Consider the following 72089-nt stretch of genomic DNA (forward strand, 5'->3'; position numbering starts at 1 on the left):
CTGAATACTGGGTACAGGCCTCCTGTGCTGTATGATTCTAACATAGTAGCACACAGACCCTATGAGGCAAGGATGTGAAAACACAGCAAAGTGACTGCAGCAGGACCCATTAATTAGTGAGAATACCCACCTTTTAAAGGTTTAACCCCTGCACAGCTCACCATTCTGGGTATTGTGTCTGCGTGTGGGGGGGAGGGGGGAGGGGGGGGGGAGGGGGGAGGGGGGGGGGGGGAGAAAGCCATAAAAATTCATCAAATACAATTTACGCAGCATATTTCAAGCATGTATTGAAAGACTCAGGACAACACATTTTGAAAAAAGTGACCTTTTATGAAAATAGTGAAATTCCCACAGTCATCATCAAGTGGCTATGACAACATTAATGTTGAAACACTGCCGCACCCATAATCCAGTTACACATTTCACACTTCCAATAATTGAAAACATACATAAGTTATGAGAAAGATCAAAAGAAAAACAAGCTGCCCCTTTTTTTTTTTTGCATAGGACTTTACTGTTGCTAATCAAGTCTCCATTTCTTTTTTTAAATATATAATTATATACATACACACACCTCAATTAAAAAACCCATCACACCATCCCCAGAGCGGAAGGCACGTACACAGTCAATACATAATGAGAGGTAAGTTACTGATGAATACAAGCAGTATAACTAATGTTAAATAGATTTTTATATATATCTGATAACACACACACATTCTATCACTATACACTGGGAATTGCAATTAGAACAAGGAACCAGATACCGCCTTGTGTTAATACAAAAATGTGGCCTGATCACTATAGCTGCTCTCAGTAGAATATGCAGAATCATTCATTTATAATACAACTACAAACTTTAAAAAGACACCGCCCCTTTAGTACCATGGTTTGCTCCAATATGCTTTAATTGTAATCTGGCAACTTTGTTTGAAACAATAGCGTTGAGTATACAGTAGGTGGCGCTTGTTGAACAGAATTGCAGCATTCTGCACTTAACACAGTGCAACATTAGTACGGGGAGGCGAAGAGAAGGAAGAAAATTACGCTGGAAGGAAGATTTCCTTGGGGAAAATATTAAAAAGGATACGGGAAGCAAGTAAGAGTGTGGGATTAGATTAGGTAGCTCATCTGGGAGGAAAACAACAAAACTTGATGGATTAAATGGCCCACATCCTTGGTGGAGTAAATGGCCCATTTCAATGCTGTAACATTCTCTAGGATTTTGAAATTACACTCCACTTCTGATAAAGTCAAAGTTGAGAGTTTTTTTTGCATTTAAAAGAAAATTGAATTATCCAACAACTTGAATTAACAGACTGTACTCATTGGAATTTAGAAGAATGAGAGGTGATCTTATTGAAACATAAAAGATTCTGAGGGGATGTTTCCCCTCGTGGGGAAATCTAGAACTTGGGGGCACAGTTTCAGGATAAAGGGTCGCCCTTTTAGAACTGAGATGAGGAGGAATTTCTTCTCTCAGAGGGTCGTAAATCTGTGGAATTCTCTGCCCCAGAGAGCCGTGGAGGCTGGGTCATTAATTACATTTAAGGTGGAGATACAGATTTTTGCAAGATAAGGGAGTGAAGGGTTATGGGGAGTGGGCGGGGAAGTGGCTTTGAGCCCAAGATCAGCCATGATCTTATTGAATGGCGGAGCAGGCTCCAGGGGCCAAGTGGCCTATTCCTGCTCCTATTTCTTATGCGCTCATGTATACATTTCAATTTGGGTGGGGGGAGGGGGAATGCCATTTGAAATATTAGCACAACTTCCCCAGAAAAGTAGTGCTTTAAAGTCCAGGCTCTATATATGCCTGAACTTTTAAAAAGTGATGCACAAAGGACTTAACGCATCAACCTTTACCCTAACGAACAGAGATGAACTCCTTAGTGAGAAGTGGTTTAGAGATCAGACTCGATTCTAATAAAGATCACAATTCAAGGACTCTGACTGAAAGAGATTGATCCTCTTAAAAGCAGAACCAAGCAGCTGCAGTATACACGAAAGTATTTTGTAAATCAGACAGAACTCCACATTAAGTGAACAAAAGCACATTAATCTAAAACAAAAAGGCATGAAAGACAGAGGCTTGCCTGTTTGTTTGCAAGATGTTCAAGTACAAAGGAGTTACAACACTTCGATATGACAGACTGGGTAAAACCATTCATTCATTCACATACCTTAATCCGGATTCTCAAAAAATATCAGGATGGAAAATTAAAATAATGTTACAGTGGATGAAGCTGCTTTATTTGAACAGCAATCTTCATCCCGAGTGAAAATTACTATAATCCTTTTATTAGCCACCCTGAACTCCTTGTGATGAATAGAAGTCAAAAAAAGGTCAAACTAAAATATATACAGAAGTCTCAGATGCATTTTATTCAAATATGAATGTTAACTTTATCTTCTTGAATTAAAAAAAAAAAAAATCACACACTGCATTGTGGCGTATTATCCCTGAGAGAGTCTGCGCTGTGTAGTTTAGAAAGGAAAGCTGCGGCCCACACATCACATATATCCTTAAATAAATTAATCAAAGAAACCATACATCAGCAGAACACTCTCATCCCAGTCATTGACGAGCAATTCTATTTCAGAACACTGGTCTCACAACAGCACAGCGTATACATTGGAAATGTTCTTTCGTTGTTGCAGTCGTATTTAACAGATTATAATACTGTCCACAAACGTACATGTTCTCAGTTACAAAATAAAGTTGTATATTTCTATCAGTTCAGCACCACACTTGGTTGATCCGGAAGTCAGACTGTAGTGTCAGGACCTTCTTTTATAACAAGGCATTCAGTACAAGTTAGTAGGCAGATACAAATTTGCTGTTGAAAGCCCCAGTTACACTAGTGTAGGTACAGTGCAGCGTGAATATTTATCAAAGTATCTTACAAGCACGACGTAGATAATCAGTGCCACAAGCCTTTCCCCTCTCTCTTCCCCCCCCCCCCCCCCCCCCCCCAAGCCATCAGTCAATTCAAAACTGGAGGAAATGAACCCTTAGGAGAAGAAAAGGAATTGAGACACACACCCTTGGTATTGGTGACAAGCTTAGGGTGGAGTGGTGGTGGGGGAAGAGGGCGAGTCAAGGAACAGCTGCAGTAGGTGGCAGAAAAAGAGAGACCCCCCCAAGGCTGATCAAGAGGAGAGGGCAGGGGAGATAAACCGCTGTTCACAAAGAAACTTGCAAAAAGGAACAGAAATTGCTGGGAATGCACAGTAGTTTGATCAGCACCTGAAAGGCGAAAGGTCACAGTACGAGATGTGACCCTTCATCAGAACTCAGTAGCGCATTTTTGGTTGTTTTCAGATTTCTAGCAGTCACTGTATTTTTAATTTGTACAACGTTTAAGTAACCTCCATCAAGTGGAATTAGGAGCCAAGGGTAGCTAAAGTGGAGTTAAAGAACATTAATATGTTCCTATTTCTTGCTTTCCTGGGGCTAAGCTCCATTTGATGTGGCTGGTTAAAATAATACTTGTGGGTTACATCTTTCAATGAATTTGCCCTGAAATAGATATCTTTAAAAAATATTTGTTGTTCAGTGGTTAGATGTAAAGACGTGTTCATTTGTAAATAGCACAGTGATGAAATACGCTGATACTCTAACGCAATGTACAGTGCAGTGTTACCAGACAGGTCCACACCCACGATTCCCCATATGGGAGAGTTCCCAGTCACAACTGTACTATTAAGGGGAGGTTCCACGTGGAGGCCAAGTTCTTCAACAGATTGCGGGGTGAAAAGGAATATAAAATATAGATGAGGACAGGTCAACTGTTTATGCTTCTGAGCAAGAGTAACATTAACGGATATAAAAACAGAAAATGCTGGAAATATTCAGCAGATGCTCAAAGGTCATCGACTTGAAACATTAAAACTCGGTTTTTCTCTCCACAGATGCTGCCTGACCTGCTGTGTATTTCCAGCTACTCGGTTTTTATTTCAGATTTCCAGCATCCACAGTATTTTGGTTTTTTTTTTACATTAACTGATTTCTGGATAAAGGTCATGTGAGCACAATTTTTAGGCAAGCAACTTTTATAAGCGGAGAGGGGAGGGGAGGTCAAATGCAGTCAAAGACGAGGATTAGAGGGCAAGAAATAAATAGTGAGTCCATTCTCCCCCATTTAAAGACCCTCATCCGAATTGGGAAACAATTCAAAAGTGGATGCCTAGGGAAGAGGAGGTCAGTGACTCAAACTAGTCCTACTGAAAACCTCCTACTTGAAGTACAATCTCAAGTATCATAATGGTAGTCACTTTCCAATATAAATGGCTTTAAAAAAAAAATCATTCTTGGGACGAGAGTCACTGGCAAGGCCGCATTTATTGCCCATCCCTCGCCGGCCTGAGAAGCTGGTGGTGGACCACCTTCTTGAAGCGCTAGAGGTTTTGGTGCAACCGAATGACTTGTTGGGTAACTTCACAGGGCAGTTGAGAGAGTCCCACATTAGTGTGGCTCTTGTTTCACACTATCGGCCAGACCAGGTAAGGATCAATGCGCAGCACTCCAGGGATCCTGCAGAGCCGGCTTTTCAATACAATGCGGTTAATAAAAGCAGGGAAGTCCTGCTACAACTACACAGGGTATTGGCGAGACCGCACCTCGAGTACTGCGTACAGTTTTGGTCTCCTTATTTAAGGAAGGATATACTTGCATTGGAGGCGGTTCAGAGACGATTCACGAGGTTAATTCCAGAGATGAGGGGGTTGACTTATGAGGAAAGGTTGGGCCTATACTCATTGGAATTTAGAAGAATGAGAGGTGATCTTATCGAAACATATAAGATACTGAGGGGGCTCGACAGGGTAGATGCAGAGAGGATGTTTCCCCTCACGGGGAAATCTAGAACTCGGGGGCACAGTCTTAGAATAAGGGGTCACCCTTTTAGAACTGAGATGAGGAGGAACTTCTTCTCTCAGAGGGTCGTAAATCTGTGGAATTCTCTGCCCCAGAGAGCCGTGGAGGCTGGATCATTAAATACATTTAAGGTGGAGATAGACAAATTTTTGCAAGATAAGGGAGTGAAGGGTTATGGGGAGCGGGCAGGGAAGTGGCTTTGAGCCCAAGATCAGCCAAGATCTTATTGAATGGCGGAGCAGGCTCGAGGGGCCAAGTGGCCTATTCCTGCTCCTATTTCTTATGTTCTTATGTTCTAAAGGGGCCATGCGGCGCCAAACAAAATTAGAGGGAACATTGGTAAGGGTGGCAGGTTTCCTTCTCTAAGAAGGGACATTAATGAACCAGTTTGGGTTTTTAAAACGACAATCCGACAGCTTCGCGGGCACTTTTACTGGTACCAGCTGTTTATTTCCAAATAAAAAAAAATGAATTCAAATTCTCAAATTGCCACGGTTGGGATTTGAACTTGCATTCTCTGGAATACTAGTCCAGTAACAAAAATCACTGCACTGCCGTACCCTGACGTTGTCAGAAATTAGTTGGCCTATTCAGACTTAAAGAAAAAATCTGGTTTTAAAAAAAAGCAAATGGGAATAGTACTTTTAGGGGAAAAATTTGTTTGGTTTGCACCTCCCATTAGCTCCTTAAGAGGGCGCTAATGGGGCGCAAAGTAACTAAGGACTGGGCGCGGCGATGTTTGCGCCGCTCGTGAAATTGACCAGCCATTTTGTGGCGGCGCTAAACACTACCGCCACGATCTCCTGCGCCCGCAGATCATGATGTCAGTCGAGCGTGCAACGTCCCGGACCCGATATTGCGTGGCGCCCCCTGCCTTACCGCCTGCTGCTAGTAACGACAGGTTGAGGGGAGCGTTTTGCAGTCGGCAAGGGACTGGGGGAGCGCTATTTAAAGGCGACCGGTTCCTGCCTTTTTTTTTCGACGACATTTTTGCACCACGCATTCCAAGTGAGAGAGACAGACTTCTGGAGATATTCAATGCTGTGTGAAGGAGTTTTGGGTACTGAGCAGCAATTTGTAGGTTCATTTTGATTTGACCTTCCTTGCATCAATTTAGAAGAGACTGTGGGGGCTGCACTCTGACATCTTTCCCTGGGCCTCTCCATTGTTCTTTCCAGCAGATTTGATGTACAGGTCTCTGCAGCCTTGAATCTCAGCCTGGAATGAGCAAGGTGTAGATGGAGAGCAAGATCGACCCTCCCCTTTAAAGAACTGGCCGGCACCAGTGTGTCTGTGTTTCATTGCTGACTGACATCACGAGCTTCGCCAGCGCTCCGAGGTAGCGCCTCGCTCCTCGGCATTAGTGCCTTAAGAGAGGTGTGTAGCGCCTGATTTAGCGCTCCAATCACCTCCAGGGGCGATAGAAAACAAGTTTGCAGTCAGAGGCGATAATTAGCGCCCATCACTAACAGGATGAATACACACAGACACACCTCTCAAATTTCTGCAGATATAATAAACCTTTCCAAATATTGATTAAAGTGGAATTTGTTAAGGAGGGGGACTATTACCGCCCCCTTTCCTTTGCTCATGTACCTTTATCCTAACCCAAGGTTTCTGATCCCATGCTGCCACCTTTGACACTAAGCAGCGAGACTGGGCAGCAGCAGGGCTGGAAGGGAAACAAAGACAGTTTCACAAAATATATTGGCACTCATAACACATCTCTCGCTCTGGTGAGTTCATCCAATCCAGACTCACCTGCTTTGAAATAAACAATCCCCTTCAATGAAAAAGTTGCACCCCTGAAATGAAGTCTCACACCCTTACCCCAAAAGGTCACCTCTACCCCAAGCTCACCCAAACTCTAACCCAAGCCCAGAAAGGTTTCAGCCCACCAGATTGACTCAGACTACAGATGACAGCCAGACTAAGAGCAAGGCCAGCAGGGGGGGAAACGAGGCCAACAGGGGCAATTGGTGGGGCCGGGGAGGACAATTCAGCGATTAGGTGGGAGGGTTTAGCAGCAACGCCAGTGAGTCAGGTAGTAAACACCAGATTAAAAAGTAAACTTACCTGCAACTCTCGACAGGAAAACAGCGGTCTGGGATATTACACAGTCAGAAGCACCAGGAATTCAGCAGGTATACAAAAAAGTACTCCAAGTACCCAGTGAACTGATCAAACAATTCTTTACAAACTGGGTAAAATTCTTGGTGTGGACAGCAACGTCTGTTTAATCCGGATGGATTCTCCCAGTGACGTTTGTGACATTAGTTTAAACTGCAAATGGGTGGCTCACTTGGTTGTGACAAGCATCCTTGTGGTCCAAATCTGGTCTGAAAGGAATTGTCTTACGACGAAAGGTTGAGCAGGTTGGGCCTATACTCGTTGGAGTTTAGAAGAATGAGAGGGGATCTTATTGAAACATATAAGATTCTGAGGGGGATGACAGGGTAGATGCAAGGAGGAATTTCTTCTCAGAGGGTCGTGAATCTGTGGAATTCTCTTCCCCAGAGAGCTGTGGAGGTTGGGTCATTGAATATATTTAAGGTGGAGATAGACAGATTTTTGAACGATAAAGGGAGTCGAGGGTTATGGGGAGCGGGCAGGGAAGTGGAGTTGAGGCCAAGATCAGATCAGCCATGATCTTATTGAATGGCGGAGCAGGCTCGAGGGGCCAAATGACCTACTCCTGCTCCTATTTTTTATGTTCTTATTGCTGACTGCTGCAAGCTGCAATAGGTTAACTTGGTAGCGGGTTCACTACGTCCTCTTTACCTTCCCCACTGACACATTAGCATTTCAAGTTGTCAAGGCATACACTGCGCTGCAATAGTCGACCGAACGCGTGTAACTGAGGCTTAAATAGGAAGGAAAGCAGAAAAGAGGACCGAAGTTCATTTAAACATTCCTAAAAGGTGAATTAAGCAGAAAGACACGAGAGAAGGAAGAGAAGGTCCCAAATGATGTGGCCTAGTCGGAGCATGGAACAACTTTTATTTTAAAAAGCTATGCTTAGAACCAGAAGCCCAGCTAAGAATCAAAAACCCTGTGCGGTGAGATGCACGGTTCATCCAAACTTATTGTTAATGCCGTCTAACTGGCCGCCCCCCCATCTCCTGTTGGTTTTCCTGAATTGTTTTAGTAGTTGTACTGGCGTCGGCAGGGCTGGTACACAAAGCTGCCGTGGTGCTTGGTCCGGTGGAAGCGGCACTCCCTCGCAAGGTTCTGCCTCTGAATGCGGTTGCGGCTCAGCTGGCGTTGTTCAACCCGTTGTTTCGCTCGCTGGATCCGGCGGACCTGACTCGCCTTCTCCAAGGTACCAGCTCGGCCTAAAACAGCCGCAGGAGTTGGAACAGCCCATCGTTCCACCCTGGTCTGAGTTGCATTTCTACGGATAGAACGAAGAAAGAATATATATTTAAAAGAAAATGTTCTCTAGAACCATAGAAGGTTACAGCACAGAAACAGGCCATTCAGCCCATTAAATCTGCACCGAGGGTTTCTCTCCAGAAGCTATTGCCACGTTCTCACTAGGACGTGCATAATTGGTTAATCGAGCTTGAATAGGAAGAAAAAAAGACTTGCATTTATATAGTGCCTTTCACAACCACCGGCCGTCTCAAAGTGCTTTACAGCCAATGAAGTACTTTTGGAGTGTAGTCACTGTTGGAATGTAGGAAACGCGGCAGCCAATTTGCGCACAGCAAGCTCCCACAAACAGCAATGTGATGATGACCAGATAATCTGTTTTTAGTGATGTTGATTGAGGGATAAATATTGGCCCAGGACACCGGGGAGAACTCCCCTGCACTTCTTCGAAATAGTGCCATGGGATCTTGTACGTCCACCTGAGAGAGCAGACGGGGCCTCGGTTTAATGTCTCATTCGGTTTAATGCCGCACTCCCTCGGTACTGCACTGGAGTGTCAGCCTAGATTTTTGGGCTCAGGTCCGTGGAGTGGGACTTGAACCCACAGTGCCTTGCACAGTGAAAATAGTCAGCAGAGTGTGTCCAGGAACCAGAGAATGGTCAGTGTCCATGGAACTGGACCAAAGGTTGAGTTACCACCTTCTTTAGAGATGGGGGAGAAAAGGAGGTGGGGTGAAGGCAGTAATTTAAAAATGAATGTAATAATTTTTTTTTTTTTTTATAAACTGGAGTTATATTAACACTGCTCAAATCATTCTCCATTTTCCAATATGGAAAGTCTTATTGGCTGCACTGTATTTTCTAATAATGGAGCTTTAGATACACTGGGTCATACAAGATCCTTAATTGCAAAAGTTCCCCCCCCCCCCACCCCAAAACAAAAAAAAACGGCACAATTCAACATTTGAAATAAAACAGCATTCTGATTGAAAGAAAACAAACCATGAAACAAGGAGTCGCATTGGAACAAGGATTCTCTCGCGAGACAATCCAACATGTCTCAACTCTATCAGCAGACACTCAGTGACCAGGTTTACACTAGAAAAAAGGGTCTCTTGGGTAAGATGCCGGGAGGACCTGGTAAGGTTCGGGTTAGATGAAGTGGGGTGGGAGGAGGCTCACGTGGAGCATCAACAGCGGCTTGGGCCTGCTGGGCCGAATGGCCGGTTTCTGTGCTGTACATACTTTGCAGCATGGAGCAAATGAGGGAAGTATTGGTCAAACAGCAAAGAGAAACAGCAAATACAGGAAACTCTCGATTTACCAGCACCTAAATAACTGGAAATCTCTGTTAACCGGCAAAATTCAGGAGTAGGTTCAGGTAAGTTTTACTTCATAATAGTGGCCATTCCTGGATTTGTGGCTGTGTAACGGGTTCCTGCACTTGTTGCTAAGCAACAGGGACGCTTGGTCTGTGGCCGGGGTTCCTGCAGCTGTTGCTAAGCAACAGGGAAGCCTGGATTTGCTGCTGTGTACGGAGCTCTTGTACCTTTTAACTATACCTCTCTGTAATCCGGACTTTTTGATAAACCGGCACCAAGCCGGTCCAGTAGGTGCCGGATAAAAAAGAGTTTCTTGTAGGCAAGCAGATGAGAGGAACAAGACAACAGGTGGAATCCGCACTGTCCTTAATTCTTCAAACAGTACAGCTAATAAATAATGGACCTCAATCAGAACCACAAAAGGCGTAACTAAAGTCATGAAGGTTATCCACACACAGCCTTCCGGACTCAATATAGAGTTCAACAATTTCAGATCATAACCTCGGCCCCCATTACATTTTTACTTATATTTTTTATCCACACCTTTGTTTTGGCCCCCCTTTTATTCTCTCCCACATGGCAGCTGTGTCTCATTCTGCCAGCGCATTTCACACCTAATCTAGAGCCGTCTTTTGTCTCCACTAGTCCTACCACCATCTCGTCTCGTTTTGAATACCTCTTAATGTCTCTTCTCTTTAGTTCTCGCCCAACCTCCAAACTGGCCTTTTAATCGGTTTCATTTCCTGTGTTTTTTCAGTCTTGACAAAGGGTTTTGACCTGAAACGTTAACTCTGTTTCTCTCTCCACGGATGCTGCCTGGCCTGCTGAGTTTTTCCAGCATTTTCTGTTGTTATCCACACCACTTATTCATTGAAAGATCAGAATTTTATAGTCAGCATGCTTTACTAATTCAAGGAATTTTTTTTTTTTTTTTTTTTAAATCCCCCTCAAGTATTTATGCAAAAAAAATTTAGAAAGCTGCATTTTCTATTTTCCTTTATCGTCAAATCCAACAAATGGAATGAAAAAAAAATGTAGGTAGAACTCTGAAAAGAACCAAAAGTTAATTCTATAGTTCTTAATTACGTTGAAACATTGGCTCCCGGTTAAGCAACACCTCAATTTTAAAATTCTCATCCTCGTTGTCCTATGAGGGCAGATTGAGTAGACTAGGCCTATACTCTCTGGAGTTTAGAAGAATGAGAGGTGATCTCATTGAAATATACAAAATTCTTACAAAGCTTGACAGGGTAGATGCAGGGAGATTGTTTCCCCTGGCTGGGGAGTCTAGAACCAGGGGTCACAGTCTCAGAATAAGGGGTCAGCCATTTAGGACTGAGATGAGGAGAAATGTCTTCACTCAGAGGGTGGTGAATCTTTGGAATTCTCTACCCCAGAGGGCTGTGGAGGCTCAGTCGTTGAGTATATTCAATACAGAGATCGATAGATTTTGAATATTAAGGGAATCAAGGGATATGGGGATAATTCAGGAAAGTGGAGATGAGATAGAAGATCAGCTATGATCTTACTGAATGGCGGAGCGGGCCAAATGGCCTCCTCCTGCTCCTATTTCTTATGTTTTCAAATCCCTCCATGGCCTCGCCCCTCCTGATCTCTGTAATCTCCTCCAGCACCGCAACCCGCCTCCCCCCGCCACCCAGAGATATCTACGCTCCTCTAATTCTCGAGCATCCCTGATTATAAATCGCTCAACCATTGACGGCCGTGCCTTCAGCTGCCTGGGCCCTAAGCTCTGGAATTCCCTCCCTAAACCTCTCCGCCTCTACCTCACTGTCCTCCTTTAAGACGCTCCTTAAAACCTACCTCTTTGGCCAAGCTTTTGGTCATCTGCCCTAATTTCTCCTTATGTGGCTCGGTGTCAAATTTTTGTCTTATAATACTCCTGTGAAGCGCCTTGGGATGTTTTACTACGTTAAAGGCGCTATATAAATACAAGTTGTTGTTGTTGTTGTTGAAAGGGGTAATTCAGTTATTTTATACTGAGGGGGGGGGGGGGGGGAAAGAGACAGAGAGAAATGTTCTCCCCCAATCACATCCAGCTCTCCCCCACACACATGCACACAAATCTCACCCATCATTGATCTCTTCACTGGCATCCTCCTCCAGTGTGCTGATGTTGTTGTTGCTGGCAGCATAGACGGACATGCTCGGGTGCTCAATGAGCAGGTTCTCCAGGGGGCTGCTCTCCACTTGGATTTCATCCTGGCCTTCTGCAGTAAAACAGGGGGGAGGGGTGACAAACCAACTCTCTTCCAAAGTGCAGGGTAAAGACTGTGGAGGACTGGAGCTGCTTCCACAGTGACAGAGAGACTCAAGGGAAGAAGAGGCTGATGGAGGGAAGTCATCGGAAAGGCAAGAGCCGGCCACGGCAGCACTTGCCTTCACCTCCACTTCTTCGCTTGAAGGGGTAGTGCAATCATCTAAATTTAAAGGCATGTGGGTGAATGGGGGGGGGGGGGGGGTTGAGGGGGGAGGGGGGTACATGCGACCATCCAGTGACACGAACAGTGGTCATAACGGTTTGAGTGAGAATTAACAGATAATCAAATCAAAAGAATCGGGTTGAAAGGGGTGGAAGGGAAAAGAGGGGGAGGGGGGGGAAAAAAAAAAAAAACACAAAAAAAAGAGACTGATTAACCATTTTCTCAGAATGACAGTCCAGCATTTTCAAAGATTTACAGGTTGATCCTCCTTAAGAGCAAGTCGCTAAAGAGCAATTTCCTCTAAAGAGCAATTTTCCATTTGTAGCAACGTCAGGCTTTTCCATAGCCCCAGCGAGAAGGCACAACCCTCATTTCTTGGTGCAGAGCAAGCTTCTTTTTTGGGGGGGGGGAAGGGGGAAATGGGGGTGGGGGGGGAGGCGGGGAGGGGGGAAATGAGGAGGTGATGTCGAGATCCTACTTGCTTGTCAGAGAAGCTGAACTGAGCTGAGAAGAGGGACAAACTCAACATCGGAAAAACAACCAACCTGGATATGCATGAATTACCTGGGAAAATGTCCTATTTTCCCACCTTGCCCAAATTTTAGTGAATCTCACTTACTAAAGAACGTACAGTGCCATTAGAACAAAGCAAAAATATTAACTCTCCTTTATAGCGGTGTAGTAAAGTTATTACACTTTAAATTTATTAACAATTTGGTCCAATTTCAAACTTTTTTTCCTTCTAAATTGGTGCAGAATTCCAAATCAAAAGGAGGGGAGTCATGTTCCCCTGAACTGTTTCTCCATAATTAATGACTCGCATTCTCCAAAACTGCACACTTCAAAGCCACACGTTCCCATGATTGTTATTGAGTCGTTAATTACAGAGAAAAATTGGGGTTACTCCCCACAATTTCCTCCCGTTGAGGAAATTCAGACCAAGCTGTAATGAAAAATTCAGATCAATTTTGCTTACTCATTCCTACATAACAATACTACACTTAGAAGTGGCCATCTCTTATTTCTGGTATAAATAACCATTTAGGAGGCACTCCCTCCCCGTGGTTGAAGCCAGATGCTTTGGAGGGAATTAATTTTCCCACAACATACACAAAAAGCAGGTTCTCTCACTAATGTGCTGGTGCTCCATCTGCTGCCAGCCATTATTATTATTCCAAGGTGCATGTACTACTTAGAATATAGCTATGTACTAAACAATGTTTTCAAACCAAGATGAGGAAACATATTCACCTGTCCTTCACCTGGTTCCTGCTGCAAAGGCATAAACAGTACTTATCATTCTTGGAATATGGGGATCACTGGCAAGGCCAGCATTTATTGCCCATCCCTAATTGCCCTCGAGGAGGCGGTGGCGAGCTGCCTTCTTGAACCGCTGCAGTCCGTGTGGTGAAGGTGCTCCCACAGAGCGGTTAGGTAAGGAGTTCCAAGACTTTGACCCAGCGATGATGAAGGAATGGCCGATATATGTCCAAGTCAGGATGGTGTGTGACTTGGATGGGAACGCGGAGGTGATGGAGTTACCATGTGCCTGCTGCTCTGTTCCTTCTCAGTTTGGGAACTGGGTTGGTGGAGAAATATAGCAGTAAACCAGGAATGCCTCACTCCTTGGCACAACATGTGTGTGTGTGTGGAACAACCACATCAACCCCATTATGATGTACCCTGACACTTTATTTTTCTCCCCAGTCTTTGAGCAGCGCTTGCTGGGGACATGGGGAGAGCCAGCGAGCCCATAATGGAGGAAATCGAATTAATGTTAAAATGAGATGGCTGTAACATTCTGCATCCCTGTCGATAGTGTAACTCCAGCACACTAGTGTCAGCTTAACAAATCTTCTTATAAATCAAAATTTGTCCTGGAGTTTGAACACAATACAGAACTTTGGAACTTGACTGTAATGTATTGTAAGCAACTACAGATCATGCGGACCCTTGTACGTTAATAGCCTTATTGTTTTTTTTTTTTTTTTTAAATTGAGTCTTTCTTTCCTTTCTTTCTTTCTAGAAGGAGACAAGAAAAAAAAAAGGAAAGAAGAAAATAATTTATACAAATAATTTCCATGGGGAGATGTAAAATATCCATAAGATAAAGTTCTGCCATTTCTCCTCGACAAATATTCCTCTTCACAAAATATAAGCAGCTCTTTTAATCCCGTTACTACCCACAGCAGATATGACCTTGAGTTACCACTGGGCATGAGAAAAGAAGGACATGCCACCTTCTTAAATCAGTTAAACCACAAGTGAACGTCAGATGGAGGTCAAATCTTTTATTTATTATATACACAAGCCGATTTTTTTGAAATACAGTATTCACTTGGAAATACTGTGTTTGTTGCGGTTGGCTCCACTTTTTGTTGGTTCCTACACCTCCAAAGAGTGAGCCAACTTCCTCTGAGCAGAGACTAACCGTAGTTTTAAGAGGGAAAAACTATACTTGCACTGATCTGTAAATAGACTACACCCAATGTTTCAGAGTTGCGACCATTATGTAGAAAGAGAAAAAAAGAGACAGACAGATGGGAGAGACAGACAGACAGACAGGAGAGAGACAGACAGACAGGAGAGAGCGAGAGCGAGAGACAGGAGAGAGAGAGAGGAGAGAGAGAGAGAGAGAGAGAGAGAGAGAGAGAGAGAGAGAGACAGGCAGGAGAGAGGGAGAGAGAGAGAGAGAGAGAGAGAGAGAGAGAGACACACACAGAGACAGGCAGAGACATGGGAGAGAGAGAGAGACACAGACAGACAGACGGGAGAGTGAGACAGAGACAGATGAGAGAGAGAGAGAGAGAGAAAAGAGTGGGGGGGAAAAAAAAAAAGAGTTTGCGAAGGTCCTTCCTGCCCTTGCCCTCTCCCCATGACCTAGCATTTCGCAGCTGCCTCAGCAAGGGGGCCTAGAAAATCTTTTTTTTTTTTTTAAATAATTGGGGGTGCAGGCCATTTCCCTGGCCTGTACCTTCCACTGTTGGGGCCCACATCAGTATATGTGGAAGCTGGTACACCTCGCCTTCAGGGCTTGGACTTAAAGTTGTGGCAAACAAGGAGGGAGGCCGACCCTGTATCTAACTCTGCTGGACCTGCCCTGAAAGGGCTCGAGCACGACACTGGGGTACAAAAAACCTCCCAGTGTTGACATGCCACACCAAGGTAGCAGAACAGGCCAGAATTATATACAAGAGATCAGGTGGCCAGAAGTAATCAAACTGAGGCGTTCCGGTGACAGTGACGGCGTAATTCGTGAACAAAAATGCAGCAGTTTTTAAACACAAGGGAGACAGAGATCAAATTGCTCGGTCAACCCATCTTAATAATGTAGATCACATAGCATTTATATTCATTATTAATGCCTGTTAGAGTGGGTTTTTTCAGTGGTGTTGTGCTTCAGCCACTGGGGAACGAAGTTCACAAATCGTGCAAGTGACCCATGACCTGAATAGAAACAGTATGGTAGCAGTAGAATGCTTAAATCTCAATACTAGAATACAAAAGAATAAAATTGCATTTATATAGCGCCTTTCACAACCACCGGACGTCACAAAGTGCTTTACAGCCAATGAAGTACTTTTTGAAGTGTAGTCACTGTTGTAATGTAGGAAACGTGGCAAGCTCCCACAAACAGCAATGTGACAATGACCAGATAATCTGTATTAGTGATGTTGGTTGAGGGATAAATATTGGCCCAGGACACCAGGGATAACTCTTCTGCATTTCTTCGAAATAGTGCCATGGGATCTTTTACGTCCACCTGAGAGAGTAGCCTTGGTTCAGTGCCTCATCTGAAAGACGGCACCTCTGACAGTGCAGCACTCCCTCAGCCTTGCACTGGGAGTGTCAGCCTAGATTTTTGTGCTCAAGTCTCTGGAGTGGGACTTGAACCCACAACCTTCTGGCATCAGAGGCAACAGTGCTACCCACTGAGCCACAGCGGACACAGGGAAATATAGAAACGGGTACCATTTTAAGGGTCTAAAAACATTACATGAACTGACTTTATTAAGAGTATTTACTATGCAGCTGTGTTTCACTCTGCTTCCTTGAGGACAGGGCAGTGCTGTCTGGCTCAGTGTCTGGAGAGCAGACAGACCACACTACTGGTTCATCTAAGTTAGCCTAACAAGTGCTGTGTGCTTTTGAGCACCAGCACCAATATTGGTAAAGAGTCAGTTTGCTTTTGCAGAAACCCCAAAGCCATGGATTTCTGCAGGGAATTAGATGGTGGGGACCAGGAAAGAAAAGTGAGGAGTGAGAGTAAGAGCGAGAGAAGGAAGAAGGGGCCGAGAGAAGAACGTGCAGAGAAGCCAGACAAACATTCCTCCATCGCATCCAAGAAATATTACAGTTTAAAAAAAAAAAAATCAGACGCGGGGGGTGTCTTCTCCCGCTCGGCCAACATAACTTTGGCAGAAATCCCCCCTGGGTACGCGCCTAAACGAGGTTTCCGGGCATCTGCTGCCGAAGTCACGGTGGCCAATCGGGAGACTCCTCGAGGAGGTCGCTGGCATGAGTTCTAAGCAACGAGTCACTCTGACCCTGGACGTAACCACCTACAGCAAGAAAGAAAAGAAACGGCAAACCAAAAAGGAGCAAAATTCATCAGGAAGCACTGTTGTAGTTAGGGTTGACTTGACAACTCTAGTTGGATGTATTCCTGGGAGGCTTCATTGCATGACCTCCTGCCTTCAACTGCTCCACCTCATAAAAGAGCCTTTAAAAAAAAAAAAAATCACCAATATTTTTATAATTAATAAACAAAAAAAAGTGTTCAAAGAAAAATGACAAAAACACAACGGCCCAGAAATTCGGGTCTCCACGGGTGAGTACACACGGGGTACTCACGTGTGGGCCCAATGGAAGTGCCGGTTTCTTGCATGCACGGGAAACCTGCACTTCCGTTCCTCTGAACGAAGGGGTTCAGAGGTCGAACGCGTGCGCGCGGGAGTCTGCGCGTGCGCTTTGAACTTACGTGTTTTAAAAAAAATTAAAAAATTATTACAGGTTTTTCCGTGAGGGCAAGTCTTTAGATTTTCGAAATGTAAAAACCAGGCGTAAGCCCTGCATTTTAAAAGGTAAGTGGTCAATTAATTAAAATTAAAACATTTTTTCCACAGGTTTATTATTTTTAAATACTTTAAAGCAAGGTAACTTTATTTTTAGCCCCGTTTGAATATAAAATTATTTTTTTCAAAAATTTAAATTATTGTTTAAAATAGTTATTTAATGTAATTTATAGTTTATTTAAAACGTGTGATGATTTTTAAAAATTTATTTGAAGTTTTACTTCTATTTTGGGGCCGTAGTATTTATAAGTTTTGACAGGTCTTCCTGTCACTACTTATGAATGGGCTTTTCCCTGCGCCGATTGGCTGCCCATGGCCCACGTGATCCCAGGGGACGCATCGCACTAACTACGCCCCTGGGACACGCAAGCACTGCGCGCCGACAGCTGGACCAGGCCCCGGAGCGGAATTCCACGGGGCCCTACAGCTCAACTGCCGGTGCGCAAGGTAAGTGCAGGTCGGGGGCTTGCACCCGCGGGAAGCCCCCGACCCGAATTTCTGGGCCATTATTTTTCTTTGATGTCCTCTATGATTTTTCTCCCAGGTGTTGCTTGCAGCAGTGAACTGGAGATTAATCTTTAATTCCTGGAGACTCCGGGACAACCCTGGAGAGTTAGCCAACCCTTGTTGTAGTCTACATGCCAACCTACAAAACTCAGGAAAGCTAACCACCAGCTACACAAATAGTTGATGCACCTCCAAAGAGCTCGTCAACTTCCTCCTGGAATGTCGACCCAGCTACGGCACGGCGAGGTCAAGGGTGAATCAGTGACCTCCTGGATAGCGTGGCCAATGGCCGACCCTGCAGACAAACCACATGGCGCTATAAACAGCCGGGAACAGACGCCAGGAGGCAAAGGGAGGTGTGGCACTGGGAGGTAAGCGAGCTACAACTTCAGAAAATCAACTTTAAAAAGTTGATTACAGTTAAAGGCTGGAAAAAGTGTTTGATGCTCTGTGTTTACATGTAGAATCCTCCATTGGGCATTGCAGACAATTAGCACATCTAGTTAGTGATGGGCTTTGCTTTTGTTAACGGAAAGGTACCTCAAGTGGAGTCTTCGGCTGGAGTCTTCGGCGGCCAGTGGGTCCCACCGATAGCCCCCTGGGGAAGCCAGCAATCCTGTGGAGGTCAATGGACCAGTCTCTTTGCTGCGCTGGGGTCGTGTCGTATTTAATGAGGTTGGATGCCCTGCGGGAGGTGGTATCTGTCACCTGTCGAATGCTGATCATAGAAACATACATAGAAGATAGGAGTAGGAGTAGGCCATTCGGCCCCTCGAGCCTGCTCCGCCATTTAATGAGATCATGGCTGATCATCCAAATTCAGTACCCTGTCCCTGCCTTCTCCCCATATCCCTTGATCCCTTTAGCCTTAAGAAATATATCCAACTCCTTCTTGAATATATTTAATGAATTGGTCTCAACTGCCTTCTGTGGTAGAGAATTCCACAGGTTCACCACTCTGGGTGAAGAAATTCCTCATCTCTGTCCTAAATGACTTACCCCTTATCTTTAGACTGTGACCCCCTGGTTCTGGACTCCCCCGCCATCGGGAACATTCTTTCTGCATCTAGTCTGTCTAGTCCTGTTAGAATTTTATAAGTTTCAATGAGATCCCCTCTCATTCTTCTAAACTCCAGCGAATATAAGCCCAATCGACCCAATCTCTCCTCATACGTCATTCCTGCCATCCCAGGTATCAGTCTGGTGAATCTTCGCTGCATTCCCTCCATGGCAAGAACATCCTTCCTCAGATAAGGCGACCAAAACTGCACACAATACTCGAGGTGTGGTCTCACCAAGGCCCTGTACAACTGCAGCAAGACACCCTTACTCCTGTACTCGAATCCTCTCGCTATGAAGGCCAACATACCATTTGCCTTCTTAACCGCCTGCTGCACCTGCATGCTTACCTTCAGCGACCGGTGCACAAGGACACCCAGGTCTCGTTGCACTTCCCCTTTTCCCAATCTATTGCCATTCAGATAATAATCTGCCTTCCTGTTTTTGCCACCAAAGTGGATAACCTCGCATTTATCCACATTATACTGCATCTGCCATGTATCTGCCCAATCACCCAACCTGTCCAAATCATACTGGAGTTTCTCAGCATCCTCCTCACAGCATTCATGCCCACCCAGCTTTGTGTCGTCTGCAAACTTGGAGATATTACATCTAGTTCCCTTGTCTAGATCATTAATATATATTGTGAATAGCTGGGGTCCTAGCACCGATCCCTGCGGTACCCTACTAGTAACTGCCTGCCACTCGGAAAAAGCCCCGTTTATTCCAACTCTTTGCTTCCTGTCTGCCAACCAGTTCTCTATCCAAGTCAGTACCTTACCCCCACTCGCAGCTCCTCGACTGCTGTGCCAAACTGGAAGGAACTGGAGCCATAGGAAAAAAGTGAGGACTGTCGTCACCTTCATTGCCACTGACCAGGCCCTGCGAGAAGTGGACTTCAGGTCTACACGGAGCACCTCACTTCGGTGACCAATTGCTTTCTTGCTGGAGCGCAGTCTGCGCACGCAGAGCTCCTCAGACATTGCCTCGAATGGCAACTGTTCCCTGTACGTTCTTTGTAGAGAGTAGTAGCGAGATTGGTTCAGTCTCTAGCCATGGAGCCTCAAGACACGTGCCTGCTCCCTCTGCTCCTCCTCCAGATAGAGGATCAGCCATGATCATTCTGAATGGCAGAGCAGGCTCGAAGGACCGAATGGCCTACGCCTGCTCCTATTTTTCTATGTTTCCAGGCCGTCCCTGGTAATCAGGAGGAGGGGAATGCCCAGTGGATAGACCATTACAATGCTTTCACCTTCCTTACACTTGGAAATAATTGCCTGAAAGTAATTGCCTTCAGACGCTAACAGCACTCTAGATGGCAAAGCTGGCAAGAATGAAGTGCCAAAAATGAGAAATTTAGGTGGTGAGGCTCCACGGCTTTAATGGTTCCTTTGTTGGCCACCCAGACCGAGAGTCATGTCTTGGCTATAAATCACGTCATTACCAGGTCACCCACGCCATGATTTTCCAGTCTAACTGGCTGCTGCGCGAGTAATGACGTAAATCCAGCAAATTGGCGATCGCCATTGGCTGCAAGGCCATCAGCTGAACGGCGAGAATGGTTTTGGCAATGCTAATGGCGGAACGGCACAAATGTACCAGCAAACTATGGCGCAACGCAACTCACGGCGTGACGCACCTACTCCATCATTGCCTGGAACCTTTACATATTAACATCGGCGCAAGTTTGCAGCAAATTCAGGCCCTATAAAATTTTGAAAGGAGTAGAAAAGCAAACAGACTTAACGGTTCGGTTACATAAATCTTTAAAAAAATGGGAGGATGAGTTGATAAAAAATGCCAAAATAAAGAGCATTTGCAAACTTGGGTTTTATAAATAGCAGCATTGAGTGCAAAAAACACAGAGGTAATGCCAAAGCCTATACAAAATTATTGGTTGGGCCACAGTTTGAAGGTGTTCCGTTTTTGGAAGAACGACAAGGCCATGGAGAGGATGCTGAGGATATTCACTAGCATACCAGAGATCAGGTGCTTTAGAGACAAGAGGAGGCTTGAGAAACTCGGCAGCACGGTGGCATAGTGGTTAGCACTATTGCCTCACAGCGCCAGGGACCCGGGTTCGAATCCGGCCTCGGGCGACTGTCTGTGTGGAGTTTGCACATTCTCCCCGTGTTTGCGTGGGTTTCCTCCGGGTGCTCCGGTTTCCTCCCACAGTCCAAAGATGTGCGGGTTAGGTTGATTGGCTATGATAAATTGACCCTTAGTGTTAGGGGGATTAAATACGTGGGGTTACAGGGATAGGGTGGGATATGTGTTGGTGTAGGGGTTACAGGGATCGGGTGGGATATGTGTCGGTGCAGGCTCGATGGGCCGAAATGGCCTCTATCTGCACTGTGGGGTTTCTGTGATCTGTGAAACTCACCCTTCAGGAGAGCAGAGAAGTTTAGGCGGGTGACATTAGGCAGATTCCAATGGGCATGGGCCAGAGATGCTGGTGAGAGAAATGGAAATGCCACTGATACATTAAAGGGTGCTCCTCTGAAGGTGGGTCTGAAGCATAGTGATTGGGAGAACTATCTGTGGTATAACTGACCTGCAAATGGTCTACACAAACATTGCTTGCTGGAGTCAAAAATCCCCTCCCATTCTCCAGACTTTTCTTTAAAATTCTCAAGACTCCCATGACCTCTCAAAAATCATAGAATGTCACAGCACAGGAGGCCATTCAGCCCATCTTACCTACACCAGCTCTCTCAAAGGCCTCTACACAATGGCCCAGAACTTGGTGTCGGTGGGCTTGCCGCGCGTGCAAGCCCCCGATGTGCACTTACCCGGCGCGCCGACATCTGAAACCTGGCTCGCAGTGGATTTCCTGTCCCTGGCCCGGTTCAGATGTCGGCGCACTGTGCTAACCTGATCCAGCGGCGTAGTTAGTGCGATGTGCCGGCTGGGATCAGGTGAGCACTCTGCAGCCAATCAGGGGAGGGGAAACTCATTCATGAGTTTGATAGTAAAGACTGTCAAACTCATGAAAACTACAGGGGCCCAAAACACTAGTTAAACTTTAAATAAAATTTTAAAAAACATCCCACTGATTAAATTAACTATAAATAAGTTTAAAAAAATATTTTAAACAACTAATCAAATTTTTGAAAAAAATAAATTTTTTAAAAATAGGGTCTAAAACTAAACTTACCTTACTGTAGATTCTTTAAAAATAATAAACCTGTGGAAATTTTTTTTCTAAATTGTACTAAAGGACCACTTAACTGTAAAACTAAGTACTTACGTGTGGTTTTTCAATGCCTAAAAACCAGAGGCCTTTACACATGCGCAAATCTGTAAAAATAAAGGAAATCCAAGTCGCACGCGCTGCCCGATACCGCACACGCGTTCAGCCTCTTAACCCCTTGGGTCAGAGGACAGGAAATGCCGGTTTTCAGCACATGCGCTGTGCATGCTGAAAACCGGCAATTCCTCCTGGCACACGCGTGAGTACCCCGTCCGTACTCACGCGTTGTGACAGGAATTACTGGGCCATTGTCCCATTCCCCTGCTGATTTCCCCAAATGCTTTTGTAGCATTTTGCAGCCAATAAAACTGGGCTGCATTTTGAACCCAGGTCCCAGAGGTGAAAGGGCAATGGGCTAACCCAATAAGCTGAGATCCCAGCTTATGGAGACTCCCGATACTCAAAGCTCTCTGCTGGCAGTGCCAAAGAGAAGAATTTACCCTATAGCATCTCATTGTACCTCTTAGAAACATGTCAAAGCACTTCACGTACAATGAATTACTTTGAAGTGCAGTAACTTATGTAGAGATATTCGGCAGCCATTTTTGCACACAATAAGATCTCACAAAGAGCAATGACGAGTTAATCGGCTTTGGTCGAGGGAAGACAGGAATGCTGGCCAGAGCACCAGGAGAACTCCCGGCTGCACTTCAAATACACACTTGAGATCTTATTGAAACATAAAAGATTCTGAAGGGGCTTGACTGGGTAGGTGCAGAGAGGATGTTTCCCCTCATGGGGGAATCTAGAACTAGGGGGCATAATTTTAAATCGGAATTGAGGAATTTCTTCTGAGGGTCATGAATCTTTGGAATTCTCTACCCCAGAGAGCTGTGGAGGCTGGGTCATTGAATATATTTAAGGTGGAGATAGACAGATTTTTGAATGGTAAAAGAGTCAAAGGTTATGGGGAGTGGGCAGGGAAGTGGAGTTGAGGCCAAGAACAGATCAGCCATGATCTTATTGAATGGCGGAGCAGGCTCGAGGGGCCAAATGACCGACTCCTGCTCCTATGTCTTATGTTCTTATGTTCAATATCCAGAAGAGACAGATGTTTATATTGTAGGAATAGGTGTATTCCTAACCAAATCACTGAGGTCGACTCAGGAGAAACAATCCAATAAGTTTTTAATGAAGGATTTGACGAAGTACAGAAACCAACAAAGATCAATGCAGGAGAACCTTGGAACAGGTCTTACCCCAGTGGGGACGCCATGAGGACTGACTAGGCAGTCCGGAGGTTTGTGCGATGACATCATCGTGTTTACGTCGTGATGTCCTCGCGTTGCTCGCGTTTCCCGCGCTTGGGGCCGTCACATGATGTGCGACGTGACGTCATCGCGTTCGCCCGCGCTTAGGGCGGTCACGTGATGTGCGTGACGACGTCAGCACGTTTACCCGGCACCCAGCACTGCAGCTGGCCGTTGCGGCCGATGTCGGGAACGGGAGGCCGAACCGGGCCGGCGGCCGGCGCGGGAGCGGGAGGCCGAGCTGGGCCGGCTCGCGTCCTTAAAGGGGCAACGCCCCGTACAGGTAAACTGTATGTACAAACATAGGTAAGTTAAAAGGGAATTATGACCGGTAAATAAGGGACACTCGGTGGTACTGCTACAATATCTCAGTTTAATGTCTCACCTAGAGAATAGCTAAGTGGTCCAAACTGGCTTTTTGACTTGACAATACCAGATAAAGCTCTTCACTTTATATTGGATATATAAAAAGGAAACGTTTGCAGGGCTACAGGGAAAGAGCAGGGGAGCGGGACTAATTGGTAGCTCTTTCAGAGAGCCGGCACAGGCGCGATGGGCCAAACGGTCTCCTTCTGTGCTGTGTGATTCTGTAGTTTGTGGGGCTGTGCACACAGTACTGCTTCCAGCGAACATGCAGCTGGAAAAAATGACCTCAACAAGTGACATTGTTTGCATACTAATGACCTTAGGGACAGTTGCAGATTGTTCCAAACAGTTTGTTCTGAAGCACAAAACCAGAAGGAAAAACAACAACTATGCAGGAATGTCTAATCGGAGTGGCCAAGTTAAAGGGGCAGTCCACTGGTGAAAGGATGGGATTTCACCTTTACAATTCCCCACGTGGCAAAATTCCTGATCCCAACCCCAGCACAAGAGGGGAAAAATGCTCGACAATCCATACCAGTGATGCCATTGCCACTGGTGATACTGACCAGGCACAAAGCGGGAGGCCTGCTGCCTCCCAGTGTGTTTGATTTGCCAAATATGGATATGGGGCCCTCCATATTATGTACCATACGGAGATGGATATAGGCTGTCCCAGCATATAAGTCACACCCCACCTAACTGCTTTTTTGCTTTAGAAAAATGAGCAGCCCCTTTGAAGTTAATATGCTACTTACCAGTCATACTAAACTGTACTACCCAAAGAAATCCTTACTCTTTTTGATACACACATTCACAAGTAGAACAAATGTTTTCTGGCTTTGTGCATAAGTGCCCCAGAAACTTAACCGGACCAGCCACATAATACTGTCGCAACAAGAGCAGGTCAGAGGCTAGGTATTCTGTGGCGAGTGTCACACCTCCCGACTTCCCAAAGCCTTTCTACCATCTACAAGGCACAAGTCAGGAGTGTGATGGAATACTCTCCACTTGCTTGGACGAGTGCAGCTCTAACAACACTCAAGAAGCTCGACACCATCCAGGACAAAGCAGCCCGCTTGATTGGCACCCCCTCTACCACCTTAAACATTCACTCCCTCCGCCACCAGCGCACCGTGGCTGCAGTGTGTACCATCTACAAGATGCACTGCAGCAACTCGCCAAGGCTTCTTCGGCAGCACCTCCCAAACCCACGATCTCTTCCACCTAGAAGGACAAGGGCAGCAGACGCATGGGAACACCACCACCTCCAAGTTTCCCTCCAAGTCACTCATCATCCTGACTTAGAAATATATCACCGATGCTTCATCGTCGCTGGGTTGAAATCCTGGAACTCCCTCCCTAACAGCACTGTGGGAGTACCTTCACCACACGGACTGCAGCGGTTCAAGAAGGCAGCTCACCACCACCTTCTCAAGGGCAACTAGGGATGGGCAATAAATGCTGGCCTTGCCAGCAATGCCCACACCCCATAAAAAATGAATTAAAAAAATATACACCAGGTGTCGGAACTTGATATTGTGTGCAGTTTTGGTCGCCTTATCTGAGGAAGGATGTTCTTGCCATGGAGAGAGTGCAGCGAAGATTCACCAGACTGATACCTGGGATGGCAGGAATGACGTATGAGGAGAGATTGGGTCGATTAGGCTTATATTTGCTAGAGTTTAGAAGAATGAGAGGGGATCTCATTGAAACATATAAAATTCTAACAGGACTAGACAGACTAGATGCAGGAAGGATGTTCCGATGGCAGGGGAGTCCAGAACCAGGGGTCACAGTCTAAGAATAAGGGGTAAGCCATTTAGGACTGAGATGAGGAGGAATTTCTTCATCCAGAGAGTGGTGAACCTGTGGAATTCTCTGCCATACAGGGCTGTTGAGGCCAATTCATTAAATATATTCAAGAAGGAGTTGGATATATTTCTTGAGGCTAAAGGGAGCAAGGGATATGGGGAGAAAGCAGGGACAGGGTACTGAATTTGAATGATCGGCCATGATCTCATTGAGTGGTGGAACAGGCTTGAGGGGCAAACTGGCCTACTCCTGCTCCTATCTTCTACAGGAAACTTTCGATTTACCAGCAACTAAATAACCAGAAATCTCGGTTAACCGGCAAAATTCAGGAGTAGGTTCAGGTAAGCTTTACTTCATATTGTACTTGCCTTCCTCCAGCTGTTGCTGTGCAAGGGTTTGGCTGCAGCTGTTGCTAAGCTACAGAGACGCTTGGAACTTGTGGCCATTGTTCTGAACCTGTTGCTAAGCAACAGGGTTTGTTGCTTTATACAGAGCTCTCAGCTCTCCGTATCTTTTACTATAGCTTTCGGTTATCCGGAATTTTTGATGAACCAGCACCACGTCGGTCCCAGATTAAAAAAAAGTTTCCTGTATGTGTCTATGATATTCCAAGATTTGTCAATAATGTGTTTTGACGGCACAAGACATGTATAAATGGGACTGAATATCAATTTATCCGATTTGTTGACAGAATTTAATCTAAAAATTGACAAAGAAACCATATTACATAGAAATAGAAGATAGGAGCAGGAGTAGGCCATTCGGCCCTTCGAGCCTGCTCCGCCATTCAACGAGATCATGGCTGATCATCCAAACCCTAGCACCCAGTCCCTACACCGACAGCCATCCCACCCAAGCCCTATCCCCGTAACCCCGCGTATTTAATCCCCCCTAACACTAAGGGCCAATTTTTATCATGGCCAATCAACCTAACCTGCACATCTTTGGACTGTTTGACACCAATATTGACACCATATCATTAGTCTCAATGACCAGGTTTTGTTAGCTTACATCATACTCATGCCTCAACAATCGAACGATGTTTGCCACATAACTGAGATTTGACCCAGGAGTCTATTTTTTTTAAAAACTTATCCTTTTATGAAAGTTCTCCCCTCCACTTTGAGAAGTTTACATATCTAGGCAAGAAAAGATACAAATCGAGTCACACAGCACTTGTGCATATTTGTGTGTCAGCCATGGCTCAGTTAGTAGCACTCTTGCCTCTGAGTCAGAAGGTCGTGGGTTCAAGTCCCACTCCAGAGACTGGAGTGCAGTACTGAGGGAGTGCTGCACTGTCGGAGGTGCCGTTAAACCGAGGCCCCGTCTGCTCTCAGGCAGTCGTAAAAGATCCCTTGGCACTATTCGAAGAAGAGGAGCAGGGGAGTTCTCCCTGGTGTCCTGGCCAATATTTATCTCTCAATCAACATCACTAAAACAGATTATCTGCTCATTATCACATTGCTGTTTGTGGGAGCTTGCTGTGCGCAAATTGGCTGCCGCGTTTCCTACAACAGAGACTGAACATCAAAAAGTACTTCATTGGCTGTAAAGCGCATTAGGATGTCCGGTGGTCGTGAAAGGTGCTAAAGAAATGCAAGTCTTGCTTTCTTTTTTTTTCCCTTTTCTTGACATTCCTTCTATTTCTCTTGCTTTCTCCCAGTGAGTTGCAGAGGTTTTATGGAGGCTGGGGTAACCCAGCAGTCACAGGGAGTAGAAATTGGTTATGGCCTGTTTTCGGGCATATGACCAGTGGCGTGCCCAATCCGGGAGACCAGAGGCTCACCCTAAATTGGGTCTCGGGCCTCATTTGAATACGTCGAGCGAGCTGTCAACGCCTGTCGCACCTCCAGAAAGGGGGGGGGGAGAAAAGAGGTGGGGTGGGGGGGAAAGAGGACAACAGGAGGAGGGCCGATCACAGACTGGCAGCAGCCCTCAGGAGTGCAGTGGAGCCAGGATTTATTTTATTTCTTAACTCTTTAGTGGCAGCTACTTGCTCGACAGCATCTACGACTGAAAAACCTGAGCGGGGCAGGCCCAGCCCCTCAGGGCAGCCCAGTTTGGCCGAGGGGTCCTAAAACAGGCATTGTATATGTTAATGAGGGGCCTAACGCCTTTTCTTTGGGGGGGGGGGGGGGGGCGCCAGGGATGCCTGAAAAATTGCCCAACCCAAAAATGGGGTCGGACACATTTCAGTAATCCCGCGCCCTGATGACATGGCCCCACGAAATTGGTACATTTTTGCCCTTAGTTCCCACCTGGAAAATGGGCACAAGGACCAATTTCTACCCCACCGTTGTTAGTGGAAGCCCTCTATTGAAACCATATGACCTATAGATTGAGTCATAATAAAACTACTGCTTTGTTGATGAGCACAGGATCTGCATTGAGGGTTATAAAAATAAGTACAGAGAGAGAGGATCAAAAGCTCTGCGGAACATGATTCCCAAGACCTGTGAACTAAGGAAGGCCACCAAGAATGAATAACGTACGATCGTGGTTGTACAGGTATTTGGGGATTTTGTTTGATTTTCCTTTGGGAGAAGCACAGAGAAACTTGTAAAAGAACTTTTCCTAAGGAAGTGAAATGGGTCAGATGGAGTCCACAGTGGAGCAGATGTTATATGGTTAGTGCAAGGAATGCATTTATCCTGTTCCATGCTTGCTTATGTTCTTAAGATGTGATCTTGTTGTAACTGTTCTGTTCTTTCTCCCCACTAGAGAACTAAATTACCTAGGATTATAACAAGCTATTTTAAATATCTTTAAAGCAGCGAACTACCAGGCTTTTACTTGGGAGGGATTAAATTGGGTTTTAATGGTCACAGTGGAACTATTTATACAGCGTCAATATCATAAGGCTGCTTATCAGCACAGAGACTCTCAGGTCAGGTCGCCTCGATGCTGGGCCACTCTTGATAGTTGCTAGCAAGGGGGCAAGAAACAGCACAAGTCCAATTTCCAACCCACCCGAAAGCTTCCTGCCCACATAAAACCAAGCCATAGGCGGTGAGCGCACATTTCCCAGCCTAACATGTAGCCGCTCACCACTACAAAAGTCAAGAATGGGCTGCAAATGCGAGATAAGCTAAACCAGTCTTCACAAACTTGTATGGCACTGAAACTCTGCTTCTTTTGAAAAGTTAACATCATACTGATATTGCCAAGAGTGAGCAAATTGGCCTTGGGTCCTGAAGAGAAGAAAAGGTCAAAAGGACAGAACAGAAAATAGAAATGGTCCATGCGGTAGCCTTAACCCAGATTTGCTCCAGTCTCCCAATGCTATACCTGGAGCAGTTCAAGGCAGCGCTTGCTGCAGACATGCCCGTGAATGATGCCATTACAACTCTCTTTGGTTTCTTTGACAAACCATGGGGCTACACTTAACGAGAGGGAATAGTCAGTTGTTGCAGTGGTGTGCAAAACTTGTAAACTAGGACTCAAACCCACCATGACCAATTGGCTCAGGAATGGGCACTCTGCTGTTAGGTTGGCAGCTAACTAGTTCCCAACTCTAACCATTTAGTGGAGTTACTTTATGTAGGTTAAATATAGGTGGTAATTAAAGGGAATCATAAAATAAATCAAGTTCAAACATCATCAGATCACAGTTTTAACAAAATTTTGGATTTTTTTTTTTGTGCAACAGGTCTAACACAGGACAACGGGAAGTGGACAGAAAATTCACAGGTTTGACCCCAGTGAGGCACAGGTAAACCTGAAGGCATTGCACCAGAGTACCAATGAGCAAGACCAGAGGCTTGCTATAGCTCATTGCATGTTATAAAATAAGTATTGTGTTTATGTAGCATCTTATCACACCCCTCTAAAAATTCACAAAGCTTTACACAATTATTGTTTCCACAGACCGGATTGAAGAAGAAGTGGTGGTTAACTTTGAGGATGCATCTAAAACTTCGCAATTAATGTTGAGTCATTTTTGGCGTCAGGCTTTTCTAATGAAAGTATCAATTTGATTTGGAATTATAGTTATATTCTGGATAAGAAAAAACAAGTGTTCTATTTACAATGGTATAAATTGCTTTCTGCTAGTTAGCAGAGCACCTGAAGAATTCATTTACAACAGAGATTTCGAACGAGGACAGGGTTAGCATAAAATGAGTCACTGAGCTTTAAGAGCTTCAAGCTCACCTGGAAAGTCAACAATTAACCAGCCGTCATCCTCCTTTTCGGTCAAGCTGGGATCGGGACCCTGGATGCAGACCTCCTCAGTTTCCCCATAGAAAAGGCTGGTGAGTCGGTGGAACATGGTGGTCTGGCTGTGAAGTAGATCTGCAATTCAACGCACAGGCAGACAACCAATCTCTTAGGGGGCGGCAAGAGGCTGGTGAGCGAAGAGTGCACGAGGAGCCCTCAAGCGACGTTGAGCTGAGCGTAGCCCAGAATGCAAAGTGCTGTCATAAGGTTTTCACTTGGTTTACATGCAAAGAAGGCCTAGAACAAAACAAGACAAAAAGATGCACAGAAATGTTATTATATCTCCCAGTCCTTACCCGACAGCCAAGACTGATAACTAGTCATATGTTGCTATGCTGTTTTCATGCAGTTCAACACCTTGTTGGTATAAAGGAAGTAACAGCGTGTCAGTTTTAAACTGTGGGGTTAAATACGTCATACTGTAGGAAATTCACTTCATTTTGTTAATTGATCACACACACATTTCTGGGGACGCCATCAGATTCAATGTTGATTATGGTTGCCAACTCTGGTTGGATGTATTCCTGGAGATTTCATCACATGACCTCCTGCCCGGACGCTCCCGCCATTGGTCACCCAACAGATCCATCCTCACAGCGCACCGCCTTCCCACACCAATCGGAAAGCCAACAGACTCATCATTACCCAACAGAATGATTCTTTACCGTCAGTCAAACAGCCTTTCTTCCCCCTCCATCTACAATATTTTTTACAATCGATAAATGTTTCAAGAAAATGAAAACAAAAAAAATACTCCTGTGATTTTTCACCAGAGTTGCTGGCAGCAGTCTCCTGGAGATTAATCTTCAACTAGTGGAGACTCCAGGACAATCCTAGAGGGTTGGCAACTCTGACGTTGAGTCCCCATGGTTAAATATCCAGCCAACACCCACTATGAAAAATGGCCAAATAGGCAAGGTACCAGAGAGTTACCAGTGACCAAGGATCCGTACCCTAAAAAAAAAAAAGGTCCAAACTTTTGGGAAAGGAAATAATACTTAAAGGATTTTATAAGAACATCATGAGGATTAGGAGCAGGAGTAGGCCATACAGCCCCTTGAGCCTGCTCCGCCATTTAATAAGATCATGGCTGATCTTCAACCGGAATTCCACTTTCCCGCCCGATCTCCATATCCCTTGATTCCCCTAGAGTCCAAAAATCTCTCTCAGCCTTGAATATGCTCAACGACTGAGCATCCACAGCCCTCTGGGGCAGAGAATTCAAAAGATTCACCACCCTCTGAGTGAAGAAATTCCTCCTCATCTCAGTCTTAAATGGCTGACCCCTTATCCCGAGACTATGCCCCCTAGTTCTAGACTCGCCAGCCAGGGAAAACAACCTCGCAGCAGCTACCCGGTCAATCGCTCTCAGAATCTTTAAAAAATATATTTTTTAAACATTTAAAAAAACGTTTCAGCACTCAATGGATTAAAATGCAAATTCTAGTTATAAATGGGGCTTTTATTCTTTTGACGTGTCCACAGTTTGGGTCATACTAGATGTGACAGATCACAAGGCTCCGTCAGCAAGAACAGACATCAAGGCTGCCAGGCCTTTAGTCATTAAAGTCAATAATAAATATAGTGCCGCAGAACAAGAGTTCAACACATTCTGTCGTAACTGCAAACTTCCAGAGGGTACACTTTCTTTCAGTTACTTTGTATACAATTTTATTCCTCTCCTCCCCCGCCGATTTTTATTACCCTGAAAAGTTTCCCAACTCTCGCTTGCTGTTGCAGAACTAAAATGCATCATTGTTGTGGGGTTGGGGTGTGGGGGGAGGGTGGGGGAAGGACTGCTAGAAGTGCAAGCTTAGCTGTGTATAAGTGAAGGATAAACACTGTGGCATGTTATTAAAGTAGTACTTGAAACTACAGTGAATGACCTCATTCATTTTCTCTTTTCCCAACAACTTGGGGCTAGGTTAAGAGCATGAACTCCAACATGCTCCGTGTACCCTTGCGCCGGTTGAAAGCAATGAATGCCTGTGCGCCAGTTCGGAGGGGCATTAATGGAAGTCACCTACCCAACCACAGGTAGAGCATGAATTTAAAAGGGTGTAGGAACGGAGGTTCCTAGCTGAAGAATTGAGATCGACGCAGAGAATCAAAAACAATAAAATTTAATGAACAAACAAAGTTGTACAGTAAACTGCTGGATACAATGCAAATAGGTCTGGTCTGGTTGAAAGCCTCTCTCCAGAACTGCTAGAAGGTTCCGAGCACTGACGTCATGACGTCATCACGTTCTTCCCGCCGTTGGGGGATCACGTGACGGGCGGCATGACGTCATCACGCGGAGTAAAGGAAAGAAGCCATAGTACAGTTAACAGATACATTAAAGGTGCAGCCCCCGGTTGCACTACATTGCCGTTAAAGGAATTATATACAATTGTCCTGAATCCCCTGGTGGCTCTGCCACAAGGGCAACATTCCACCGCTATAGTGTAGAGGTTATGGAAAGGTAACGTGTCTTCATATTCACAGGTGAAGATCACCTGTATGACTGTTGTTCATGATTTATGAAATATGAATTTAAAAAATATTCGTTGGGCGTCGGATGTGGGCGTCACTGGCAAGGCCGGCATTTATTGCCCTGGAGAAGGTGGTGGTGAGCCGCCTTCTTGAACCGCAGAGGGCAGTTAAGAGTCAACCACATTGCTGTGGGTCTGGAGTCAGATATAGGCCAGACCGGGTAAGGGCGGCAGATTTCCTTCCCTAAAAGGACATTAGTGAACCAGATGGGTTTTTATGACAATCCGGTGGTTCCATGGTCACCATTACTGATACTAGCTTCTTAATTTCAGATTAATTTAAATGGGATTTGAGCTCATGTCTCCGGATCATTAGTCCAGGCCTCTGGATTACTAGTCCAGTAACATAACCATTATGCTACCATACCCTGGAGTATATTCAATTTCTTGAGACTTTTTGTCATGTCTACTTATTAGTGTCATGATTGAGTAACTGTTTTTGTGACATTGGTAATATCTAGAGGTAACACCTGCATCTACTACTTTCAATATGCCACACCTATGTATTGGCACAGTGGTGTCGTGGTTATGTTACTGGACTAGTAAGAGTTCAAATCTCACCATGCCGATTTAAAAATTTTAAATCACTTAAAAATCTGGAAATAAAAATCTGGTACCATTAAAAAAAAAATTAAACGGTCGGATTGTTGTTAAAAAGCCAAATAATTCACAAACGTTCGTTAGGGAAGGAAACCAGTCAGTCCTTACCCTGTCTGGCCTATATATGACTCCACTGCACGCCAATAGGGTTGAGTTTTAACTGCCTCCTGAAGTGGCCTAGCAAGCCACTCAGTTGTATCAAACTCAGGGCAATAAATGCCAGCCTTGCCGGTGACGCCCACATCCAGAGAATGAATTAAAAAAAAATACCATCTGCTATTCAGTCCTCCCATCACTGGAGGCACAGCGTTGCGAGTCATCCTGGTCCATCCACTATTTTGGCGTTACCACACACAGAGCTAACTAACGAACTGTCCAACTAATCATGAGCACAGGAGATTCACTAGTAGGGATTTGCAGTGTCAGCTGTGGCTCAGTGGGTAGCACACTTGCCTCGGAGTCAGAAGGTTGTGGGTTGAAGTCCCACTCCAGGCCCTTAAGCACATAAAGCTAGGTGGACACTCCAGTGCAGTACTGAGGGAGTGCTGCACTGTCAAAGGTGCCGTCTTTCGGATGAGACGTTAAACTGAGGCCCCGTCTGCTCGCTCAGGTGGACGTAAAAGATCCCATGGCACTATTTCGAAGAAGAGCAGGGGAGTTATCCCCGGTGTCCCGGCTAATATTTATCCCTCAATCAACATAACAAAAACAGATTATCTGGTCATTATCACATTGCTGTTTGTGGGAGCTTGCTGTGTGCAAGTTGGCTGCCGCGTTTCCCACATTACATTACAACAGTGACTCCACTTCAAAAAGTACATTGCCTGTAAAGCGCTTCGAGACATCCGGTGGTCATGAAATGCAAGTCTTTCTTTATAGTTTATTTCCAATCTGCTACATGACTTCAATGCCCAACTATAAGTTGGGCAAGTGATTTGTTTTTGCTCAGATACCACAGCTCCTATATCATTGCGGTGCGTCAGACTGTTAAACAGACTGTGAATCCTTCCATTACTTCACCCTATTCTCCAAGGGAAGAGTGTGAAGATACAAAAATAACCACCAGAACAAAAAGGATTTGTGGTTTATGATGTTGCCCGATTCCCAAGTTACCCGCCTACAATTGTTTTTACAATACTATATAGTTGTGAGAAGGTATCATCACACCAAACTGGAAGCAGGATGTAATACAATGAATAATGATACCCCAGAGCAAGTTACAGGTTGCAATATAATAGTAGAGGTGTCTAGATGCTTTATATAGTTGGTAGTGAATCACAGACTGGAATCTGATAGAAGGGCTCAGATAACATCAGCCGAGCATTTCTAATCTGGACATCCCAAAGCGCTTTACAGCCAGTGAAGTACTTTTTGAAGTGTAGTCACCATTGTAATGTAGTAAATGTAGGTAGCACACAATTTGTACCTGCCCAACCTGTAGTCTGCAGATGCCAAGGGAATGCCCAGGGTCAGCTTTTACTAATTCAGGCCATCTCTAGGAATCGGAAATGCCCCTCATTGGGAGCTCGCCCCTTGGTGGGGAAGGGGGAAATGATGCGCCACTTCAGGATTTATCGACCTTTAGCTACACAAGGGGGCAAGCATCTAGAAATTGCCAGCTGGCCAAAAAGGACAAGATGGTTTTTAGTATCATCTCTCTGAAAACTACAAGCCTTGGGTTTAGGCAGTCTTAATCCACTTTCAAGTGGCTTTGAAACCCCAGAACAGAACTGGTCATCACACTCAGAATGACTTGCTGTGGAAAACACACTGGTGAGCAGGGGTGCTCTTCTCAGACTGTGCCAAGAGGAATATTCGGACAGTGCTAGGCAGGCAGAATATTTGTCCACTTTTCCAACGCCGGTATCATGGACTGGCAATCTGAATAAAATTTCAGTCAAGGGTCAGGAAATCAGAAGGGCCGTCGCCATTTCCCCAGTCTCCTCCATATATCTTGGCACCTTCGCCCATTGATTGCTCATCCATCCAAACTGAATGTTTCCACTCGTGGGGGGGGGGGGGGGGGGGGGGGAGTCCAAAACTAGATGTCATAAATACAAAGATAGTCACTAATAAATCCAAAGACGCGACTGCTGCCAATGAAGTTGAAATAGTTGCGCATGCACAGTCCAAGTGTTTTTTTGGTTGTTCGCTTCGCCGGGAAGGGAGCGGGCTCATTGAAAAAAACAGAACCATCAGGCTTCCAGTTGTTGGAGCTTCTAGATTAATGCACAGTACGCTTCTGCACAGCTTCCGGTCGTTGGCAGCAGTCACTCCGTAAATCCAATAAAAGGAATTCAAGGTTAGCTTCTTTACCCAGAGAGTGGTTAGTATACAGAACTGGCCACCACATGGAGTAGTTGATAGCATTGAAGCATTTAAGGGGAAGCTAGATAAGCACATGTGCAAGAACGGATATGCTGATAGGGTTAGAGGAAGTGGGGTGGGAGGAGGTTCGTGTGGAGCATAAACACCGGCCTTGAGCAGTTGGGCCAAATGGCCCGTTTTGTGCTGTTAATTCTATGGACAGTCATTTTTGCCTGCGGTCTCTACTCTCCATCACTATTCATGCAAGCCTAATATTTGCTGTCTTCCTTAGCTTTGTGGCCCTTTTCGCATGCTCCATCTCACCCTCAGTAAGCTCTCTACTGGAGTGGAGCTAATTTACAGAACAAATGGGAAACTGTTCAACCTCCGTCGCCTCCAGTCCAGATCCAAGGTCATCCCATCCTCTGTTGTCAAATTACCTAGAAACATAGAAGATAGGAGCAGGAGTAGGCCATTCGGCCCCTCGAGCCTGCTCCGCCATTCAATGCGATCATGGCTGATCATACAAATTCAGTACCCGGTCCCTGCTTTCTCCCCATACCCTTGATCCCTTTAGCCTTAAGAAATATATCCAACTCCTTCTTGAATATATTTAATGTATTGGCCTCTACTGCCTTCTGTGGTAGAGAATTCCACAGGTTCACCACTCTCTGGGTGAAGAAATTCCTCCTCATTTCTGTCCTAAATGGCCTACCCCTTATCCTTAGACTGTGACCCCTGGTTCTGGACTCCCCGACCATCGGGAACATCCTTCCTGCATCTAGTCTGTCCAGTCCGGTCAGAATTTTATTAGTTTCAATGAGATGCAGACGACGCTTGCGTCTGCGCTCACTCGGAGATCGACCTCCAAACCATCGTCAACACCTTCACCGAAGCGTACGAGAGCATGGGTCTTACACTAAACATCCGTAAGACAAAAATCCTCTACCAACCTGCCCCCACCACACAGTACTGCCCCCCGATTATCAAAAACCACGACAAGGCCTTGGACAATGTGGACCATACCTCAGGAGCCTACTGTCAACAAGGGCAGACGTCGACGACGAAGTCCAACACTGCCTTCAGTGTGCCAGTGCAGCCTTCGGTCACCTGAGGAAGAGAGTGTTTGAAGACCAGGACCTCAAACCCGGCACTAAGCTCATAGTCTACAGAGCAGCAGTGATACCTGCCCTGCTGTATCCCTCAGAGACATGGGCCATGTACAGTAGGCACCTCAAAGCACTGGAGAGGTACCACCAACACTGCCTCCGCAAGATCCTGCAAATCCATTGGCAGGATAGGTGCACCAACATCAGTGTTCTTACTCAGGCCAACATCCCCAGCATCGAAGCTTTGACCATGCTCAATCAGCTCTGATGGACGGGTCACATTGTCCGCATGACCGATACGAGACTCCCAAAACAAGCGCTCTACTCGGAGCTCCGGCACGGCAAGAGAGCCCCAGGTGGGCAAAGGAAACAGTTCAAGGGCACCCTCAAAGCTTCCTTGAAAAAGTGCAACATCCCCACCGACACCTGGGAATCCCTGGCCCAAGACCTCACAAAGTGGAGGAGAAACATCCGGGAAGACGCCGAACACCTCGAGTCTCTTCGCCGGGAGCAAGCGGAAGCCAAGCGCAGGCAGCGCACGTCAACCCAAGCACCCCACCCACCCGCCCCTTCAACCACCATCTGCCCCACCTGTGACAGAGACTGTAGGTCCCGCATTGGGCTCAGTCACCTGAGAACTCATTTTTAATGTGGACGCAAGTCATCCTCGGTTCCTAAGAAGAAGTACACACACTGCCAGGGCAACTCAGTCCTGCCTATAGAGGAAACAACCAGCTTCTACTCTTCCTCTGCCAGGAAGCACGGCCAGTTGGGAATCAAAGGCACAACCTCACTTCCAGCCACAGCACATCGACGTTCCAACACACTACAGTCGATTTTTCTCAGGGCAAGCCTGGACGGTCATTCATGTTCAACAGTACTGCACCACAGGCGCTAGAATAAAGAATATATGCAAGCTTTATTTATATATATATATATTTTTTTTTTTAAAAAAAAGCAAAGTTAGCATCTTACTTGCCTTTGGAAACTCCAGATAACATCTGGAGGTTCCATGTAGGAAAGGGAAAAAAAAGACACAGAGACTATTTACCCAATTTTGTACAAAGGAATTTTGTTTTAGCACAGGCTAGTTCAAGATACAAACAAAAAATCCCATTATAATTGGTACTTTGTTTCACCATAAAGAGTTTCACATGCGGTTAAATCTGATTAACAAAGCTAATTCTTTCCAGGAGAAAGGGAGTGGTTGAATCCAGTAGAATTAATACAACACTTTGTACAACAGTGCCATGGTGACTGGGACAAACACTTAAAAAGGTCAAAGTCACAGCCATGACCCAAAAAGCAGTGCAAAGAAACTATGAATTGCATGTCTTGCAAACTACAATATTTTTTCAACTGACACTTTTGTAAACAGGGGAGAAAAAAAAGCACTTAAAAAAAACACAACTTCTCTTTTATATGTTACCTTCTATTGCGCTCACTGTTGGTCTTCTACCTGCTGCTTTTGAATGTATCAACGTTGAGTGCAAAGCCATAGAGACGGAGACACTACATGGTCACAAACCTCTGACTTAAAAGCGAAGGTTTCCTTTTACAATGTGCTGCTGCGACATACAATCTAGAATAGGCTTTTTAAAATCTGACCACTGCAGAAAGATTACACATTGCTCCCTGTGCTATTTCTTTTCACTCCTACTTTCTCTCCTCCCCTAAGTGGCCGACTGACTCTTACTGGGACACAAGGCCACCAATGCTCACCCAAGTGGCCATTCCTCGCATGGAAGCCTAGGCAACACTGCCTGGATTTTCAGACTGATGGAACCTATTTAAACCGAATTGGTTATCGTCGGCGTCACGATTGGAAACACTCGGCCTGCGTGTCCATGGAACAGTCAAGTGTGGAGGGCTTCATAGCAAACTCCAACCTACTCCACCCACGGTATCTACACACACAGACATCCCAGCAGCGAACACTGGGTAACAACGGAAATCCTGGCCATTTTTTTGTTGTTGTTTCTTTCCCTAGCCAGAGTTACTGAAGCCAATTGCAATGCCCCCTTACTACTGCCCTGGCTGTGACTGGCTAACTCAGCACTGACCAAAAAATCAAGCCTATGGCCTTCTTGATCTCCTTGGCTACTACACCATGCAGTGCTTTGTCCCACTGATCCACCAGGGGAGCTCCTTGCAGTTGGCTATAGGTAGAATCCTTTCAAGAGCTTTACCCTTATAAAGCTTTACTAAACTCAATGTGTGTTTGAAGCACACAGCTTAGTTACAGACTCAGAAAATACAAGTATCTCATGTAACATGCAGGGTGTTTTACAATTAACAGATCACTGTGGCTCAGTTGGTAGCACCCTCGCCTCGGAGTCAGAATTTGTGGGTTCAAGTCCCACTCCAGGGACTGGAGCACAAAATCTAGGCCGACACTCCCAGTGCAGTGCTGAGGGAGGGCTGCACTGTCGGATGTGCTGTCTTTTGGATGAGACATTAAACTGAGGCCCCGTCTGCTCTCTCAGGTGGACGCAAAAGAGCCCATGACACTATTTCAAAGACGAGCAGGGGAGTTATCCCCGGTGTCCTGGCCAATATTTCTTCTCCTTCTTCTTAGGCAGTCCCTCAGGACCGAGGATGACTTGCTTCCACATTAAAAATGAGGTCTCAGGTGACTGATGAACCCAATGCGGGACCTACAGTCTCTGTCACAAGTGGGGTAGACGGGTGGAGTGCTGGGGTTGACATGCGCTCTTGCGCTTGGCTTCCGCTTGCTCCCGGCGAAGAGACTCGAGGTGTTCGGCGCCTTCCCGGATGCTTCTCCTCCACTTTGTGCGGTCTTGGGCCAGTGATTCCCAGGTGTCGGTGGGGATGTTGCACTTTTTCCAATGAGGCTTTGAGGGTGTCCTTGAAGTGTTTCCTCTGCCCACCTTGGTGTGTCGGAACTCCAAGTAGTGCGCTTGTTTTGGGAGTCTCGTATCGGGCATGTGGATGATGTGACCTGTCCATCGGAGCTGATCGAGCGTGGTCAAAGCTTCGATGCTGGCCTGAGCGAGAACACGGACGTTGGTGCGCCTATCCTGCCAATGGATCCGCAGGATCTTGCGGCGGCAGCATTGGTGGTACCTCTCCAGTGCTTTGAGGTGCCTGCTGTACATGGTCCATGTCTCTGAGGCATACAGCAGGGTGGGTATCACTACTGGTCTGTAGACCATGAGCTTAGTGCCGGGTTTGAGGTCCTGGTCTTCAAACACTCTCTTCTTCAGGCGACCGAAGGCTGCACTGGCACACTGAAGGCGGTGTTGGACTTCGTCATCGACGTCTGCCCTTGTTGACAGTAGGCTCCCGAGGTATGGAAAGTGGTCCATGTTGTCCAAGGCCTTGTCGTGGATTTTGATAATCGGGGGGGCAGCACTGTGTGGCGGGGGCAGGTTGGTAGAGGACCTTTGTCTTATGGATGTTTATTGTAAGGCCCATGCTCTCGTACGCTTCAGTGAAGGTGTCGACGATGGTTTGGAGTTCGACCTTGTGAGCACAGACGCAAGCGTCGTCTGCGTACTGCAATTCGACGACAGAGGAAGGAACGACCTTGGATTGGGACTGGAGGTGACGGAGGTTGAACAGTTTCCAGTTTGTTCTGTAAATTAGCTCCACTCCAGCGGGGAGCTTACTGAGGGCGAGATGGAGCATTGCAGCAAGGAAGATCGAGAAGAGCGTTGGTGCAATGACACAGCCTTGCTTGACCCTGGTCCGTACGTGAATTGGGTCTGTGGTGGAACCGTTATTTTTTATCCCTCAATCAACATAACAAAAACAGTTGATCTGATCATTACCACATTGCTGTTTGTGGGAGCTTGCGGTGCGCAAATTGGCTGCCGCATTTCCTACAACAGTGACTACACTCAAAGTACTTCATTGGCTGTAAAGCGCTTTGGGACGTCCAGTGGTCATGAAAGGCGCTATAGAAATGCAAGTCTTTTTCTTTTTTGAACTCAAGCTATGGACCCGAGGTTAATCTAGTTCATCTCTAGATAGCTAGGTAATCTAGATCGGAATCTGGTGCATTTATAAAAAAATACATGCTCAGAACATTTGTCTAGTGTCAGGAGTCCTGAGTCTTTATGAACTCGCTTATTTCCTACTCTAACTCATTCTTTCCCAGAGCTTTAAAACTATGTGTCGTTTTCCGAGTGGCAATAAACAGGTCGTTTTCCGAGTGGCAGGCAGTGACAAGTGGGGTCCCGCAAGGATCGGTCCTAGGACCCCAGCTGTTCACAATATATATTAATGATCTGGATGAGGGAATTGGATGTAATATCTCCAAATTTGCAGACAACACAAAGCTGGGTGGGAGGGTAAGCTGTGAGGAGGATGTTGTGAAACTCCAGTACGATTTGGACAGATTGGGCAGAAACATGGCAAATGCACTATAATGTGGATAAATGTGAGGTTATCCACTTTGGTGGCAAAAACAGGAAGGCAGATTATTATTTGAATGGCAATACATTGGGAGGAGGGGAAGTGCAAAGAGACCTGGGTGTTCTTGTGCACCAGTCGCTGAAGGTAAGCATGCAGGTGCAGCAGGCGGTTAAGAAGGCAAATGGTATGTTGGCCTTCGTAGCGAGAGGGTTCGAGTACAAGAACAAGGATGTCTTGCTGCAGTTGTGCAGGGCCTTGGTGAGACCGCACCTTGAGTATTGTGTGCAGTTTTGGTTGCCTTATCTGAGGAAGGATGTTCTTGCCATGGAAGGAGTGCAGCGAAGATTCACCAGGCTGATACCTGGGATGGCAGGAATGACGTATGAGGAGAGATTGTGTCGATTGGGCTTATACTCACTGGAGTTTAGAAGATTGAGAGGGGATCTCATCGAAACCTATAAAATTCTGTCAGGCCTGGACAGACTAGGTGCAGGAAGGATGTTTCTGATGGCCGGGGAGTCCAGAACCAGGGGTCATAGTCTGAGGATAAGAGGTAAGCCATTTAGGACTGAAATGAGGAGGAATTTCTTCACCCAGAGAGTGGTGAACCTGTGGAATTCTCTGCCATAGAGGGCGGTGGAGGCCAGTTCATTAAATATATTCAAAAAAGAGTTGGATATATTTCTTAGGGCTAAAGGGATCAAGGGATATGGGGAGAAGGCAGGGACAGGGTACTGAATTTGGATGATCAGCCATGATCTCATTGAATGGCGGAGCAGGCTCGAGGGGCCGAATGGCCTACTCCTGCTCCTATCTTCTATGTTTCTATGTTTCTATCCCTCAGGCCCTCTGTTCCTCCTACAATCTTCAGCCTTTTATCATAGAATCGTACAGCACAGAAGGAGGCCATTCGGCCCATCGAGTCTGAGCCGGCTCTTTCGAAGAGCAATCCAGTTAGTCCCACTCCCTCGCTCTTACCCCATTTCCCTGCAATTTTTTCTCCTTCAAGTATTTATCCAATTCCCTTTTGAAGGCTACTATTGAATCTGTATCCACCACCTTATCGGGCAGTGCATTCCAAATCTTAACCACTAGCTGCGTAAAATTATTTTTCCTCATGTCGCTTCTGGTTCTTTTGCCAATCGCATTAAATCAATATTGACCCTTCAGCCATTGGAAACAGAGTAAATAAAGAGAAACTATCTAAAACATTCATGATTTTAAACACCTCGATCAAACTTAAAGCCTAACGTTACCTAATCACGCCTTCCTGGTTTACAATCTTGGCGGTGCCCCATACTACGGGCCTTAATCTTTATCTCAATTTTAAAAAGAAAAATCCATAATGACTCATTGCACCAGTGGAAAGTTTTCAGTCACGATCAGTTTCTAAAATAGTCTCATCTGACATCTCAGCCAACACAACGCCATGCTAGCTAATGTGTTCCTTTCTAGTTTCTTTTAAATTAAAGGTAAAACATTGAGAGCCCTATAGGACTGTTTCTCCTTCATTGGTTTCACATCAGTTTTTATAAATGATCCTTCTTCCCCCACCCCCCAGAGCCACTCCATCCTCCCCCACACCCACCCAGCCCCCACCGCCTCATCACCCCCACCAGCTTTTATAAATGATTCCTTTCCCCATCTCCAGCCCACATTTCCCCGCCCCCAACCCCCCCTGCAATCGCCCCGATCCCCACCCCCTCAATCCCCCCTGCACCACCCCGATCCCCACACCTACAATCGCCCTCCCACCGCCCCATCCCCCCGATACCCAACCCTGCAATCGCCCTTGCATCCCCCCGATCCCCACCCCCGCAATCCCCCCTGCACACCCCGATCCCAACCCCCACAATCCCCCCTGCACACCCCGATCCCCACCCCCGCAATCCCCCTGCACACCCCGATCCCCACCCCCGCAATCCCTCTGCACACCCCGATCCCCACCCCCGCAATCCCCCCTGCACACCCCGATCCCCACCCCCGCAATCCCCCCTGCACACCCCGATCCCCACCCCTGCAATCGCCCTCCACACCCCGTCCCCGATCCCGCAATCGCCCCCTCCCCCGATCCCCAACCCCGCAATCGCCCCCTCCCCCGATCCCCAACCCCGCAATCGCCCCCATCCCCACCCCGATCCCCAACCCCGCAATCGCCCCCTCCCCCGATCCCCAAACCCACAATCGCCCCCATCCCCACCCCGATCCCCAACCCCGCAATCGCCCCCTCCCCCGATCCCCAACCCCGCAATCGCCCCCTCCCCCGATCCCCAACCCCGCAATCGCCCCCTCCCCCGATCCCCAACCCCGCAATCGCCCCCTATCCCCACCCCGATCCCCAACCCTGCAATTGCCCCCTCCCCAACCCCGCAAATCGCCCCCTATCCCCACCCCGATCCCCAACCCTGCAATTGCCCCCTCCCCAACCCTGCAATCGCCCCCCCGATCCCTCAATCGCCCCTCCCATCCCCCTCAATCGCCCCCTCTCCACTCCTGCAATCGCCCCCTCCCCCTCCCCCCCCGCAATCGCCCCCTCCCCCTCCCCCCCCGCAATCGCCCCCTCACCCCGATCCCCACCCCGCCATCGCCCCCTCCCCCGCATTCGCCCCCTCACCCCGATCCCCACCCCGCCATCGCCCCCTCCCCGATCCCCACCCCCGCATTCGCCCCCTCCCCGATATCGCCCCCTCCCCGATCCCCACCCCCGCATTCGCCCCCTCCCCGATATCGCCCCCTCCCCGATCCCCACCCCCGCAATCGCCCCCTCCCCGATCCCCACCCCCGCAATCGCCCCCTCCCCGATCCCCACCCCCGCAATCGCCCCCTCCCCGATCCCCACCCCCGCAATCGCCCCCTCCCCGATCCCCACCCCCGCAATCGCCCCCTCCCCGATCCCCACCCCCGCAATCGCCCCCTCCCCGATCCCCACCCCCGCAATCGCCCCCTCCCCGATCCCCACCCCCGCAATCGCCCCCTCCCCGATCCCCACCCCCGCAATCGCCCCCTCCCCGATCCCCACCCCCGCAATCGCCCCCTCCCCGATCCCCACCCCCGCAATCGCCCCCTCCCCGATCCCCACCCCCGCAATCGCCCCCTCCCCGATCCCCACCCCCGCAATCGCCCCCTCCCCGATCCCCACCCCCGCAATCGCCCCCTCCCCGATCCCCACCCCCGCAATCGCCCCCTCCCCGATCCCCACCCCCGCAATCGCCCCCTCCCCGATCCCCACCCCCGCAATCGCCCCCTCCCCGATCCCCACCCCCGCAATCGCCCCCTCCCCGATCCCCACCCCCGCAATCGCCCCCTCCCCGATCCCCACCCCCGCAATCGCCCCCTCCCCGATCCCCACCCCCGCAATCGCCCCCTCCCCGATCCCCACCCCCGCAATCGCCCCCTCCCCGATCCCCACCCCCGCAATCGCCCCCTCCCCGATCCCCACCCCCGCAATCGCCCCCTCCCCGATCCCCACCCCCGCAATCGCCCCCTCCCCGATCCCCACCCCCGCAATCGCCCCCTCCCCGATCCCCACCCCCGCAATCGCCCCCTCCCCGATCCCCACCCCCGCAATCGCCCCCTCCCCGATCCCCACCCCCGCAATCGCCCCCTCCCCGATCCCCACCCCCGCAATCGCCCCCTCCCCGATCCCCACCCCCGCAATCGCCCCCTCCCCGATCCCCACCCCCGCAATCGCCCCCTCCCCGATCGCCCCCCCGAATCCCCCCACCCCCATCCCCACAATCCTTTCCCCCACCACCAATCTTGAAGCTACCCCTTTTTAGTAATCTTCCCTTGCAGAGCAGTGTGACCCTGAGAATTAACAATTACCTTAGTTACATGATCTGCTTATTGGATTAAATGTAGTTTAGCGCTACACTGATCACTCTGCTAATAAGCAGATATGCTACATGAATCAAGCTTTTTCAGGCTAAAGCAACTGATATGCTTTCTCCATTTTAATTATAAATAATTGTAAGGAATTTGGCACATCATATACAAATATTAAATACGTTATGGGTCAGTTACCTTTCCTGAGAAACTTCTTTGGATATTAAAGGCTATAGATTAGCAAATTCTGACCAACTTTAACCCCACATTCCCTACAGGGTCAATGTTGAGTCACGATGTATGAAACATAAGCCTTGCATTAGAGTCCTACATCTGATCAAATCCCAGAACCGGGATTCAACTCCTGAACTCCAAAGGCTCTCTGATGCTCGGCTATTGCTCCTGGTCCCTTACCCACGCAGATACTTTTTGCTCCCTCTCCCAATGCCGGTCCCAGCTCCAGCTTCTGGCATTGTTGCTTCATTTTGGCAGCAGACTCTCTACCCCCACCCTGCAGGCGGGAATTCCCAATTTGGCAAAAAAAAACCAGGAGAGGCAAAGAGCGGCACGTCAGGGAGTGGGGGGGCGGGGGGGGGGGGGAAGGAGAATGTCAGATTTGCTGTCTTGAGATAAAAGTATACACATTTGCATACCGTGTATATTCCAGCTGCCACTGGTTTCGAGCCATGCATAATAGATAAACCACGAATTCATTCAGGACACGGGAACTCAAAATGGCTCTCACTATCTGAAATTTATTTCAAACTAACATGAGCAAAGCAGTGTACATATGGGTAGACCTGATCTTACTGTGGCGATTGCATCATTGCATTACATAGAAATGCTGGACATTGCCCCTAGACTTGGTAGCCTATAGAGCAGTAACTGCATCTCAAAACACACACTGAACAAAATAGACATTTAACAATTTATAAAAAGGCAGACAGGAAGTGAATTCAAAAGCCGTGAATCATTTTTTTCCTGCCTTTCAGCACGAACTTGGGCAGAAAATACTTTTTAAACGACCCCTTGTGCAGCATCAATAGGAAATAGCAACAGAACTCCAGACTCAGATTCTGATCTAAATCTGGAACACACAAAAGCAAGACTCCACAGCATAGAAACATAGAAGATAGGAGCAGGAGTAGGCCATTCGGCCCCTCGAGCCTGCTCTGCCATTCAATGCGATCATGGCTGATCATCCAAATTCAGTACCCTGTCCCTGCTTTCTCCCCATATCCCTTTAGCTTTAAGAAATATATCCAACTCCTTCTTGAATATATTTAATGAATTGGCCTCTACTGCCTTCTGTGGTAGAGAATTCTACAGGTTCACCACTCTCTGGGTGAAGAAATTCCTCCTCATTTCTGTCCTAAATGGCTTACCCCTTATCCTTAGACTGTGACCCCTGGTTCTGGACTCCCCGACAATCGGGAACATCCTTCCTGCATCTAGTCTGTCCAGTCCTGTCAGAATTTGATAAGTTTCAGCAGAAAATGAGTTCACAATGTTTGGGCTTGGAATGGTGTAGAGCATTAATGCAGTGCAGCCCAGTGTGAAGCAGGATTGTTTTATTTTAAATAAAAGTGTTCAGGCAGTCTCCGGTCTCTGGGAACTTTACAAAATTCTTACTTGTTCTCTTTCCTAACACTGAAAATATGCAGAGTACAATTTACAGCCTGCAGTATAACTTTAGGAAGGATGTGAAGGCCTTGGAGAAGGTGCAGAAAAGATTTACGAGAATGGTTCCAGGGATGAAGGACTTCAGTTACGTGGATAGAGAAGCTGGGGTTGTTCTCCTTGGAGCAGAGAAGGTTGAGAGGGGATTTGATAGAGATGTTCATTATCATGATGCGTCTAGACAGAGTAGATAGAGAGAAACTGTTCCCGTTGGTGGAAGGGTCGAGAACCAAAGGATAAAAGATTTAAGGCGATTGGCAAAAGAACCAAAGGCGACGTGAGGAAAAACTTTTATATAAAAAAAAAAAAAACGCAGCAAGTGGTTAGGATCGGAGATGCACTGCCTGAAAGGGTGGGGGAGGCAGTCTCAATCGTGGCTTTCAAAAGGGAATTAGATAAGTACTTGAAGAAAAAAAATTTGCAGGCTACGGGGAAAGGGCGGGGGAAGTACTCTTGCAGAGAGCTGGCACGGGCTCGACGGTCCGAATGGCCTCCTTCTCTGCTGTAACCATTCGAAGACTCTATGATTCTATAGGTCTTGCTGCTTGCACTTAAACCAGTAGTGCAGTATAACATCAGGAGGGCGGGTATTACTACTGCTCTGTAGACCATGAGCTTAGTGCCGGGTTTGAGGTCCTGGTCTTCAAACACTCTCTTCCTCAGGTGACCAAAGGCTGCACTGGCACACTGAAGGCGGTGTTGGACTTAGTCATCGACGTCTGCCCTTGTTCACAGTAGGCTCCTGAGGTGTGGAAAGTGGTCGTGTTATCCAAGGCCTCGTCATGGATTGTGATAATCGGGGAGCAATACTGTGTGGTGGGGGCAGGTTGGTAGAGGAACTTTGTCTTACGGATGTTTCGTGTAAGGCCCATGCTCTCGTACGGTCGGTGAAGGTGTCGACGATGGTTTGGAGTTTGGCCTCAGAGTGAGCGCAGACGCAAACATCGTCTGCATACTGTAATTCAACGACAGAGGATGGGACGACCTTGGATCTGGACTGGAGGCAACGGAGGTTGAACAGTTTCCCGTTTGTTCTGTAGATTAGCTGCACTCCAGCGGGGAGCTTACGGAGATGGTGAGATGGAGCATTGTAGCCAGGAAGATGGAGAAGAGCATTGGTGCGATGGCACAGCCTTGCTTGATCTCAGTCCGTACGTGAATTGGGTCTGTGGTGGATCCATTGGTCAGGATCACTGCTTGCATGTCGTCGTGAAGCAGGCGGAGGTTGGTGACAAACTTTGAGGGCAGCTAAATTTGAGGAGGACACTTAATAATCCTTCACAGTTGGTGTCGAAGACCTTTGTGAGGTCAAAGGAGGCCATGTACAGCGGTTGGTGCTGTTCCCTGCATTTCTCTTGTAGTTGGCGCACGGTGAAGATAATGTCCATTGTGCCCCTTAGTGAGCGGAATCCACATTACGACTCTGGGAGGAGCTCTTCAGCCACTGGGAGAAGGCGATTGAGGAGGATTCTTGTGATGACTTTCCTTGTGGCAGGCAGCAGGGAGACTCCTCTGTAATTACCACAATCGGACTTGTCACCTTTCTTGAAGATGGTCACGATTATGGCGTCTGAGATCCCCTGGCACGCTCTCCTCCTTCCAAATAAGAGAAATGAGTTCATGTATTCGCGCCAATAGTGCTTCTCTGCCGTGCTTTAGTGCCTCGGCGGGGATTCCATCTGCTCGAGGCCTTGTTGTTCTTCAGTTGTCAGATGGCCTTTTCAACCTCATGCCGGGCTGGGGTTGTGCTGAGGTGGTGGCGGGTAGCATGCTGCGGGATGGAGTTAAGGACACTCACGTCGAAGACAGAGTCTCGGTTAAGGAGATCTTCGAAGTGCTCCTTCCAGCGGGCACTGACTGCCTCTCTGTTCTTGGCCCGCAGTGGGGAAGGACCTTGGGTGCTTGGGCCGTAGGTGGTCTTGACTGCGCTAAAGAATCCACGCACGTTGTGGTTGTCGGCTAGCTGCTGGATCTCCTGCGCTTTCTCCACCCACCATCTGTTCTTTAGGTCGCGAGTTTTTTGTTGGACCTCGGCCTTCAGGCGTCTGTAGAGCTGCTTTCTTGCTCTCGAGTTGTGTTGCTGTTTCCAGATCAGGAATGCCTTACACTTGTGGCTCATTAGCTCCTGGATCTCCTGGTCATTCCCGTCGAACCAGTCTTGGCGTGCATGTAGTCCTGTATTGCAGCTTCCCCAGGTTGGCACCTCATTTTTAGGTATGCCTGGTGCTGCTCCTGGCATGCTCTTCGACACTCCTTATTGAACCAGGGTTGGTCACCTGGCTTGATGGTAATGGTAGAGTGAGGGATATGCCGGGCCATGATGTTACAGATTGTGGTGGAATACAATTCTGCTGCTGATGGCCCACAGCGCCTAATGGATGCCCAGTTTTGAGCTGCTAGATCTGTTCTGAATCTATCCCATTTAACACAGTGGTAGTGCCACACAACACGATGGAAGGTGTCCTCGGTGTGAAGACAGGACATTGTCTCCACAATGACAGTGCAGTGACCACCGCACTAATATGGTCATGGACAGATGCATCTGCGACAGGTAAATTGGTGAGGACGAGGTCAAGTAGGTTTTCCCCTCATGTTGGTTCTCTCACTATCTGTCGCAGGCTCAGCCTGGCAATTATGTCCATCAGGAGTCGGCCAGCTCGGTCAGTAGTGTTGCTACTGAGCCACTCTTGGTGATGGACATTGAAGTCCCCCACCCAGAGTACATTGTGTCCTTGCTACTCTCAGTGCTTCTTCCGAGTGGTGTTCAACATGGAGGAGTACTGATTCATCAGCTGAGGGAGGGCGGTAGGTGGTAATCAGCAGGAGGTTTCCTTGCCCATGCTTGACCTGAAGCCATGAGACTTCATGGGGTCCGGAGTCAATGTTGAGGACTCCCAGGGCCACTCCTTCCCGACTGTATACCACTGTGCCGCCACCCCTGGTGGGTCTGTCCTGCCCGTGGGACAGGACATACCCAGGGATGGTGATGGAGAAGCCTGGGACATTGGCTGAAAGGTTTGACTCTGAGTATGACTATGTCAGGCTGTTGCTTGACTAGTCTGTGGGACAGCTCTCCCAATTTTGGCACAAGTCTCCATATGTTGGTGAGGAGGACTTTGCAGGATCGCCTGGGCTGGGTGTGCCGTTATCGTGTCCGTAGCCGGTGCTGAGGTAGATGCTGGGTGGTCCGTCCGGTTTCATTCTTATTACTGTGTTTCATACCGTTTTTTTTTTTTTACAACTGAGTTTCTTGTAGGCCATTTCAGAAGGCAGTTAAGAGTCAACCACATTGCAGGCTTAATAACTTCTGGAAGTATGCGTGTCAAACCTGCATTCCGAGTCACCTTGGATGTCAAATGGATTCTTCAGCATCAGCATTTTAAAAAATCTCTCTGCACCCCACCCCATCCCAAAATAGGGCAACTCCCAAAGCTCTAGTGGCACAACCAAAATCCAAAAAGCAATACAGCAAGGAAACAATTCAGTGTACATTAATGTCATCGTGCTTCCTTGGAATCAGCCTTCAGAGTCAGCAACAAAATATGACACTCAGTAATGTTCAGTCACTACCACAACATACCATGCATACCATAAAAGTAACATACGTCAATCAACATGTTGTAATCAAAAGAACTTTTGAAAATAGAATATATTTTCTGCGATGAAAAGGAGTACAAAACGTAAGAGTCAAGGTTTGTGAGGCATACAGTGGCCCGAGAATGAGGAAAGAAAGAAACTATGTAGGAGACACATAGAAGAAAGGACATAAAGGGAGGAGAGGCGGGTAAGAGAGAATGAGAGAATGTGCAAGAGAGAAGAGAGAGAAAAAACACACACGCGCACATGAGCGTTCATCTGAGAGAACGAGAGTGCACGCGAGCGACAGAGAGCACGAGTGAGAGTGAGCAAGGAGATGGAGCGTGAGAGAAAGGAAGATTGTTGTCAAATAATTGAGGACGAGAACAAAAGAATTAGGCTTAGGAGAGCAGTAGAAACACAGTTACAAGCATAGAGAAACATTGTGTTCTAATTTTTGTTGGCGAGCAATGCCAGGGGGCTTTAACTATAATATTACATTGTATATTTCATGGTGTTACACTCCTCATTATAAAACAGACCATAACCCCTGCTATCTATCTATCTATATATCTCATTAAAATATTAGATGATGAAAGATCTAACCCATGTTACATGCTGTTCTGAATCACCGTCTTGCTTGCAGGAAGTTGCATCACTTGGACATTAAAAGCATTGCATTCAGCAGTTCTCTACCCACACCCATTTTATTCACATACAATACGTAAAGCAGGTCAAGCTATAGTGCCACAATTAACCCATCATTAAAAAAATATTGCAACTGTGATGTCAATACTGCCAGCGCCGCAAAACACTTTCTACACCATAAGGAGTGGTCAACATGCCCAATAAAAATGTCAGTTAGGCCGTATAGAGTGCTACAATGCAGAGTCCTGCCTGTGGTATCCCATACCTGTCTATAGTAGTGTTGTGGTTATGGTACTGGTCTAGTAACGCAGAGATCCATAGGCCAAATCTCATCATGGGCTGACACAGTGAAAGTTGCCAGATTGTTACAACAATCCAACTAGTTCACTCGGGTCCGCTGTGGCTCAGTGGACAGCACTCTTGCCTCTGAGTCAGAAGGTTGTGGGTTCACGTCCCACTCGAGACTGGAGCACAAAAATCTCAGCTGACACTCCAGTGCAGTGCTGAGGGAGCGCTGCACTGTTGGAGGTGCCGTCTTTTGGATGAGACGTTCAACCGAGGCCCCGTCTGCTCTCTCAGGTGGATGTAAAAGATCCCATGGCACTATTTCGAAGAGGAGCAGGGGAGTTATCCCCGGTGTCCTGGCCAATACTTAGCCCTCAATCAACATCACTGAAACAGATTCATTATCGCATTGCCGTTTGTGGGAGCTTGCTGTGCGCAAATTGGCTGCCACGTTTCCTACATTACAACAGTGACTCGACTTCATTGGCTGTAAAGTGCTTTGGGACGTCTGGTGGTCGTGAAAGGCGCTGTATAAATGCAAGTCTTTCTTTCTTTCTTTTAGCAACAGGAACCTGCCACCCCTACACAGGAATTTGTCCAGACTGTGCCCCCTGAAACATTTCAGTTGTACTAACAATTACTACAATTCAAAAAAAATCAGCCTATCACGGCTTTCTCAGAGCAACTAAATGCAGTCTTTCCAGCTTCAACTGCATCCTGCAACATAAATACTAAAAGAATTTTTTGTTTTTTTTTTGTTTTTAAATTGGCTGGGTTATTAGGGAGAGCAATCTCGGTGAAGGTGGAATACTTGCCACCCACTCAGCAGGTTCAGGAAAGAAGATACAAGAACTACTGTTAAAAAAAAACTTGGTGAACAGGACAGACCAGACAGGTCATGGACAACTTGTTGAGTATGTAAGGGAAGAAACAGCAAACTAGTGTGCTGCCTACCACAGTGTGCCCATTCGCATTGAAAACACTGCAATCACTAGGGCATAAAACCCAATGCCACAATTTCTAATGACCACCATCGGAGCAGCCATTGCAGAAGGTATATGGTGCAGCATAACAAAGTACGGATGTTGCTTATGGCATCGCACGCTTCATTCATTAACCCAGAATGCCAACTTGTGAAGGAGTCTACTGAGTCAACACTGGCAACTGAATACATCTATAAATATTGAAGGTTTAACTCACTGAGTGTATGGCAACCAGCTATAGCTCTGGTAATCAGTGGAAATAACAATGCCACTGGCAATCCATGCCGGCTTTTTTACAAATGGGCTATGCTGCTGATATGTTTTCTTTTAATAATGGAAAAATGGAGAGAATCATGAACTATGACCCCCAAGGTACCACTAAATAACGCTGATAAATCCAGAATGGAATGAGATTTAGTCACCATAAAACTATAGGCTCAGTTATAAATGCACAGAATTGCAGCATGCATTTCTTAAAGCAATGGCAAGAATCATAGAATCTCATGTAAATAAAAGACAACATTTGACTCACTTTATCACCATAGAGAGAGTGGTCCTGCAAATGTAGTCAGGTCACGGTTCCACTATTCCCCTCGCCCCCCCACCGTGTCAATTTTTCCCCTCTCTGTCCCAAAGGCAAATTCTTTACTGGGGGTACAGTTCCATGGGGACCCACACAGTAGATAGAACTACTGGGAAGGAGGGAAAGGACATGAAAGGGGAAGTACGAGTTCCTTTCTGCACTTGAAATCCCAGAATTGCCCCTGATGCTCCCTCCGCTATGTGGTTGCACCTTCGCACATACGCACACATATACAGATATGTGCACGCACACACAAACGCTTTGCATACACACACACACACATACGTGCGCACACACGCACATACACAAATGCGCTCGCATATACACACATGCACGCTCACACATACACGTGCATACATACACACATATGCACACATGCACATACGCGCACACACATACGCACACGCACATACGCACACATACGCACACACATACATATACGCACACACATATAAGAAATCGAGCAAAATGTCTTCTAAATTCTCTTAGAGATGCTTATGTTACTTAACAGTGAAATTATAACAAACCTACTCTGCATTTTCCTATTCAAAAGCAGAAACTACTCCACTGTCAGAATCTTAATTCCTAAACTGTGAGAGAGCTGCTTGTATTAAGGACATTCGATCATTGTGCTTTTAGGTACTGGAAAACCTGGCGTTCAGATGCAAATAAAGACAAAGCAGGTTATATGAGCCAGAGGCATTGAGATGGCCCCTTTAAGAAGGATCACGTCATTGTGCGGCTGTGTTTTATGTTAATAACCTTCACGTCACCTTATTGACTAATCTCAACTATCCCACACCGACAAAAATCATCTGTTTTATCAATAGAAAGAGAGCTTGAAACAAACTAACAACAAAATTACAGTTCGGGTGGGGGAGCTCTGTATGTGAGACGATTGCAATGAGCAGATTTCCTTATTTGATGTCAATGCAAGCATAAAATGACTAGAACAGTTAATCCGCTTTCGAGTTAACAACCCGCTAGGGAAAAGCAGATATTTATATATCATCTAAATAAAAACACACTCACACACTGGCATACATCAATGTTGGTATGGACATTTCAGGTCGATATCGTGCAAGTTACTGGGAAAACAAGAGGTTTACATAACCCACCGAAACGGCTCTCTCATTCGATCGGAGAAGGGAGAGGGGGGTCACAGCAATGACAAATTATAAATGTAGCAAGGGAGGAGAGAAGGGCGATAACTATTATTACCAGGACATTTTAAAAAAATATTATTTTTCCAGGAGAGGGTGGAAAAATCCTTGCCCTAAACTCTTAAAAAAGGAGGAAAAGATGGAAAGAAAATCCAGAATAATCTCCAACACCACACATCATTAAATACCTCACAGCAACTGCATCCTCAAGTGACCCAAGCCTTATAATGAAAAGAAAAGCTGACCTGTACACAAGGAAAGATGTCACAATGCTTGGGGAGGGGGAGGGGGAGAGAGGTGTTGGGGGGGGGATAATTTCACGTACAAGGTTGCCCAGGGCTTACCTGCCTTCTCTGTGTCAAGTATCTGCAGTCTGTTTATAAACAAAACAACAAATAAAATTTAAAAAAAACTACACGGACAGTTCAAGTGAGGTAGAACACATCTAGAATCCAACGCACACGAAAAAAAAGTAACAGCCTGCTTATATATTTTTTTTAAAAATGTATGTTCTTCTTAGAAGAAAGGCTACCCAGACACTGCCCCTGTCATCTGTTCTGTTACACCCAGCTGGTCCCGCGGAGTGCATCAGATTTTGGAATGTAATTGAACAGCTGATCGCAGGGGAGGGGGCGTCCCCCTTTGTGACGCAATCCCCTCCTCCCTGCCAATCAGCGCCCGCTTCGCCTGCCCACGTGACTTTGCTGTTGCAAATTTCTTTTTGTGTGTGAGAAGGGAGATTTCAGAATAATGCATGTCTTTTCATTTAAATGCACCTTTTTTTTGAAATCTCAATGTTAAACAAAAGGTGCTTTTAAAAAAAAAATTGTTTCTTCCTGCCTCCCCCCCGTCCCCTTTTAAAAATTGTTTCTTCCCCTCTCTCCCTTCCTAAATGGAGGTTGCTAGGCTGCAGAGCCAACGTCACTTAGTGACAGGTCCTGGGTGTCCCCGGCACTGTTGGGGAGTGAAGGGTAGGGCAGTGTGCTCAGAGATCATTTAAGGCTTGCGAAGTGGCCCTCAGCAAGTGGCAGGGTGATACTTTTTTCCACACATTCATGAATGTAACTCCCCTGTATTTTGTCAATGGGAGGTTGCTACATTGATGCTATGCATTGCGACCCTTAGTGGAGTGGGGTGCCGTGGGAGAGGGTAACTTAAAAAAAATGAATGCAGCTAGTTTGCAAAAGGCTGCAATGTTTTTATTCAAACGAATTGTACAGGTTAGTGGCATTTGCAAGCGGTTGCTTTTGTGTATTGTGAACTGAGGGTTCTCTTTTTTTTTAAATTTTATTTGTTGTGGGTTCACAGTCCACACTCCAGGGACTTGAGCGCAAAAATCTAGGCTGACACTCCAGTGCAGTGCTGAGGGAGTGCTGCACTGTCGGAGGTGCCGTCTTTCGGATGAGACATTAAACCGAGGCCCCGCCTGCTCTCTCAGGTGGACGTAAAAGATCCCACGGCACTATTTCGAAGAAGAGCAGGGGAGTTATCCCCGGTGTCCTGGCCAATATTTATCCCTCAATCAACATCACTAAAACAGATCATCTGGTCATTATCACATTGCTGTTTGTGGGAGCTTGCTGTGCGCAAATTGGTTGCCGCGTTTCCTACATTACAACAGTGACTACACTTCACAAAGTACTCAATTGGCTGTAAAGCTCTTTGGGACGCTCGGTGGTTGTGAAAGGTGCTATAGAAATGCAAGCCTGCCTTTCTTTAATGGTGAACTACAATCCCCTTTTACCCCACTTCATCTCATTTGACTTGCAGATTCGCGTTGCTGGGGTATTGAAAGTCCTGCTCGAAATGGTTCTGATTTGTCAAGAGAGGGAATTGCAGACCCGGAGAACTTTGATGCCTCTTTTTCGCCTTCCTGTGCCATGCAGTCTCCAACATGGCAGGCAAATGACCTACTCCTGGGTCTATGCCAAGGCTGCAAGAAGATAACATATGTCAAAGTCATATCATTGCCAATAGCAAGACTTTTATGGGCAAAAGCAATGACACAATTGCAAACCCAGGTGTTGGAAATGAGTGGAGCAGTTTGTTGCTTTAAAGGAGCGTAATGCTGTGTGACACCTTAACTCCCCTTGTCGCCTCTCTTATCTGTGCTCACTTATCCTCACTCAATCTCACCCTTGGAAAGTTCGCTACCCATAACTATGGATGCACCCTTGACCTCATTAACTCTCATTGCCTCTGTGCTCCCAAGGTCACAATCACTAACCAGACCGTCTCCGACCTCCCCACTCCCCTACCTCCAATCCCATCCCACTATCTTCACCATCAACTTGGGAAAAACTCTCCCCTGGCTCCCTCACAAATTCACTCAAACTCCATCTATTCTGGTTCTCTACCATCACTGCACCAGTGCTGATTGTGGCCTGTTTAACTGCCCCCTCATTGCTGGCCATGTCCTTTTGGAATCATTCACTGTCTCCCTCCCCTGCTGTTCCCCTTGCTACAGTCACCAGCTTCACTCCCTCCAATTAAACATTGGAAAGAGTCGCTCCCCTTCCACTGATTCCACCAACCTCTCAGGCCAAATGTTCAGGCTGAGCGGGACCAGGTGAAACCTTGGCATGCTGTTCAACCCAGAGAAGAACTTCAAAACTCGCATCATATCCATCAACATGACTGCTTATTTACTTCAACACAATGTTGCCTGCTTCCCTGCTTTTCCCTGGCTGGAGAGTGTGGAACCAGGGGTCACAGTCTCAGGATAAGGGGTCGGCCATTTAGGACTGAGATGAGAAATTTCTTCACTTAGAGGGTTGTGAATCTTTGGAATTCTCCACCCCAGAGGGCGGTGGATGCTCAATCGGTGAGTATATTCAAGACTGAGATCGATAGATTTTTAGGCACTAAAGGAACCAAGGGATGTGGGGATAGGGCGGGAAAGTGGAGTTGATGTAAAAGTTCAGCCATGATCTTATTGAATAGTGGAGCAGGCTTGAGGGGCTGCATGGCCTACTCCTCCTATTTCTTACATTCTTATATTCTTAACTCCTCAACTTGCTATATTCTCGCCCTCACTAAGTCCTATTCGCCCAGCTCCCCCTACCATGGTGGCCTACTTTGACTCCCTGTTTCCCAAAGCATTAAATTTAAAGTTCATGGGGGTGATTTTCATTCAGAAGTCGGGAAGGAGGCGGGACTACAACTTTCGGGGTTGTAGTCCTGCCTCCATCGATATGCGGCCAATCCTTGTGATTTTAACTTGATTGACCTTGTTGAGCCCGCCCAGCGGGCTCAGCAGGCCAATTAAGGGCCACCCGGCAACAGGTGACGTCACAGACTGAAATTTCATCTGTCAAGACGTTTTGACAGATGAAATATCAGTGTTTCACAGATGTTTGAAACTGTCAAACACTGACAATCTTACTTCTAACCTGAGTCCTTCTACACAGACTCAGTTAGAAATCTCACTGGCACAGAAAGCTGCAGGCTGTCACTTTTGACAGTTCGCAGCCATTCTGCTTTCTGTGCCGGTGAGATGATGGACTCCCAAAACCTAGAGGAAGGAAGGCTGAAAAGGTAAGTACAGGTAATTTCAACTTCTTTACACACTTTAGACACACCAAACACACTTACCTTTGCACGGTGGCATAGTGGTTAGCACTGTTGCCTCACAGCGCCAGGGACCCGGGTTCAAATCTGGCCTCGGGCGACTGTCTGTGTGGAGTTTGCACATTCTCCCTGTGTCTGCGTGGGTTTCCTCCAGGTGCTCCGGTTTCCTCCCACAGTCCAAAGATGTGCAGGTTAGGTTGATTTGGCTGTGATAAATTGACCCTTAGTTTTAGGGGATTAAATACGTGGGGTTGCGGGGATGGGGTGGGATGTGTGTCGGTGCAGGCTCAATGGGCCGAAATGGCCTCTATCTGCACTGTAGATTCTGTGATTGTGATTCATGCACCCATCACTCACCTGAACACTGACATCTCGACCCCTCCAAGTCCTTCAACCCGACAGCCCGACTCCTCTAACTTGGCGTGGTTTGGAGCCGTCGGGAATCCCACACTTCAAGCTTTAAAATAGGGATTAGGCTAAAAACTGCCTGTTAACAGGCACTAATCCCTTCCCGCCTCGGGTAGGCGGGTCCCAGTGCGGGGCGGGTACCCACCTCCTTTGAAGCTTACATGGAGGCGGGTTGGGAGCGGGATGGTGTCGGGACCCCCGAATTCGGGACTTTAACCCCCCGCACACCTCCAATCCCGACTCCACGGGTCAATGAAAATCGACTCCCATGTCTTCAAATCCTTCTCTGGCCTTGTCCCACCCTATTTCTGCAGTCACCTCCAGCCTTGTATTCCTTGGCACACTTTAAAACCAGGATGATCCTGGTTTGTAAAGATATCACCTGGCTTCTTATCTCTGCTATCAATCCTCCCCGATGCCCACCTCCACCCTTACATCAAACAAAAAGTGGGATGAGATCAAGGGTTTCTTTGTCAACAAGATTGGCATTGTCATCAATCAAAATCAAATGAACAAAAGTGCCCCCTTGAAGGGGCACAAACAATAAACTCCAAATTATAATGAAAATAATAGGAAACATCAAATCAGAATATTATTCCCTGTTTTGACTATGCACTCCAGTCCCTCCGGTGCCCATCGGCCAAGTATTGGCGGATTTCCCTTTGTTCACCAAGCAGAATGACCAGCTAACCTCTTTCAGTGCTTATTTTGGTGTATTATCCCTCCTCATCCTCTCTGCAGCCTTTGACATGATTGATCACACCATCCTCCACCAATGCCTCACCTCAGTTGACCAGCTTACTTGCTTCCACTCTTACCTATCCAATCATAGCCAGAGCATCTCCTGCCACGGATTTTCTTCATGCCCCCACATTGTAATCTCTGAAGTCGCCAAAGATTGACCCTTCTTCTTCCTCACCTCTGTGCCGCCCCCTGCAGACATGGGGGTCAGTTTCCACATGTACGCTGACCACACCCAGCTCTACCTCTCCACCCTCTGTGTTGTCAGACTGCTTGTCCGATATCCAGTCTTGGATGAACCACAGTTTCCTCCAGCTAAGCATTGGGAGGACTGAAGGCATCATCTTCAGCCTCTGCTACATACTCCATATCATCACCACTGATGCCATCCCCCTCCCTGGTCACCGTCTCAGGCTGAGCCAGGCTGTTCACAATCTCGGCATCTTATTTGACCCTGAGCTGAGCTTCCTACCCCATATCCTCTCCATCACAAAGACCGCCTACTTCCACCTCCATAATATCGCTGCCTCCTTCTCAACATCAGCCCATCTTCTGTTGAAACCCTCATCCATGGTTTTGTCATCTACAGACTCAACTATTGGTCGCCTTATCTGAGGAAGGATGTTCTTGCCATGGAGGGAGTGCAGCGAAGATTCACCAGGCTGATACCTGGGATGGCAGGAATGACGTATGAAGAGAGATTGGGTCGATTGGGCTTATACTCGCTGGAGTTTAGAAGAATGAGAGGGGATCTCATTGAAACTTATAAAATTCTAACAGGACTAGACAGACTAGATGCAGGAAGGATGTTCCCGATGGCGGGGGAGTCCAGAACCAGGGGTCACAGTCTATGGATAAGGGGTAAGCCATTTAGGACAGAGATGAGGAGGAAATTCTTCACCCAGAGAGTGGTGAACCTGTGGAATTCTCTACCACAGAAGGCAGTTGAGGCCAATTCATTAAATATATTCAAGAAGGAGCTAAATATATTTCTTAAGGCTAAGGGGATCAAGGGATATGGGGAGAAGGCAGGGACAGGGTACTGAGTTTGGATGATCAGCCATGATCTTATTAAATGGCGGAGCAGGCTCAAGGGGCCGAATGGCCTACTCCTGCTCCTATCTTCTATGTTTCTATGTTTCTACTCCAAATGCTATTCCAGTAACTAATAGCAATACTGGTAACACTCAGATACCCCTTATAACTAACAGTAAAAGAATAACTCACTGGTAGTCTACATGTAACTGGTAGTAATAGGTGTAATGCCCCAATATCCTACCTGTAACGAGTCGTAATCTTATAATCTGTTGCTATTCACCCTGTAATCATAGCCAGAATCCCCCTGCACTTCACAAGGTGGGGTCAGGCTCCCCAGTCAATGCCACTTTTAACAGGCCCCATCTCTCTCCCTATCTCCTTGGACTCACAGGGCATATCGTTCTAAACTCATCTCAACACCAACATTTCTAAACCACTTATGAAGAAGGGTTTCGACCTGAAACATTAACTCTGTTTCTCTCTCCATGGATGTTGCCTGGCCTGCTGAATTTTTCCAGCTTTTTCTGTTGTTATTTCAGATTTCCAGCATCCGCAGTATTTTGCTATCATTTCTAAACCACTTCCTGGGCTCAGACTCAATAAAGGAGAGTTTTCATAGAATTATAGAAATTCCAACACAGGAGGAGGCCATTCGGCCCCCGGTGCTCTCGCTCTCCCATAACCCCATTCCTACCAGATCCTTCTATACTCCTCCTTTTCAAATTAGAATCCTCAGTCGCCATCCTCTTGTTCCCCAGTCGCCCATCAGTGGAAACAATCACTATTTACCCACATTAAAGTCACCATGTTTCAGTTACTCCTTTAGTTGCTGCTCCTCTCTCGGTGCTGCTCCCACTCACTACATTGTTGCTACTGGCCCTGCAGGAAATGCTGGACCCCATTTCCCAGTCCCTCTCTCTCCACCCCGGCCAAGCCCCGACCCCAGTTCCCCACTCGCCCCCCCCTCCCCCCAATCCCACACGGTAGCATAGTGGTTATGTTCCTAGGCTAGTAATCCAGAGACCTGGATCGAGAGATGTGAGTTCATAATCCCACCACAGCAGCTGGGGAATTTAAATTCAATTAATTAAATAAATCTGTATCAGTAATGGTGACCATGAAACTACCGGATTGTCGTAAAAACCCATCTGGTTCACTAATGTCCTTTTGGGAAGGAAATCTGCCGCCCTTACCCGGTCTGGCCTATATGTGACTCCAGACCCACAGCAAAGTGGTTGGCTCTTAACTGCCCTCTGAAATGGCCTAGCAAGCCACTCAGTCATATAAAGTGGCTCACCACCGCCTTCTTAAGAGAAATTAGGGATGGGCAATAAATGCTGGCCTTGCCAGCAACGGCCACATCCTGCGAATGAAGAATAAAATAAATCCGCAATCTCCCTCTCTCCCCCGATCTCCATTTTGTTGTCTCCCTCTTTCCCCAAGCTCCCATCACCAAACCCCCATTCCCCAATCTCCCTCATTCCCCATCTTGTCTCTCTCCATGCCCCCATCCTCTAGTTCCCTGTCTTCCTCTCCCTCGACCCCTAGTCTGTTGTCACTTTCTCCCTTCACCCCAAGCTCCAATCCACCAACCCCCACCAGTCATCCACTTCCCTCCCCCCTCCCCTCCCAAGCCCCTATTCCCTGTTCAACCTAGCCCTGTACCTCTTTCTCTCTTCCCTCCACCCCACACCTCCCCAAGACTGCTGGCAACCAGTAGACCCTGTTTCCGGTCACCTCTACGCAAGGGCTGGCTCTCCACTGTGGCAGAGAGGTGGGTGACACTGAGCCGGAGGCTCTGCTGTGATGGCAGCCGGTGATGTCACGGAGCTGGGTAGGAGGGGGCCGCTGTGGCGACGGGAATGTAAAGCACAAAGTTCTCCTGGGCTAGTAGTAGCAGAGCCGGGAGATTTATGCCCCATTCCAGGAGACTCTTTGGTAATCTGGGAAGTTTGACAACCTTATTGTGGATGCTGGGTCAACTGAAATTTTCAAATTGGAGGTCAATAGATTTTTTTAGGTAGGGTTATAAGAACATAAGAACATAAGATGTAGGAGCAGGAGTAGGCCATATGGCCCCTCGAGCCTGCTCCGTCATTCAATAGGTTTATGACTGATCTTCGACCTCAACTCCACTTTCCTGCCCGATCCCCATATCCCTTGATTCCCCTAGAGTCCAAAAATCTATCGATCTCAGCCTTGAATATACTCAACGACTCAGCATTCACAGCTCTTTGGGCAGAGAATTCCAAAGATTCACAATCCTCTGAGTGAAGAAATTCCTCCTCATCTCAGTCTTAAAAGGCCGGCCCCTTATCCTGAGACTATGCCCCTTAGTTCTAGACACTCCAGCCAGGGGAAACAATGTCTCCGCATCTATCCTGTCAAACCCCTCAGAATCTTATATGTTTCAATGAGATCACCTCTCATTCTTCTAAACTCCAGAGAGTATCGGCCCAATCTACTCAATCTCTCCTCACGGGACAACCCTCTCATCCCAGGAATCAATCTAGTGAACATTCGTTGCACCGCCTCCAAGGCAAGTATATCCTTCCTTAGATAAGGAGACAAAAACTGTGCACGGTACTCCAGGTGTGGTCTCACCAAGGCCCTATACAATTGTAGCAAGACTTCCTTACTCTTATACGCCAACCCTCTAGCAATAAAGGTATCAAGACATATGGACAAAGGCAGGTAATTGAAGTTGATGTACAGATTACCCATAAGAAGCTGGAGGGGCTGAATGACCTACTCCTGTTCTAACGTTCCTATAAAGCTCTCCTGGCCGAACTCACAACCCAACAACCAACCCCACCCCACCCCACCACCACTTCCCCAACTCTCCATTCCTTTGACTCTGGCCTTTTGTGTAAACCCCTTTCTCACCGCCTCGCTGTTTAAATTCTTATCCTCGTGTTTAAATCTCTTCATGGAGATTTGGGAAAGGATACTATTCTGTGCCTAATTATACAAAAAGAAAAGGTGAGAAAAGGCTTATCCATTGGACAGTGCAACCTCGTGAACCACTCTCCCCAACTGTTAACTCCTTGGGAGTAGGCAAGGAAAAATATCCACGGAAAATTGTCAGCAAAAAGCTTGAGGAAATTTCGCTCTGACTCCTTAAGGAGACCATGGTTACCCACAACACATAACGAGACACAAAATAACGGCCCTCCCAAGTGTCCCAATTACCTTAAGCACGTGTACAATATTTCAACACTCACTATTTAAACAAAAATATTGTATCAAATCAACAGAAATAGATGGAAAATGTCAGTCAATGGTTTATGGCAGTGGATTTTTGAAAGGGTCGTGATAGTGATGCTTTGCGCTATTAACCGGGGGACTTGCAGGCAAGGTTTTTTTTAAGTGCTTCTGGGGCCTTGGAGCTGAAGGAGTCTCACTGAGGTAGGTGCCCATATCCTATTGATCTGTTCCAGTCTCGTTGAAAACCCCATTAAGTGCAATAGGTGAACCTTGTCACTATGGCAACATCAATAATTACACTTGGATGCATTTTAGCATTCACTTCCGGTTTCTATCATGAGGGTGCACTCAGCTATAAATTGTTCCCTAGAAACTTTTGAAAGAGTACATGTATAATTGGTGTAAAAAACTTAACTTTTTAGCAGTTTAATCATTTTTTTAGTAAGTTGAGCAATGTCGAGTTAACTACTGTGGCCATCTTGTTTTTATTTGCATGGTTGGTTACTGAAGAACATTTAGAACTAGAACACATTCCACTTGGTCCAACTTTGACCGGACTGTTATGTGTACCTTGTAGTGTGTTCCCTCATATCCGGGCCCTTCCCCCTTGCTATGTTGTGTTACTGTTCTGTACAAATATTTGAGCTTATGACTCCCTGGCAGCTCCGAGCACAATACGGTGTAGTACTGAGCCACAAGGATCATAAAGGTCTCAAGCAGGCCATATCTTTGAGTACTGTGTCCAGTTCTGGTCACCGAGACACAAGGGCCCGTAATTTCCGATCGGAGGCTTCCTGCGTGCGGAGGCCTCCTATCGGGAAAAAATCTACGAACTTACCTGAGGGCTCCCGAGGTCCGGACACCTCCGTTCCTGGGCCTCTCCAAAGTCGAAATGCGCAGGGCCCACGTATCCCAGGGGCGCAGGCGGTTCGCAAGCGTCCCTGGGATCACGTGGGCCAGGCCAGCCAATAGTACAAGGGAATCTCCCTTCATACTTTTGACAGATAGACCTGGCAAATATATGAATGGAGATCACCCCAAAAACACAGTAAAACATTCAATAAATTTTTTAAAAGCACGTTTTTAAAATGAGTTAAAATTACAATACATTAAGGCCTAGAAATTCGGTATAGCCGCGTTTGGGGCGCTAGTCCTGGCGATGCACAAAGTTTAGCGCCAGGCGCAATTTAGCGCCACCTAGCGCGATATTGGGTTGCAGCGCCCCTAAAGGTGATTGCGGCGTTAAATCAGGCGCTGCACGCTACTCTTAAGGTGCTAACCCGGCGGTGCAACCCAATTTCACGGCGGCGGGGCGCAGCGAGGGTGCTGTCAATAATCACTTTCCCTGAGACACAGTGGCGCCAGCCAGCTCTTAAAGGGGCAGGTCAATTGGCATCACCAGACACACTCACTGCCTTGTAGGCCTTCAAAGCGGTGGGAGCCTACCTGTGGCGCACCAGCCTAGCAAGACATGGAAAGGGTGAGGCAGAGGGCAGAACGCCTCACTGATGGGGCATTGGATGCTTTGGTTGGCGCAGTGGAATCAAGGCCAAGGAAGATGGTCAGAATGTGATTTATGTTTTGGACAGTCTCCCGGGTGTGAGAGCCAGTTATGTGTCAGTTTATTAGTTTTTCTTTCTGTTGCCATAGCTTTCTCATGTTTGAAGGAACCACATTTTGTGTAATGAAACACTTTCTTCATTTACAATGGCCATGCCTGCTATTTACATGCATCTTGCCCTTCACAGGCTTGGGGGTATCAGACCGGTTCCATTCCTGTTCTTGGAATGGCAGCAAGCATTCCGTGAGAGGGGCCTAGAAGCTACTTCTGATCAGCCTCTGACGCGCAGCCTGAGAAGAGCCGCTCGCGTAGAAGTTCAGGCCAGCAGCCATCTTCTCAGCCGCCGACAGAGATGTCCTGCAGATCTGGCTGAAGCAGCTGGCACAGCTCAGTCACCACCTCCTTTCTAAATCGCAGCCTTCTGACACACTGCTCCTCCGGCATGTTCATGTAGGAAAACTGCTGTCGGCTAACCCTGCCAGCGTAAGGTCTGCTGTGGCGACGTCTGTTGGCCCTCCTCCATCTGGCCATGCCCGCCCCCCTCTCCCTGCGTCTCAGTGCCCTTTCCAGATGATTCAGCAGCAGGACGTTCCCCTCCAATGCAGCCCCCATAATAAGTGCCCACAGGAAGGTTCCCCTTTGTCAAGGCTCACCAAAAGCAAGGTGATGATCAGAAGGCTGAAGACCGTCTGCCTGCGCTGGCTCAGTGGTCAAATGGCTCTCAGTGTGCAGCTCAGCAACTCTTTGTAGCTCTCGAGGAAGTTGTGATCCAAAAATGGCTGCCGCTTTTAAACCACACCAGTCCCCTTTAAATAACGCTCCTCCAGCCCGAGAGCGACTTGGTAAGGCCCAGGTAAGCTGTCACTATTAGCGCCAGGCGCTACGGAGGGGGGCACCACTGAATTTCCAGCCCGGGGCACCCAAAAGGCGTTGCACACTCAAATGACGTCATAATCAGCCTGCGCCCATGAGCGGGCGCTAAGATTTAGCGCCAGCGCTAAATGCATGCTCAATATGGGACGAGGCACTAGGCGCCTTGCGCCCGCCCGGAAATTGGCTAGCGCCCCACTTCTCGGCCTCTTTAGGCGTTAATCGGTGGCGCTATCAACCGAATTTCTCCCCTAAATATTTTAAACAAAAATTTAATTTTTTGATAATAGTAATTAAAGTTTTTTACAGGGCTAAAAATAAACTTACCTTTTTTAAAAGTGTTTTTAAATTATAAATGAGTGAAAATGTTTTATTTTTTAAACTTTTTTTCAACTCTTATGCTGGTAAAAGCAGGCCTTACACCTGCTTTTACCAGGCGTAAGATTTCTAAGGGTTTTCAGCGGGCGGAGGTTCTGCAAAAAGCGGAACTCTCCCCCCCGCAGAGGCCCTTCTCCAGGGCAGGTGTCCGATCTGTCAAGAGCATACTTGACAGATCGGAATTGCCGGTTTTCAGCGCATGCACTTCGCATGCCTGAAACCGGCATTTCCGATGTCCCTACGGGTTGTGTACACAGCTCGTACACACCCGTAGGCAGCGGAAAATACGGGCCAAGGAGTTACATTCGAGAGACACATTTGAGCACTGGAGTTAGTTCAAAACAGAGCCACGATGTCTGTCTCAGTTTGGAGACACTTGAGCCTTTCAACCTTGAAAGGAGGGGATCTTATAGAGGTATATAAAGAAAGAATTTACATTTATATAACACCTTATTAGGTTCTCAGGACCCCCCAAATTGCTTTACAATCAATGAATTCTTTTTTGAAGCATAGTCACTGTATGTGAACACGGCAATCAATTTTCACACAGCAAGGTCCCACAAGTAGTAAATGAATGAATGAGTAGGTACAGGAAACTCTCGTTTAAATGGCACTTAAATATCTGGAATTCTCTATTAACCGGCAAAATTCATACTCCGAAAACACCTCAATAACCGGAAATGTTGCCGAGTCCGAGTCTCCCGCGGTGGCCGAGTTAGTCAGTGGGGGTAGTTCTTCAAACCGCCACTACTTGGCTTCTTGGCGCTGTCGGAAGTCCGAACACCTCAATAACAGGAGTCTGACTCTCCCGTGCTGCCGGTAGTCTCTTCCGATCTGCCATTTTCCTGTGTGTCTCTCCATCTTTATCATGAATTATCTCCCTCATCTTGCATTATGGAATTCCTAAAAGTTGGTCCAATCAAGAGGAGTTGGAATAAGTGTACAGTCAACTACAGTACTGTATACAGTCGTTTATTGTATAAGTTTTGTTTTACTGTTAAGTAATTAAAGAATTATGGATTACCCTCAGCTGGCAGTACTGTACTTAATCAAACATCTTCCACTGTAGGAATGTCTAGTTCCTATCAAGAGACTGAGGTTGACTCGGGCGATCAACAAACGATGTTTAATATAAAACAAACGGAGTTTAACAAACCAATACACGAGAACTACGAAAACAGATCTAGTCAGTTCGGAGGCTCCACGAGGACTGCTAGAGCGGTCCCGTGGTTGGCGTCATGATGTCATCACGTTTTTCCCACCGTTGGGGATCACGTGATGAACGGTGTGACGTCATCGCGTTTGCCCGCGCTCTTAAAGGGACCGCGCTCTGTACATGCAAACAATATATACAAAGGTACAGACTCAGGCTGTAGTTAACACACTGGTAAAGGGGATTATATACATTCGATCGGAGTCCCTTAGTGGCTCCGCCACACCACCATCCATTTAACACAACATTCTGCAGGTGAGTACCCAATTACTGTATACTGCACATTCCTTGATTTTTTTTATTTTTCTTTGTTAAAAATAGCTTCGGTAGATAACCCTCTCCGTCATCCGGAATTTCTAATCAACCGGCACCATCCCGGTTCCGTCCGTGCTGGATACCAAAGAGTTTCCTGTATTCTGTTTCTGAAGGTGTTGATTGAGTGGATGGTAAATGACATGAAAAAGGTAAATCAGGAAAATTATTTGAAACTAAGTTCGGAAAGTAAAAGTAAAGCTCAGGCCACGATTTTGCCAGTGCTCAGAGGGTGGGTTCAGAGGCAGGTCAGGTGTTAAAGCCGCAATGATTGATGGCGGGTCGGAAACCCACCGCCAACCCGCCCCCGTGTGAGTTTCAAGAGTGTCGATTCTGTGATTTCACAACAGACCCAACACCAAGTGGTGGGTAAGGGATTTAAGGCACTTAACTCCTTGTTAAGTGCTAATTCTCATCCTTGTTTTCAAATCCCTCCATGGCCTTGCCGCTCCCTATCTCTGTAATCTTCTTCAGCCCCCCCCCCCCAAGATATCTGCGCTGCTCTAATTCTGCCCTCTTGAGCATCCCTGATTATAATCACTCAACCATTGGTGGCCGTGCCGTCTGTTGCCTAGGCCCTAAGCTCTGGAATTCCCTGCCTAAACCTCTCTGCCTCTCTTTCCTCCTTTAAGATGCTCCTTAAAACCTACCTCTTTGACCAAGCTTTTGGTCACCTGCCCAAATTTATCCTTATGTAGATCGGTCTCAAATTTTTTGTCTTAAAATACTCCTGTGCAGCACCTTGGGACGTTTTACTACGTTAAAGGCGCTATATAAATACAAGTTGTTGTTGTTAACTGCCTTTTGCAATTTTCCAACATTTTATTCAGGTTTCATGACGTTTGGCCATCACGTCAGGGATGTGTGTCGGGAAGACCAATGAGCTGGAACCTTCACAGCTGCAACTGCAGTCTAAAAGCTGCACTGTCAAATCTGCTCAATTTCAAATGTCAGAGGTTGCTGATTTCACGATTTGAGAGATTGTCTTGAGGCTGTAAGTGTCTGTTGTTAACTCTATATCCACTGTCACCTGCATTGCTAGACATAAAGGGCTCTTCACAGTGCCACCTCAAATTGGGATCACACAAATGGCAACGATGTCAAACGTTCATACAAGATTAATTTATTCCAACATAATAAAAGAACAGAAATTTAACATTGAATTCTATCGGGACATCCAAGTGAGTACCCTTGTGATCATTTATGTGTCGGCTTTCTCTTACGCGTGCTTCTACGTTGTGCTACCCTTGTGGCTTCAGCAGATGTAGAGACAGCCTGCTCACTTCCCTGCTGCGCCTGCTTAGACGCCTTTGGCGGGCATCCTATGGGTTTTGGAGCCTTTGAAGGCCCCGCCAAAGTCTGCTCCTCCTGTGACTGCATAGGGGCAGGCTTGGCCATCAGTGCTCCGGCAGTCATCTGGGGCTCTGACCGAGGGGTTGGCAAGGGGATGGAAGTTGGAGCGCTTGGAGAGGAGCCCCCACTTGCATGTCACCTCCCACCATCATCCCTCTCATGGGCCACCCACACTTCTGTGCTAGCAAGTAGCTGGAGAGCATCTTGCTACACATCAGTGGGGCCATGAGGACCCATGCCTGTACTGACAGTCCTCATAACGGGGATGTCCATGTACCTTTGGTCCCTCTTCACGATAGATGCCCATTGTTATAAATCTCATCATTCATCAAGAAACTACTTGTGAAATAACGCTGGACGGCCAGCTGGTGGCGCCGTCCAAGGAGTATAAATACTCGGGTGTTGGCCCAGCTTTCCAGGGACATTTTGTAAAGACAAGGAACTAGTGAAGTACAACTAGACCTCCGTGTTCTGAAACAAGTTGATTAAAGCCTTGCTTTATGCTCAAACCAAGTGGGTAGTGAGTTTTATTACATCACCCATCTATTCTCCATAGCTGACCATCTATTTAGAAGAGTCATCATGTTCATTTGAGTCTGGCGATTTATGTCCTCCATGGAGGTTGCCATCCTTTCCATGGCGGCACCTACATTCGCCATTGCGTGCACCACGGCATTGCTCATGTTTGAGATGGACTCCTCCATTCTCTGCACACTCACAGTCACTGTGGCTGCAAACCCAGTCAGAGCCTCCTGCACATGGTTCTGAAACTCCAGCACCGCTCTCTTTCTGGATGCCCTCCGAGGGTCAGCGTCTACATGCAGCTGAGCAGAGCTAGGAGCGCCCTGCGGCCTCTGACGAGGACTGTCCACTGCTGCCCCTGTCTCCACCATCTGCTCTTGCTCACTCGTGCATTGTGATACACCAGGTGACAATACTACTCTATCTCGCGAACGACCCACCGTGCTGTGCATCACTGCGCTGGTGCTGGGTGCGATCATTTCTGCTGACACTGCTGCCTCAGAGGATGTCTGCTGAGGAGGTTTCCTTCTTCCATCTCCCGGGTATAGGACCTCCCGACGACCTCTGACTCCCTCCACAAGAACATGGAGGGATTCTTCATTGAAGCGGGGAGCTGCCTTTTGTTTCTCTGCAGACATGGTGGTGAGAAGCAGCAGTCAGAATCACCAGAAACGACCTGAGATCTAATGGGGAAATGGCCCCCTTAAATGGAACCCGCCCACTACCGTACCCGACGCAAACCCGCCTCCAGGAAGAAAATCACGGTCTCAGTTTCAAATGAGTAAAAGAAAGAAAGGCTTGCATTTATTTAGCACCTTTCACAACCTTAGGGAGTCCCAACGTGCTTTACAGCCAATGAAGTACTTTTGAGAGGTGTAGTTACTGTTGTAATGTATGAAACGCGGCAGACAATTTGCACACAGCGAGGTCTCACAAACAGCAACCAGATAATCTGTTTTTTTTAAGTGATATTGGTTGAGGGATAAATGTTGGCCAGGACACCGGGGAATAACTCACCTGTTCTTCTTCGAAATAGTAGCCGTGGGATCTTTTACATCCACCTGAGAGGGTAGACGGGGCCTCGGTTTAACGTCTCATCCGAACGACAAATTTTGGACTGATCAGAAAGTTCATGCCACAAAGAATGATTAATACATGGAACAAATTTCTGGGTAAGGTAGTGGAGGTGAAAACCGTGGAATTAGTCAAGAAAAAATATTGGATGCTGACAAGAGAGATCTTTCTGGATAGATGAGCTAAGTTGGACCCGGTGACCTCCCTTGTCTGAATTGATTCTGTGATCTCCAGTTTGTGATAAGCTGGTCTCATTATGAACAGTAATTGAAGTGCTACAAATGGCCTCAATGCCCCTAGGCAAAGGAGGATAACATTCAGAAGTTTAAGACACAGAAGGAGGCCATTCAGTCCATCGTGTCTGCGCTGGCCCTTTACAAGAGCAATCCAAAACGAATCCCAAAGAGCCGGCATAGGTACAATGGTCCGAATGGCCTCCTCCTGCGCTGTAAGCTTCTATGATTCCAACTTACGACAGAATGTGGAGAATGAAGGCATGAATACACAGTGGAAACTTCATCTATTTCAATAATGGCGCATCGTTGTTTGCTCTCCAACCACATCATCTGAGTGATTTGTTTATCAGTGATTGTGAGAAACTTTGAGGTGTGTACAATTAATGGGTGACCGCTTTGCGGAACACCTCCGTTCAGTCTGTAAGGGTGACCCCGAGCTTCCGGTCGCCTGTCATTTTAATTCACCGCTCCATTCCCACTCGGACCTCACCGTCCTTGGCCTCTTGCATTGTTCCACGGAAGCTCAACGTACACTCGAGGAACAGCACCTCATCTTCCGACTAGGCACTTTGCAGCCTTCCGGACTCAATATCGAGTTCAACAATTTCAGATCATAACCTCGGCCCCTATTATATTTTTACTTATATATTTTTTTCTCCCCACCCCTTTGTTTTGGGTTTTCCCTTCCCCCCACTTTCAACTTTTTTTTTACATGGCAGCTGTCTCTCATTCTGCCAGAACATTTCACACCTAATCTGAGCTGTCTTTTGTCTCTTTACCAGTCCTATCACCATCTCGTCTTGTTTTGAATACCTCTTCATGTCTATTCACTTCTTTTGTTCCCTCCCCAGCCCTCCTTTCGATATATTTCATTTCCTTTCCAGTTTTGAAAAAGGGTTTCGACCCGAAACGTCGACTCTAATTTCTCTCCACGGATGTTGCCTGGCCTGCTGAGTTTTTCCAGCATTTTCTGTTGTTATTTCAGATTTCCAGCATCTGCAGTATTTTCCTATCGTACTAGTAATGGTGGCTTGTTGCTCGTGTTGTGCGACTTCTACTTTTTACGCAACAATTGAGTCTTTTTAAAAAAATAGGAAGCCCGTATTAATTTTTTTAAGTTGAGAAATCTAGGTGAAAGGCCAAGGCTTGTAGTGCGAGGATAGGAAAGAGCAGAAGAGGAGGCAAGGTAAGACGGGAAGCAGTGGTTAGGTGATGCCGAGCTTGGATTTTAAGATTTGTAGGAGCAAAGGTGCTAAGGAGCTCTGAAGATCCTGCAGTCCTGGGACGGAGTGAGTTAGAGTCGGAGAGGGTGCAATCAGCCTTGATTTCAACACTGATGCTAGGAGGAAGTAATGTGTGTTGAATGACATACCTGCAGCTTAAATGGAATGAGAATGAAATTATGTAAAGGCTTTCAGAGGAAGGAAAATGGAGCTAACATTCAGACAAGTAAATTATCATTTGAAATGCATGGTGGAGGTCTAATTGCTTTTGAGATTCAAAAGCGTCACCTCCAGTGAGATGGATGTGAGAGTGTCACCACCAAGTATTTTCCCACATAAGCATACAGTAAATGCATGAAGTGATTTTTAACAATACAAATTATGTTATAAAAGAAAATGTTTCACAAGAACCGGTGCTTTTTCTTTGTTGCTGCTAATTACAGTTTTATTGTGGTTCTGAACCGCTTCAATTGTGCGTGGTATAATTGTACAACTCATAATTTCCAAACCGCTTGCCAGAGAGATTTTAGAAAGCCGTCTCCTTTCTGTATTCCAGGGCCCTTTTTTTCAGGTACAAACAAAAACCTTGGAAGGTGATACCGCACATGTGAACCTTCAGTATTTCACAATGACAGTCGGTGCTTTTTAAACCAGCGTCCTGGATGGAATGACGCACGATGTACCATCAGGGAGTGTTGCATTTGTGCCAAAATGTCAGGGCTTGGCTGCCGCTCTAGGCCAGGAGGGGAAATGCCAATAGTCTTGGAGAACAGCGACAGGAATGGCCGCCTCACTTTCGACTTCCGAGGCTGGTGAGTGGGATTCTGATTGAGAATTATTTGCAGAAATGGTGCAGCTGTGATTTCAATCCATAACGAAAAGAAAAGACAAGGCCTGCATTTATATAGTGTCTTTCATGACCTCAGGATGTCTCAAAGAGATTTACAGCCAATGAAGTGCTTTTTTGAAGTGTAGTCGCTGTTTTAATGTAGGAAACGCGGCAGCAAATTAGCACACAGCAAGCTCCCAGAAACAGCAATGTGATAATGACCAGATAATCTGTTTTTAGTGATATGGATAGAGGGATAAATATTGGTCACGGCAATGGGAGAACTTCCCTATATTAGCTACATTACAACAGTGACTACACTTC

The 72089-nt window shown here is 46.8% G+C and overlaps 1 protein-coding gene across 6 annotated transcripts; it reads right to left on the reverse strand.

Annotated features, from left to right (window-relative positions):
- Nucleotides 1–309: 309 nt before the first annotated feature.
- tp53inp2b (tumor protein p53 inducible nuclear protein 2b) lies at nt 310–53834 on the reverse strand. 6 transcript variants are annotated; one of them, XM_086005748.1, is made up of 5 exons: nt 53763–53781; nt 53575–53603; nt 29492–29794; nt 11666–12014; nt 310–8270 (listed from the first exon to the last, which is right to left on the reverse strand). In XM_086005748.1, exons 3-5 carry the CDS (start codon nt 29607–29609, stop codon nt 8021–8023), a joined length of 717 nt encoding a protein of 238 aa, XP_085861874.1. In that variant the 5' UTR covers nt 29610–29794; nt 53575–53603; nt 53763–53781; the 3' UTR covers nt 310–8020. The 6 variants fall into 6 exon arrangements, with proteins under 6 accessions (XP_085861874.1, XP_085861880.1, XP_085861879.1 ...); XM_086005754.1 differs by having other exon boundaries at nt 11666–11801; nt 53575–53834; XM_086005753.1 differs by having other exon boundaries at nt 11666–11804; nt 53575–53833.
- Between the last annotated feature and the right edge of the window lie 18255 nt (nt 53835–72089).

Source organism: Somniosus microcephalus, chromosome 13 (assembly GCF_052327205.1).
Source record: "Somniosus microcephalus isolate GS21.2 chromosome 13, FLI_Smic_1.0, whole genome shotgun sequence".
Classification (NCBI taxonomy): domain Eukaryota; kingdom Metazoa; phylum Chordata; class Chondrichthyes; order Squaliformes; family Somniosidae; genus Somniosus; species Somniosus microcephalus.

Coding starts and splice junctions, on each gene's coding strand:
- tp53inp2b (XM_086005748.1), bottom strand. CDS start 29,609: ATGTTCCACCGACTCACCAGCCTTTTCTATGGGGAAACTGAGGAGGTC. Junction 12,015..29,491: donor GTTAATTGTTGACTTTCCAG/GTGAGCTTGAAG, acceptor CTTTAAATTTAG/ATGATTGCACTACCCCTTCA. Junction 8,271..11,665: donor AGTGAAGAGATCAATGATGG/GTGAGATTTGTG, acceptor TTCTATCCGTAG/AAATGCAACTCAGACCAGGG.